The 72,089-nt window shown below is 42.3% G+C and overlaps 1 protein-coding gene across 1 annotated transcript; it reads right to left on the bottom strand.

The window, feature by feature from the left end:
* Positions 1-38,281: 38,281 nt before the first annotated feature.
* On the bottom strand, positions 38,282-59,408 carry TBC1D21 (TBC1 domain family member 21). The gene is made up of 11 exons (XM_043989333.1): positions 59,349-59,408; positions 56,579-56,686; positions 56,176-56,279; positions 54,196-54,290; positions 52,831-52,941; positions 52,515-52,615; positions 43,663-43,759; positions 43,058-43,158; positions 41,621-41,737; positions 39,540-39,623; positions 38,282-38,314 (listed from the first exon to the last, which is right to left on the bottom strand). Exons 1-11 carry the CDS (start codon positions 59,406-59,408, stop codon positions 38,282-38,284), a joined length of 1,011 nt encoding a protein of 336 aa, XP_043845268.1.
* Positions 59,409-72,089: the final 12,681 nt, after the last annotated feature.

Below are 72,089 nucleotides of genomic sequence, written 5' to 3'. Positions count from 1 at the left end.
ACTTACTAGTTGTGTGACACTGGGCAAGTCACTTCACCCTGTTTGCCTCAGCTTCCTCATTTGTAAAATGAACTGGATAAGAAAATGGCAAACCCCTCCAGTACCTCTGTCAATCAAACCCCAAATGGGGCCTCAAAGAGTAAAAAATGACTGAACAACCACCTCTGAAGATGGTGATGTTCCATGAGTGCTCCTGTTTGGGGATAATATTGGAACTCTTAGATCTTAGAGTCTCCTAAATGAGATCCATAATCATCTAAGGAGTTTAGCTTCACTAGCCAGACAAAAATTTCTGTTGTACAGACTCTGAAATCTAGTTGCATGGACTGCCCAGAGAGCTCATTCACCAGTTGCTGTTCAGTCATGCCCAACTCTTCTTGACCCCACATGAGTATTCAGCATGGAGAAAACATCTTCTGGGGAGGCTAAATACCAAGCAAGCACAAGGAGAGGCCAGCAGAGGAATCATAACAGGGAACATGGAAAAGCAACAGGCAGGTGTCAGGGAAGACAATGACAAAAGGAACCAAGAGCCAACACCAGGCTTCAGATCTCAGTGGTGACCTCACAGAAGACCCCAGGATGAGAAGATCCTTCAGGCTACAAATGTGACATTGATAAGACTCAGCACTAGCCTCAAAGAGCTTTTATTCTATCCAGGGACACATGCACACATAGAAGCATAATAAAAAAATCCAGAATAAATACAAGGTAATTGGACAGGGAAGGGTATATGTCTGGGATGAGGTGGGGGGAGGATGATAGCAGTTGAAGAGCTCAGGAAAGCCTTTATGTAAAAGGTGCTACTTGAACTATCTCTTGAGGAGGAGATGAGAAGGGCGTTCATTCCAGTTATGGGGAACAGCCAACACAAATCACAGTATAATCATAATCTATAATCATTGTTCCATGCTAGTGGAGGGGATGGTAGACTGTATTTTTCCTTTACTACAAATAGACAGACTGAGGACCAACTTAATTTCATAGAGTAAGAATGTGATGCTAAGTAGGATGGAATTATGACCAAACATGACCCTAATGACAAGGGATAGGGATGACTAAGATAAATTTCCCTAATCCCACCATGTCTAGACTGGAAATTTGGATCCCTGTCTCAGCCACTCCCTACTCTTCAATTGAAGTAACCACTCCCATGTAATGCAGACTGAATCATCTTACTTATTTGGACATCCATTCATCAAATGTTGTCCAATTGTCTGCATATTCATTATGTGTCCAGTCATATCAGTGTCATCTCTTACTGTGAGCTCTCAGCAGGCAGAGACCAAGTCTGGGTTATTCTTTACAGAACATAACCTACAGCCAAGCACTTAGCGAAGGCTTTTTATTGATAATAGTGATGTCGGTGTCAGTGGCGACCATGATAACCATGATGATAATGGCAGTGATGAAAGCTAATGTTATCTTGGGCTGCATTAAGAGACTAGCTCCCAGAAATAAAGGAGATGTTAATCTTTCTGTACTATACCCTTGTCTGACCACATCTGGGGTATGGTGCTCAGTCCTGGGTGATGTAGTTTAAGAAGGACACTGATGATTCAGGGAGCATTCATAAGAAGGAAGCCAGGATGATGATGATGGCCCTACAGTCCATGCTTTATGAGAACCACTTAAAGGAAGTGGAGTTGTTTAGTCTGGAGAAGAGAAGACTCAGGGAAGATATGGTACCTGTCTTCAAATATCTGGAGCATTGTTAATGGATGAGAGGTGAGACTTGTTCTATTTGGCCCTAGAAGGCAGAAACCAGAGCCACAGGTGAAAGGCGTAGAGGCAACTTTAGGCTTAATGTTAGGAACACCTTCATAAAAAATAGAGTTGACTCAGGGTGGAATGAGCTTCTTGGGGAGGTGGTGACTAGGTCCTCCTCATTGAAGTCTTCACACAGAGACTGGATGATCAGCTGTCAAGTATGTGATTGCTCTTGAACATAGGTTAGACAACATAGCTGATGAGGTCCCTTCTGACTCTCAAATTTTGTGATAGTTTTGAGAGTGATACAGGAATGCAATAGTATGACTCCTACATTCTATGGGTCAGTTCTTACTTCCTTACCAGTTTATACCATGTCTGAGGAGCTCCACTTCAGTCCTCCAGAACTGGCATTGCTTTGGCTTAAGAAACACCTCATGGTGTTGCAAATCGGGTGAGTGGATGGAGTCTTGGGAAAAATCAATCAATTAATCTGCACTTATTAAGCACCTACTATGTGCCAAACACTGAGTTTGGTGCTTGGCAATTAAATACATAAAGCTCAAGGAGCTTATACCCTACTGGGGGAAACAACGTGTATAAATGTAAGTAGATACCAAATTATACAAAATAATTACAAGGTAATTTGGGAAGCCCTGGTAGTTGGCAGAATCAGGCAGCTCTTATTTAGACAGTAGTACATGAGCTTTTCTTTGAATGAACAAGTGAAGCATTTATTAAAAGTTTACCATGTACAAAGCACTGTGTTAAGTGCTGGGGACAAATGCAAAAATACAAGGCAGCCCCTGCTGTCAAGGAGCTCACACTGTCATGGGGGAGACAACACACAGACAACATATAGCCTTCCGGCTGTAACTTTAGGTCAGATGGAGAGATTCTGTGGTCATTTGGGTACAGAAGCAAAGCAGATGGTGATGCCTTTTCTCCAGTGTCATATCCACTAGTGAAAATCAGATCCATTTCTGACTCTTTGACAGCATCAAAGACTTTGATAGCAAGAACTCTCTTTTCTTTTCTTTTTTTTTTTTTTGCGGGGCAATGGGGGTTAAGTGACTTGCCCAGGGTCACACAGCTAGTAAGTGTCAAGTGTTTGAGGCTGCATTTGAACTCAGGTACTCCTGAATCCAGGGTCGATGCTGAGAACTCTCTTTTCTGTGCATTCAGTAGCTCAGGTTGTGGTGTCCATAGGTCTTGTTTCCCAAGATGATGGCTGAAGGCTGGAATCTTGGATATTCCCAAGACTTCAGGGTCCAAGGCTCTCTCCATCAAGTTGTAGAGGGAGATGGTTGTCGAGGTGCTGAAGGTGGTTTGATTTTACTGGTGCATGTTGCCTCTTTTATCTCCTACAGGGTTGCCTTGCTGCTCAGCTAGGCTTGCTTGCCTCTCCTGTGGGTGCCAGTTGGTTAGCATTTAGTGGAGATGGTTGATCTTTTCTCCACAAGAGTTGCTTCCTGGATAATGGACACGAGGGGGTACTAAGCTTGAAGCAGAAATGGTGGTGGTGGTGATACTCCCAGGGCCCCGATGCCTGTCTGACTATTGGTGGCTGTTGGTCAACAATTGTTGCTCATGGGGATGAAGAAGGTAAGCCAGGGGTAGGAATAGGATTAAAGAGGGTAGAGATAGCAAGAGGTAGATGTAAGAAGGGTATAGGCTTTGTGAAAGTTCAGAAATAGGAGATGGAACAATGTATGTGTGTATGTGTGTGTGTATGTGTGTGTGGGTGTGTTGGCTGGTGTCCAGTTGAAATGCCATTGATGACCATCTATGGTCCAGCATTGTCAGGGAGCTACACTTTCTGACTGTCAAGGTCCTGTGCCCCTTAACCAGAGGTTTTAGACTATGGGATGGGTGTATTATGTCCCCTGAGCATGTCTAGTCTGTGATCTATGAACTTCTGTGTCCTTAACATAGATATAACTAAGAAAATAGGGATAGACTCACTAAGTGCTGTCAAGGATTTAGTTTTCACTGACCTTGGGGCACAGTTATCATTACCCAAGTCCTTAGGTATTATCTGTCCCCAAGACCTTGAGGTGCTCTCAGAACAGCCTGATATATACAACTGGGAAACTCAAACACATAGAGAAATACCCCAGGAAACATTATATACCTCCTCATGTCAACCTCTAAGTAGCAGTGCTATGAAGAGGTTTTCTCCATATTTCTCTCTTTCTCTTTATGTCTCCATATTTGTCTCTATTTCTGTCTACCTGTCTTTCTGTCTGTCTCTGTGTCTGTGTCTGTGTCTGTCTCTGTCTCTGTCTCTCTCTCTCTCTCTCTGTCTCTCTGAGCATCTGTCTTTGTCACTCTCTCTCTCTAATGAACATCCAGTTTCTGCAAGACCCAATATGGTGAATTGACCTAGAACACCAGATAAGAGATGCTGACCCTCTCTGTTTTATCTTCTCTTTGCACACTGTTTCAGAGAGGGAAAGAAGTTGCTTCAATCTTCAGGACTATTACCAGAAGCTTCTTCTTGTTGACCTCATTGTTCCCTTTCCTGGCTTCCAAGTGTGGTGGTAGGATCTCCCCTCTAAAGCATCCCTATTTTGGAAAGATGTTGGGAGGCATGAACCTGGGTTTTTTTGTATTGCCCTTCTGTGGAGGGGATGGAGGGCAGGAGGTGCTTTTCATATTGGGCTGCTAATGCTCAGCTGCCTTCTCCTGGAACAGGAGACAGAAAATCTATAAAAGTGAAGGTCTTTCTGTTACTTCTCAAGACTTTCCTGTGTAGAATTCTGAACTTGTTTTCTGCAGCTCTCCTTTTTTCATATGATTGGGTTGTGTTAAAGACCTATTCCTTCATCTTCTGAGCATCATTGTGAGGGATGAATCAGGGGCTTCTGCACAATACACTTCTCATTCTGTGATTTATTAATGTGCCCCCTCATTCATTCCTCTTAGTCAGTACTCAGAAGGAGCAGAAATGGTAGCCTCTTGCCCTCAGTTTCTTATAGTGCCTCTCTCATAGGATTATTGTAAGGATGAAATGAGATGCAATACATGGAACATTTGATAAGCTTCAAAACGTTATACGTATCAACTAAGAATAGAGACCTTCAAGGTTGGTGCACTGTCTGAATCTTTAGTCTGGGTGGGAGTCCTGTTGGTTTGTACTATTTGGTCAAGTGATCAGGGCCCCCATGCTGAAATGTGGGCTGTGGAAGGGTGAGCACTGAGTTCTCTGTTTGACCTCTATTGACCCAGTACCTTCCCTCTTGCCTTCCAAAGAGAACCCTCCAATTGCCCCAGTGATCTTCCAGCTACAAGGGTCCAGGGCTTTTTGGAAAGTCTTTTTACATCTAAAATTCTTGGTTCCAAGTTCTTTCCTTCTTTTAGGCTTCTAGATGATTATTCAGCTAAATGAGTATGTCAATCAGAACCTCCACATTGGCTGTTCATTACATCAAGACACTATCATCCTATGATATTTGATTTTATGAATGAAAGGGAGAAAAGGTAAGGCAAGAATAAGGGTGATGGACTGAGAAAAATGGCAGAATTCAAAGGAACAGAGGTAAAGAACCCTAAGGTCAAGTTTTTGGGTTTTGGGGGGGGGGGTTAGGGCAGGGTTAAGTGACTTGCCCAGGGTCACACAGCTAGTAAGTGTCAAGTGTCTGAGGCCGGATTTGAACTCAAGTCTTTCTGAATCCAGGGCTGGTGCTTTATCCACTGTGCCACCTACCTGCCCCACTAAGGTCAAATTTAAGGGAGTAATGTAGTAGAAGATATAGAAGAACATGAGATTGAAGTCAGAGAGGGGAATTTCAGAGTTCAAGATCTGGGAAATGGAAAAAAATGAGTAATGAGGAGGTCTAAGATATCAATCTCAAGAAGGCAACTGGATGAATTAGAAAGAATCCTGGATTTAGAGTCAAAGGACTGGTATTTAAATCCCATAGGCTGTGCAACCTTGGGCAAGTCATTAGCTTCACTAAGACTTAGTTTACTCATCTATAAAGTAAGAAGGTTGGACTAGATGGCCTCTGGAATACTTTGTAGCTCTCAGTCTACAATTCTAGTATCCCAGGATTCTCATTGGTGGGTAAAGAGGTTTAAAGATGGAGGTCATGAAAACCAAAGGGACAAAGGAGGTAAGAGAATCAGTCATTTGAATAGTGACATTGCAGAGGATTATGGTAGGGGATGGGGTGGAGATCACCTGGAGGCTTGTAGTTGACAGTGACAAGGATAAGGAATGCCCTAGACTTCAAAGGAAAAGGGAGTATTGATGAAAGGTGGACAATCAAAGGTATGGAGGTAGCCCGAGGACCTGAGTTCAAAACCCAGTTCTGCTGCTTTTTACCCATGTGATCTTGAGAAAGTTGTTTAATATGCCTGTTTAATACAACCTTCTTATCTGTAAAGTGAGATGGGGTAGGACTTGATGAGGTTTAAGGTTTATTTCATGGTAAATGATATGTCCTTATCCTATATAGCAGTGGAGAGCAAGTAGACTTCCAACCCCTCCTCCCATCCCTATGAGTTTAAAGAGCAAGAGAAGAGGGACCAGCATTGGGAAGGATGAAAGAGATGGGGAATCTATCAGGGGATGTCACATTTAACACCTATAGATGGAAGGTGGCTAGGAACAAGAAACCGAATATGAAGGTGTATTTTGTAATAATAGAATGATGCTCCAAAGGTCACAGTGGATCAAGGCTAGAGATAGGGATAGCAAGATAAGGATGAGAGTAGCATCAATCATAAAATGATAGATTTAGTGTTGGAAAAGACCTTTGAGGTCATTCTGTCCAAGCTCTTCATTTTACAAATGAAACTGAAGCCAAAGAAGGTTAAGGGACTTGTAATGGTCACATGAAGAGTAATCAGCAGAGCTGGGATTTGAACTCAAGTCTTCTGGGAACCAACCCAGTTTCCACTGCAGTGAGACAGTTGTTTCTGCTTAGGGCAGTAGTTATGAATGACAGGGATGAAAGATACAGGCTGGGTGATGAGCTGGAGGGGGGACATAGGGAGTGCTGAGAAGTCTGAGCCAGTTAATAGAGAAACTTGTAGAATTCATCTGAGCATTCCATTTATAATGATGATTTGATGATTCCTCTACAGGCTATGGACCCCAAAGGAATGGCTTCAATCTTAAGATGAGCCTCACTTATTCTTCTTCTGTCACTGAGTCAGCATTTTCTTGGAAGTAAAAAAAAAAAGCCTGGGATTGCCTTGGTCAAGGAATTTTTCAGTTTCTTTCCTTTTTAAAATATGTTTTGTGTCAAGCTTAAGAAAGACCCTCCTTCTTCTCTAGGGAAGACTCTAGGTTGTGGGTAAGTGCAGGGAACCTGAAGAAGAGAAATCTTAGAGTAGACAACTCTGAGGTCTCTTCCCTCTCCCAAGACATGATCCTACACCATTGGTGCTGTTGTCCTGTATTTGAGGGATTAACATGTGAAAGAGAGATTGACTGAGTTCAGCTTTGTCCCTAAGGACAGAATTGGGACTAAGTACATGGATTTCCCACATATGTCTTATGTGTCTGAGACCTCTGTGCTTAAGCATTCCAATATTTGGAGTATGGGGAACATCCCAAAAGAATTGAATTGGGTAGTAACAACAGCAATAACTAGCATTTAAATAGTGTTTTAAGATTTGCAAAATGCTTTATATATACATGCATATACCTTAGACTTCATAGAAACACACATATATGTAGGTATAATATATTGCATGTTTGTAATATTATGTGTTATGTATGTATGTGTGCATGATATTATGTAATATATGTGTGCATATTATGTGTTATGTATATATGTAAGAGATGTACCTAACACATATACAAACATACATATATATATATATATATGCATGAAACTGAATGTGAAGGGGTACCTTTTTTTGCAGGGCAATGAGGGTTAAGTGACTTGCACAGGGTCACACAGCTAGTAAGTGTGAAGTGTCTGAGGCCAGATTTGAACTCAGGTCCTCCTGAATTTAGAGCCAGTGCTTTATCCACTGTGCCACTGAGATGCCCAGGGTTACTTTTTAATAATAGAATGATGCTCCAAAGGGCACAGTGGAGCAAGACTAGAGATGGGTGTAGCAATATATTATATATGTATATATTAAATATACATGTTATATATTTATACATAACATATAATATTATATACACATACACATATATTCCAAAAACTCTGTGAACTAGGTGCTCTCATTATCCCCATCGGGCAGATGAGGGAAGTGTTAAGTGACTTGCCCTGGATCTCAAACTTAGTAAGTGTCTGAAGCAAGACTTGAAGTCAGGACTTCCTGACTCCAAGTCCAATATGCTATAGACTACCTAGTTGCCACCCTGATGAATCAACAAAAGGTCAACAAAAGCCTAATTTTCTAAAAACTGTTCAGAGTCATTCTTAATTAATTCTTTCAGGTGTGTGGGTAGAAGCCTGACATGTCATAGTTGAACAGAATCTAAGAGCTTGAAAAATACCTCTGAAGACAGCTATACTTTAATGAACAGTTAGGTGGCGCAGTAGATAGAGTGCTGTGCCTAGACTCCTCTTCCTGATTTCAAATCCAGCCTCAGACTCTTACTAGCTATGTGACTCTGAGCAAGTTACTTAACCCTGTTTGCCGCAGGTTCCTCATCTGTAAAAAATGAGCTGAAGAAGGAAATGACAAACAACTCCGCTATCTTTCCAACAAAACTCCAAATGGGGTCAGGAAGAGTCGGTCATGACTGATAATGAATGAATGACAACAATTAACAATACCTGACTGAGAATGCCTAACAAATAGGGGAGAGGGTGCAAAGGTATCACAGCATCCCTACATTTTGAGAGTTGGAAGGGCCCTCCATGGCTCTCCAATCTGAACCTTTCTAGTCCATTCCCAGCACAATAGACCTAACAAGGAATCATTCTGTCACTGCTGGAAGTCACCAATGCTTGGGAATTAACTAATTCCTGAGGTGGCCCATTCCTCACTAAATGTTAGAGGGTTTTCCCTTATAGCCAGCAAAAATCTGCCTCTCTTCAGCTTTCATCCATTCATGGCTCGTTGTTCTGTACCCTGGGACCGAGTTGAGTGCGTCTAATTCTCTTTCATTTTTTTAGTGCAAGACAAGCACATTGTCAAGTGCCAGAAGACAGCTACAATCATGCAGGATCAATGATTTAGAGCTGCAGCTCAGAGGTCGTGTCCTCGAAGTCCTCTCTTCTTTGGGAGAAACATCCGCATTTCTCGAAGCAATCTCAGTATGTGGCATGAGCTTTACTCCTCTCAGCATCCTGGCTACCCTTTTCTGGATCAGATCCAACTTGTCTAGGGGGTGCCCAGAACTCAACATAATCCCTGGACATGGTGTCCTCGAGACACAGACAAACTGAGTTGGGGGTGGGGTGTCAGTTTGCTCCTTTCTCTGAAAAAAAAAGAGAAAGGGAAGGAGGAGGTTTCCCTGACCTGGTTGTCCTCGAGACAAATTGTGATTCTAACTGGCCCTAGAAATGAGCGTCAAGGAAGGAAGTGATCTGGACCCAGCTGTGGAGATGACCAGCCTTTTCTGGAGGCAGACCCTGGTGCTGGGAGAACTCAGATGACCAGAGAGACCTTCTCCAACTACTTGGACTGATGGGTGAAATTTTTAGCATTAGAGCTTCAACTCTTTGGGGTCTTAGGAAGTACCTATTGGAGGAGCTGCCAGACCATCCCCTATAGCCTTCATATAGGGAAGCAACTCCCATGGAGAAGAGCAACAACTCCTACTGGCTGGCCATCCCCACCACCTGTAGACCGATTGCCAGAGTAGGCAAGCCAGTCTAGATGAAATAGGCTAAATCCAACATCATTGCCACAGCCACTACCTTAACCACCACCTTTCCTTGACCCTAATGGAGATGGCCAAAGACAATGAGCCCAAGAGCCCTGGGAATGGCTGCACCCCCCTCCCCAGGCCACCAGCCCTGCCTGCAAAGTCATTATCCCTCTGGAGATTGGGGATGCTACCTGGCAACTGCTTCTGTGGGTGAAGCAGTCCCTGTTTCCTCAGCAACCACAGGTACTGAAGTAAAGAAAAGAACGTTTTCACCACCAGAGTCCTTGGCACCATTGATGGTTCAACATCAGAAACCGTTAGTATCTTATGAGTGAAAATGCCACTAAAGAAGGTATATTCTCATTTCTTTTGCAACGGAACCCTAAGGACTGTGGGAAAGTTTCCATCTGATTTGGCAGCTGAAGCCTCCTACGGGAGCCTCTTGAGATAAGGGACTGCCTGACTTTTCTATTTGTATTTGCAGCATCCAGTGACACCTACCAATTGCTTAAGAAATGTTTTCTTTCTTCCATTCTTGGAGGCTCTGTCCTGAGGACCTGCCCAGAACCAAATCCAAGCTCCTCACCTGTAGAGTCAATCACCAATTCATAAATATTTATTTGTTTGTCTGAGTCTCCCTACATTACCTTGGCTGGAAATGGAGTGACCACTCACTGCCCTGATCCCAATATTGATCAGCCAGGGAAACTCAACCTGCTCTGTTTTGCTCACCCAGGCTGGTCCGCCTCTCCTTACACATCCTGAGAGTTCTCTGATCCTGGAGGTTCAACACAGGGGTACTGGGTTCATGATAGATCTGTGATCTGCTCTAGTCTTACTGCAGATCAGAACTCCTGAGCTCAAGTGATCCACCTGCCTCAGCCCCTCTAGCAGCGAGGATTACAGGTGTGTGTCACCCTGCCAATCAAACTCTCCACTGATCTCTAAGTAGATCCATCAACTTGTTAATCACTCCATTGATGATCCTTCCTGTGCTGATCTCAGACAGCTGTCTCAGTCTCCCTGATGAGACTGTGTGGATGAATAAGAAGAATGAAATGACAACTGATGGTGAAATGTTGGACTGCATAATAAAGGTGCAAAGGGGATGGAAGCTGTGAGGAAGGATATCAGGTCTGAGCAAAAGAGTCAGGGAAGAAAAGACTGAGCTGGGTCTTAAAAGATTGGTTGGTTTGGCTAAGTGAAGGAAACTGAAGAAGGTGTGTCTCTCTTCCTCTCCCTAAAGGGCATGGTCACCCCTCCTATGGGATTGTCCTTACCTTTGGAAGTATCCTGTGGATAAGTGGGCTTCCTTCTGCTCTGCTTATGGCCTTTATGGGATAGGGACAGGGATGGACCTGCTCTAAATGTGATATTCCATCTATCCCCTGCCTCTGTGACTTTTGCACAGGCTCTTTCCCATGCCTGTAATGTACTTCCTTTCCCCCTCCTCTCCCAGAATCCCTAGTTTCCTTTAAATCATAGCTCAGTCAACATCTCCTTCGCTGACCTCTCCTGAAGTTTCTGTCTCTTGAAATTTCTTTGAATTTACTTATCTATTGACATCTTATTTCCCACCAGTCAAATGTAAGTTCCCTGAGGGCAAGAACCGCTTTTCATTTCTATGTTTGTATCCTGGATTGTTTGGATTTGGTGCTTGTAGCATAGTGACTGGCAAATGGTAGGCACTTAATAATAAATGTGAAATTAATTGAGTTGGAGAGCCACAGGAAAGAGAATACCACTAATGATTCCCTTCTCACCACCACCATCTTGCCTCCACCTGCCTGGGTTGCCTAGGGGTGCACATAATCATGTGGGCATGTTGGTCTTAGCTCTGCAGACTGTTGGTCATGTTATTGTCTAAAGGCTGACCCATAGTAAAAGTGTGCCCCTTCTCATGGCCCCAGGCAGCCCCTAAGTCATCAGTGCAAACTGACTCTGAGCTCTAGCCCAGACTGATCCTCAATTCAAGCCATGGACTGACCTTTGACTCAAGAGGCCATTGCACAAATACCATTGGTTATAAAGGGAATATCAGTGAGAATGGGACTGGCTTACAACAGCCCATTCCTACTGCTGCTTCTGGCTTAGAAGTGGTATGTATTTCACTATAACTGGGGATGGTGATTGATTGGACACTCCCATTGATTAGTTTGCGAAGAAGGGACTCCATGTTACATAATGGGGCTTTAACTCTTGCAAGTGTGAGATAAATAAGAGTCCTGGGGGAACTGTTATTGATCTGAATCTGTCTTCAAATTCTATGGTCTGAAAACATCAAGGCCATTACCAAAAGTTAGCCTTTCTCCCCAGCCTGGTCAAATTTGGCCATCTCTATAATATCCACTTTTCCCCAGTTCAGTAAGGGGGGAGAAGGGACAGCAAGAGACAAGCAGATAGGCAGAAACAATCAACTAGACAGAGCCACGGAGAGAAAGAAACTCAGTATCATCTATCCACAGAACCAGAAAGACAAAAAAGAAAGACACAGAGAGAGACATGAAGATGGAGAGAGTGAGCTAGAGTAGTGTGTGTGTGCAGTAACAGTGTGTAATCCAGAGACAGGGAGAAAATGAGACTGAGAAATGAGAGAGAAACAGTGATGAAGAGATAGAAGGAATGTATGTATGTATGTGTGCAAAAGAAAGGAAGAAAATGATAGAGACCACAGTGATGGATAGAGCCCCGCATGTAGATACAGACAAATGACTAGGGTACAGACTTATGGGTGACAGACACTGAGAAAGTGATCGATGGAGCTGGAGTGAAAGCAAGGCAGGATGGGAGAGATGAGGCTGGGCTGTTCTGATTGCTGTGATTGTGTGGGGCTGATGTGCCATTCTTTGTCTGAAAAGAGGTTTCAAACAATTTCTGCCAAAGAAAGCTAATTCTCTGATTATAGAGCCTGGAAACATAAGGTGATGGTGAATAGAGCCAGCCTTGGATTCAGGAAGGCATGAGTTCAAGTCTCACCTCAATCACAAGGCTGGTTGTGTGACCCCAGTCAAGTCATTTAACCTTTTGTGTCCCAGTCAACTCTAAGACTAGAAATTGCAAAGCAGATTCTGGTCTTTGTTGGTAGAGGTATTCCCCTCACCGAGAGCTCTATATGCTGATGAAATCACAGGTCTGGTCCAAAATATCTTGGCAAAATGCATAGTCCTAATAGTTCTGAAAGTGGGAAGGCCTGAGGCCCCACAACAGCATTTAAGAATGTTCAAGCTCAGAGGTGGAGCCAAGATGGTAGAAGAAAGGCGATAACCTCTCAGAGCTCCCCACCTTACCGCTCCAAAAACCTCCAAAAATGACCTCCATAATTCCGAGAGCAGCAGAACCCATAAAATGATGGGGTGAGATCATTTGCCAGCCAAAGACAGCTTAGAAGGTCTGCAGAAAAGGTCTGCTGGGCTGGGCTGGGAGTGAAACCCAGCCCCAGCCATGGCAAAACAGATCCAGCTCCAGGCAAGCCTGGCCAGAGGAAGAGACCCCTAGAGCCTCTCAATTGGCTGGAGCTACAGCTTCTTCTGGTGAGAGGGCTGAGTGGCTGACTGAGGAGATTAAAAGGGTTTCTGCTGACTCTGAGGTGGAACTCTGTTGTCTTGCCCATACTGGGAACCAGGAAGCAGTCCTGAGTGGCAGCCCAGGTTGGGGAGATGCACAGCCTCACCCAGAGCTTGCAACCATAGTGAAACAGAATTTTGTTTCTGGGTTAAAGAGCAAACAAGGCTGGGGCTATTTACAGACCAGAGCACAGGCCAGGTGAGTGAATAGCCTGCCTTTCCTTAAACTGTACCTAGCACCTCCAGAAGTTTGGGACAGTGCGTCCTGGAAGCAGTGTTCCATTTTAAGAAGGAGTAAAAAGTCAAGATATAGACTAGCAATATGAACAAACAGAAAAAAAATGCGGACCATAGAAAGATTCTTTGATGACAAGGAAGATCAGAATACACCCTCAGAAGAAGATAACAAAGTCAAAGCTCCTACATCCAAAGCTTCCAAGTATATATGAATTGGTTTCAGGCCATGGAAACACTAAAAAAGGACGTTGAAGATAAAATAGGAATGGTAGAGGAAAAAATGAGAGTGATGCAGGAAAGTCATGAAAAAAATGTCAACAGCTTGAAAAGCCAAATGGAAAAGCTCTCTGAAGAAAATAATTGCTTAAGAATTAGGATTGAACAAATGGAAGCTTATTACTTTATGAGAAACCAAGACACAATAAAGCAAATCCAAATGAATAATGAAATAGAGGGCAATGTGAAATATCTCCTCGGAAAAACAGCCTACCTGGAAAAAGATCCAGGAGAGATAATTTGAAATTATTGGACTAACTAAAAACCATGATAAAAAGAGCTTAGACATTGTCTTCCAAGAGATTGTTAGGGAAAATCACCCTGATATTCTCAAAGCAGAAGGTAAAATAGAAATTGAAAGAATCTACCTATCACCTCCTGAAAGAGATCCCAAAATGGAACCTTCCAGGAATATTATAGCCAAATTCCAGAACTCCCAGGTCAAGGAGAAAATATTGTAAGCAGCCAGAAAGAAACAATTCAACTACTGTAAAGAAACAGTCAGTATAGCACAAGATATAGAAGCTTCTACATTAAAGGATTGGAGGGCATGGAATATGATATTTCAGAGGGCAAAGGAAATGGGATTACAACCAAAAATCACCTACCCAGCAAAACTGACTATAATCTTTCATGGGGGAAAAGGGGACTTCAATGAAAAAGAGGACTTTCAGGCATTTGCGATGATAAGACCTGAATTGAATAAAAAATCTGACTTTCAAATACAAGACCCTAGAGAAGCATAAAAAGGTAAACAGGAAAAAGAAAAGGTTAATGTTAAATGTTAAAGGTTAAACTGTTTATGTTCCTACATAGGAAGATGATACTTCTAACTCATAAGAACTTTCTCAGTATTAGGGCAGCTGAAAGGAATAAATTTAGACAGAGGGCACAGGTGGGAATTGATTATGAAGGGATGATATCTGTAAAGCATTTATTTTATTGTTTATATTTTTTGTGGGGTAGTCAGGTTGGGGTGGCATACCCAGGGTTGAGCAGGTGGGGGGTGTCTTCTGTCTGAGGCCAGATTTGGGCTCAGGTCCTTCTGGGTCCCGGGCAGGTGCTTTGTCTACTGTGTCACCTAGCTGCCCCATGATGACATCTTTAAAATAAAATTAAAGGGTGAGAGAATTACACTGGGAGAAAGGGAAAGGGAGAGGTGGAATGGGGTAAAGTATCTCACATAAAAGAAGCAAGAAAAAACTTATGGCATGGAGGGGAAGATGGGGGAGGAGCAGGAGAGTGAATGGACCTTATTCTCATCAGAATTGGCTCAAGGAGGGAATAACATACACACTCTATTGGGTATAGTAATATATGTTTTCCTGAGGGGAAGTGGGAGGGGAAGGGGATAAGGGGGGAAGGATGAAGGAAGGGAAGGCAGATTGGGAGAGGGTCAGTCAGAAGCAAAACACTTTTGGGGAGGGATAGGGTAAAAGAAGATAAAAATAGAATAAATTTAACTGGGAGTGAGTAGGATGGAGGGAAACACAGCAATAGTAACTGGGGAAAAATTGAAGCAGAGGCAAGAGCAATGTAAGGTGAGGATGATGATAGTGGTGGTGGTGGTGGTACTTTGTTGGGCTATTGTGAAGAAAATTCTTTGTCAGGTATAAGGTACTATATAAATGTTAACTATTATTGTTGTTGCAATAATCAACTTCATGGGTGTTTTGTAAGGAAATTTCCCTTTAAGGTACTATACAAATGTAGTTTAGTATATAAAAAAAAAGATGAGCAGGATGCTATCAGAAAAACCTAGAAAGATTTACATGAGCTGAGGCAAAGTGAAATCTATTGTATGCAACATAAGAGCAATATTGTAAAATGATATGCTGAGAATGATAGTTATTTTCAGCAATGCAATGATCCAAAACACCTCTGAAGGACTTTAAAAAATGTAGTCCATCTACAGAGAAAGAAAAAATGGTATCTGAATACAGATGGAAGTATATATATACATACATACATACATACACACATACACACACATATATACATACATATATATATGTATGTATATATATATATATATATATATATATATATAAGAATGCTCAAGCTCAAAGGAGATTGATTAATCTTTCATGCATTTTGATCCCTTCATTTAATAGATGAGGAAACTGAAGGCCAGAGAGAAGGGACCCAACAATTCAATGGCAGAGCTAGGTCTATCCCCTCAGGATGGACACCTTGTTGGACTATCTCTGCAATGCCAGAGGAAGGTTGTCTCTCTGACTGCAGCAGTAGACTGAGATTGTCTCGCGCAGTCACCAACCAGCACTCTCTTAAATGCCAAATCTAATGGTCTTTTCTCAGTCCTTATCCTTCTTGACATTTCTGCTGCCATTGACACTTGTCCAACCTTTCATCTTCTGGACACTCTCTGCTTTCTAGGTTTTCATGACTGCTCCCTCCTGCTTCTCCTCTTACCTGTCTGACTGTTCTTTGCTGTTTTTCATCTAGGTCATGTCCTCTAATTGCGGGGTTTTCCCAAAGCTTTGTCCCAGACCCCCTCCACTTTCACTCTTTTTTTGGTGAGGCAATTGGGGTTAAGTGACTTGCCCAGGGTCACACAGCTAGTAAGTGGCAAGGGTCTGAGGTCGGATTTGAACTCAGGTCCTCCTGAATCCAGGGCCGGTGCTCCATCACTGTGCCACCTAGCTGCCTCCACTTTCACTCTTGATGGCCTCATCAATTCTCATGGATATAATGACCATCTCTATGTAGATGACTCATGGATCTGTATATACAGACCCTGAGCTTTGGTTGTGTATTACTAATTGTCATCAAGAGATGTCCTAGTGGTAGAAACAGCAATATTTGGCAACCGAATGAATATGTAGATTGAGGGAGAGTAAGAATTTGAGGATCATGTTGGGGTTACAATCCCGGGAGGGTGGCAGAATGGTGGTACTTTTGAAAGAAACAGGCAAGTTAGGAAGAGGGATAAGTTTGAGAGTAAGGTCAGTTTGAGATGTGTTGAGTTTAAGATGTCTCCAGGACATCCATTTTGATGGAGTTTGGTGACGTGGAACTGAAGCTCAGGAGAGATACTTTGTATTCTCTTTGTGTTTGTTCTGTATATCTTCTTATATATGTGATTAGTTGCTCTCTGTTATAGCGTATAGTGATTGTTTCATTGTTTGAGTCTCCAGTGCCTAGCACAGTACCTGGAACATGGAGGTATTCACTAAATGCTTATTATTTGTTGTTTGATTGATGTTTGATCCATTGTTCAACCAACCAAACAATATTTGGTTGAGTGATTGCCAAATCATTAATTTCAGAGGAAGCTGCTAATACTGTTCAACACTGGACCACATGAGTCTAGAAGATCTCACCAAATAATGAGAATTGTCAATTCTAAGGTAGTTTTAAGGTTTTAAAAGCAGTGTTCCACCGTTATCTCTTTTGAGCTTCACAATAACCCTGTATTATTATTCCCATTTTATAAATGAAGAAACTGAGGCTCATAGAAGTTTGGTGATATGTCCATGGTTGTACCACTCCTAAGTATCAGAGGTGAGGTTCAAACCTAGATCTTTCCTACTGCAGGTACAGTGCTGTATTTAGGCACTATCCCATAGGGCCACTAGGCATGGCTAAACCATCCCAGGCTTTGATATAATAGACACTATTGTGGTTGAAGGAGAGCAGGCTTTCCAGTGATTCAGAACAAAGATACTAAATCCAAACTGGGCAAGAAAAAATCAATCATTCAACAAATATTTGAGGGTCTTTTCCTCCTTGAGTCCATGGTCAACATGTTGGGCCAAGCATTTTTTATCTCCTGCTGGGATTATTGCAACTCTCTCTGTTTCTGTGTGACCAGATTAATCTTTGTAAGAAAAGTGCCAGGTAAGCTTCCTAGTACTCTATAAATGTGAGTTGTTAAAGCCACTTTCATCAAATCACTCCCTTGCTCAGGAATCTGTAATGGTTCCCCATTGGTTACAAGATGAAGTCCAAACCACCTCAGCCTAGAATTCAATGTTTCATAATAATAGGTCAGACTTATAATGCTTTATGGAGAAGGTCCTTCCAACTCTGCAGTCCCCTTTTCTCGTTGTAGAGATCTTCCTCGAACCTCTACTTAAAGGAAATGCCAGACTACTCCCTTCCCAAACCCTCTTGTGATTCCATACCAGAACTCCTCACAGGTGCCTTCTCTACCTTCCCCTCCCTACCTCTCTCTTCTTTTTTTCTCCCCTTCCATAGCCTTTTCTTTATCTTCTTTCCCTCTCCTCCTCTTCCCTTCCTTCCACTCCCTTCCCTGCCTTTCCCTTCCCCCCTCTCCCCTTATAATGGACATCTTCTGTATCACCACTGAATACTTTTAGTAAATGTATCTGTAATGAGGGTCTTACATGTCGAGATGTCCCATGTATGACAAGGGCTATTCCCCGCATGTCACCTGGGATGTTGGTGTGTGGCTTGAAAGGAGGCAGAATAGATATCTCTCACCTCTTATCCCCCTCCAAGGGAGGCCTTAATGCCTGCTGAGAGGGGAACAGATAGCTGGGGCCAGAGGCTATTCTTCTCTCCTCAGAGAGAGGTGGTACCCAGCTAGAATTATATTTATCTGTTCCCTTAAATATTGCATCTGGGGAATATGATCAGGTTCATGCCAACTTGTGATTGCCGTGTCATTGTAGGAGGGGAAGCAGGACCTTAAGCTTTGTATCCATGGCTTTGCCACCTAATACAAGCTCCACAACAGACACACAGAGTGAATAACGAAGAAAGCCACTTAACAAAATTGGAGAAACAGAAATCAGAGAAGGAATACATAGGAGAGTATAGGCCAGACAAAACAGAGTGAAGAAGGTCTCCCATTGGGAGTGAGACAACTCAGCTACCAAGAGGGAGGGTCCTAAGACTTCCCTAAGGAGAAATTCCCCAAAGTCTCTAGAGTAACAAGCTAGTGATAGGGACATTATGGAGACTGTTGGCTCCTCTCGTATCTTCCCAGAGAATTTTCCTGTAATACCCTGCAGTGGGGTTTGTGTCTTCCATCTTCCATCTTGAATCTAGAAGGCAGGAGGGCCCAAAGTAACTTGAAGCTTCAAGAGTGCAGAGGATGACTAAAGGAAGCTCTCTGTTTCTGTCTGTCTGTGTGTCTGTCTCTTGGTGTCTCTCTCTTTCTCTTTCTCCCTCTCTCTGTCTGTCTCTGTCTGTCTCTCTGTCTCTCTTTCTCCCTCTCCCTCTCCCTCTGTCTCTGTCTCTGTCTCTCACTCTGTCTCTTTCTATCTCTGACTCTGTATTTTCTTTGTCTCTGTCTCTTTCTGTCTTTCTCTGTTTCTGTCTCTCTTGGTCTCTGTCTCTGCCTTTCTTTGTATCTCTCTCTCTCTCTCTCTCTCTCTCTCTCTCTCTCTCTCTCTCTCTCTCTCTCTCTCTCTCATATCAACTCTAGCCTGCTCCTCACACAGGAATGAACCATTAATTTCCATTAATGGAGAGACCCATGCCAATGAGCTTTAGGACTTGAAATACATATCTTTCTATTTAATACCTCTCAATCTAAAAACTCAACAGATCTTTGACAGGGTCATACTTTGGGTCCAATGTTTAGGCTAGGCTGCTTTCTAGCATCCACATATAGCGCTTTAGGGTTTGCAAAACACTTTATGTGGATATGCTTCCTTTGACCCTCACAAAAATCCTGGAAGGTCAGCACTATTATTATCCACATTTTACAGATGAGGAAACTGAGACTGCAAGACTTAAGTAACTTGTCCAGTGTCAGAGGGAGGATTTCAGCTCAGATCTTCCTGATTCCCAGTCCAGCATTCTACTAAACTCCTTAGCTGCCCTGTGGGAAAAGTTCACAAGCTCAGTATTAATTCAGCCTTATGCTAAGAGGCAGCTCAGTATAGTGGAAAGGTTGTGGGATGTGGAACCAGGAGAATCTTGTGTTTAAATCCTATAGCAATTATGAGCTGTGTGACCACAGGCAAATGTCTGACCTTTTCTGTGTTTCTTTGTGGAATCTGTCCCATAGGGTTCTTGTGAAGATCAATGAGATGATCAATGTAAATTCCTTGGGCCAGCTGTCATTATTTTGGGTGTCAGCCATCATTATTTTGGGTGCATTTTGAGTTCCCCCTGTACTTGGCACAATGCCTAGAATAAAGTAAATGCTTAATAAATTCTTTTCGACTTGACTCTTCCCCAAAATAAGTGAATAATCAAGTGCCATGGATGGTTTATTGGGAGCTGACCTCTGAGCCCTCTCTCAGAGGAAGGGAATAGAAGGGATCTGTACACAAGGGCCCACTGCCTGGCCTCTCAGGTATGGAGCCAAATGGCTGAGAAAGAGAATGTTCTGCCTTTTGTGTGTCTATATCTGCTCTAGGAGAAGAGATGGGGGAATGGGGGAGGTATAGTTCTTCCATTCAAGTCTTCCATCTGTGATATTAGTGCATAAGCAGTGAGATGATCCCCAGGGAAGATGGGGCTGAAGGGAGTTAAGGGAGTTCCCCTGTGTTAGGCAGGAGTCCTCATTCTGGGACTAAGGGGAAAGTTAATGTCTAGTTACTGATGCTACCAAGTGCCTTTATCTTTGGAAAGAATATAAAAATGATGAGGGGGAAGCTAGGTGGCACAGTGCATAAAGCACTGGCCCTAGATTCAGGAGGACCTGATTTCAAATCTGGCCTCAGACACTTGACACCTACTAGCTGTGTGACCCTGGGCAAGTCACTTAACCCTCATTGCCCCACCCAAAAAAAAGAATAATGAAAGGTCAAGGTTTTGTATTACTAATTTGTTTAAATTTATTAATCTTTTGTGATTTAAGTATTTCTTTTGCAGTAGAAGAAATAATAATAATAACAATAATAATAATCATCTAGCATTTGTATGAAACACTTTACAAATATTATCTCATTTTATTCTCACAATGATCCTGTAAGATAGGTGCTGTTATTTTCTTTCCCCATTTTACAGATGAGGAAACTAAGGCAGTCAGTGGTGAAGTGACATGCCCAGGGTCACATAGCAATAGCTGTGTCTGAGACTGGATTTGAATTCAGGTCTTCCCAACTCCAGGCTGAGAGCTCTACCCACTGTGCCAACTAGCCACCCTATTACACCTTATCCCTCTTTTGTATATTGTCTTTCCTGTAAGGGAAGCTGTAGAGACCCTACACGTGAGACGTGAGCTTTGTTTTAGAGAATTTTACCAAGAACATTATGGGGGTTGAGACATGAGACAGGGAAATGATGACCTGACCCTCTCCCTCACTATCTGTGGTTATGTTCCCTCTAGGATTGAATCTTCTCTATGTGAGTCCAAAGCAGCAGCCTCTTGTGAGAGGGAGAGCTCCCTTTATCAAAAGTCACAGGTATAGTTATATGTTATCTTTGCCCAGAAGAATGAAAACTCCTTGAGGTCAGGGAGTGTTTCACTTCTGAATTTGTATCCCAGGCATCAAGCACAGTTCCTGGCACACATCTAGTACTTAATGAATGCTTGCTGATTGATTGTGCCTCTGACCCTTTTCTTTTCTTCAGGGCATGAGTATCAAGTTGACTATAGACATACCTTGGTGTGTGTGTGTGTGTGTGTGTGTGTGTGTGTGTGTGTGTGTGGGAGAGAGAGAGAGAGAGAGAGAGAGAGAGAGAGAGAGAGAGAGAGAGAGAGAGAGAGAGAGAGAGAGAAGGAACTTGGGGTGCTGGAGTTCTCCTTCTGACTTCCTGATGGTTCCTCCAACCTGCCCATTGACATCTGCCTCTTGCCATCATGCCATCACACTTGTTGATTCCAATACATGTTGGCATCAACAGAAAAAGCAAATTCCTTCCTCCCACTGATTTAGTATTTAAAAAAAAACACACCCAGGATAACGTGTCTGGAAATTAAAGTATGGCCCACAACCAGCAACACACGGAAGAAGTCATCTTGTTAAGAATCTCAGCAGGGATGTAGGTAATTAATACCAACGCATCCTCTCCGAGCAATCCCTCCATCACCTCTGCATGCACCAGCAGCTGTCACACATCTCATTCCATCATCACAGACCTGAATTCCCAGAAAAGGAGACAGGGAAGGAAAAATGATGCTCAATTATGTCTACAGTCATATTTACCCTGAAGAAAGCATAATTATCTGAGAAGTCGTCTAAGTATAATGCAACTTGCCATTGTTGTTGGCCCCTTATCCTCCACCAACTAATGTGGTAGGCTGCCTGGAAGAGGTCACAAGTTGATGTTGGTGACCCAGTGGACCACAGGGCCAGAGTTGGGAGGCAAATAGGTTGGGATTTAAAGAGACACCACGGAAAGTTGATTTTTTGCAGGGCAATAAGAGTTAAGTGTGCCCAGGGTCACACAGCTAGTAAGTGTCAAGTGTCTGAGGCCAGATTTAAACTCAGGTCCTCCTAAATCCAGGGCCAGTGTTTTATCCACTGTGCCACCTAGCTGCCCAAAATTTCTTAATGCCTGCATTATTCTGAGAAGAGATCTTTCCATCTTTCAATGAATATAGAAGAGCTTCCCCATCCAGGCTAGCCCATGCTCCATTCAACTAGGTAGTATAGTAGACAGGGCACTGGAAGATCTGAGTTCAAATCATATTTTAGCCTAACTAGCTCTGTGAGCCTGGACAATAAACTCTCAGTCTCAGTTTCCTTATCTATAAAATGATGATGCTACCTACTTTAGAGTGTTGTTGTGAGGATCAGATGAGATAGCATCTCAACACACTTTGAAAACCTCACAGCTCTCTATAAATATTAGCTAGTGTCATTATTATTCTTGATTCACAGCTTGCTGGCTCTTTCAAGAGGCAAGAGAGTCTGTGAGAAGGGCACATGGCTTTACAGTTAAAAGGGAGCCACATAGACACATTTTCTTTTCATGTGAAAATTTTTATATTTTATTTTTTTCAAATTACTGTCAAAACAATTTTTAACTTTCATTTTTTAAAAAATTGACTTCCAAATCATCTCTCTCCCTAGATATCAATTATACATGTACAGTCATGTAAAACATAATTCCATATTAACCATGTTGCAAAAGAAAACACAGGCCAAAAAAATTCTCCAAGAAAATAAAATTTAAAAAAGTATGCTTTGATCTGCATTCACCTACTTCCCATCAATTCTTTCTCCGGAGGTGGATAGCAGTTTTCATCATAAGTCTTTCACAATTGTCTTGTATCATTGTATTGCTGAGAATAGCTAAGTCATTCCCAATTCTTCATTGAACAATAATTGCTGTTATTGTGTACAAAGGCTTCCCTATGCTTGTGTATAGCCAGTCTCTTCCTTTGGTACCAGCTTTTGGCTTTGTTCTTGGTTCTTTGCCTTGTCTCTTATCAACAACCTTATTCCTGTCTTCCCCTCTTGGTCCTTTGGCTAGCTTTGGTCTTCTTAATATTGGGTTCTTGGTTACTCCATCAGCTTTGGTATCCTCCACACATGCTTCCATTTATATCTTAAGTAATGACATTTTGGGGGCTCAGCCTTGGTTCCTTCCCAGTCCCTCGCTGTATCACCAGATCCTGCACCATTCCATTTTTGAGTCTAGTTGCTGAAGTCTTCCCTTAACTTTTGACGTTCAGCTACCCAGTGGTAGACCATGACTTCTCACAGAGCCTCAGGTATAATGAAAGGATCAAAGGGAAGGGAGGGAGATTCTATCCAACCAAGAACAATGAGGTCAGGGAATTGCTAAGACATTTCTCAAAGAACTGGAAAATCTTTGAAGGATGGCTCACACATTGGTGAAAATGATCGTAAGGAGAACAACATCGTAAGACTTAAGAATTCTGTTCAGTGCAGTGACCTATTGTGACCAGAATAGTAATACTGAAGCATTCTCCTCACTCTTCCACCTCACATCAGAGAAGTTACAAGGGGCATACTTTGCTAGACATGGCCAATCCATTGATGTGCTTTGTCCTACTATATTTCTTTGTTCTTTTAAGAGGAAGGTTGTGGAGTTACTGCTAAGTAATAGATAGCCAGATACATAGAGATGCTATATAAGTGATAGCTGATAGATATATAGATGATAAATAATTGATAAAGGATACAGAAAGTATTTAAGTACTTACTATACTATTTTGAAAATGAAAACTATTTAACGTCTTGAATTCATTCCTGGTATTCTCTATTTCTGTGCTGGTTTTGCCCTATCAATTCCTCCCCATTCTACTTCTAGCTGCTCTGTTTCTTCTTGCCAGCAAAGAAATATCCGATATCCTCAATCTCTGGGAGAGGTAAGGATAATGGGCAGTGTGGTCCACTGGAAAGAATGTTGGATCTGTATGTAGTAAGAAGACCAGGGTTCAACTCCCAGTTGTACTGTGTACCTATTGTGACCCTGGGTGAGTCACTTACTCTCGCCGAGCCTCAATTTCCTCATCTGTATAAAGAGGGAGGTCCCTGAATGATCTTTAGCTTTCCTTATAGCTCTAAATTCCATAAGCCAATTCAAAGTCCCCTCCCTACAACACTCCCCAGAATTGTGGGTATTTCAGTGAGGACAAGGACTTAAAACAAAATAATATAGATTTAACTGTAGAATTTCAGACACAATGATAGACCTGTGAAGAAAATGGTTTTGGACAGATGGTTTTAACACTGATCTCTTTATATCATCCCCCTCAGTGTAGCTCTATCTAGGAATTAACCTTCCGAATGGATTCTATTCATGCTGGCCCAGAAAAAAAAAAAGGAAATTATTGTTTCATCAGAGAATAACAGAACCGAAGAGTTCTGGACTGGGAAGGACATCAGGTAACAGTGAAAGCATTCTCCTGCCTCCATGCAGAGGGAAACTTCATTCTATGAGGTTAAGCCTTGGAATGTCCCAGATGACAAGAAGATTGGCCACTGGGTAGAGAGCAGTTGAATTTGTTGAATGCAAGCTACTTTATTATCTCTGTGTGTGTGTGTGTGTGTGTGTGTGTGTGTGTGTGTGTGTGTGTGTGTGTGTGGCAATTGGGGTTAAGTGACTTGCCCAGGGTCACACAGCTATTAAGTGTCAAGTGTCTGAGGCTGGATTTGAACTCAGGTCCTCCTGATTCCAGGGCTGGTGCTCTATCCACAGTGCCACCTAGCTACCCCTACTTTATTATCTTTTTATCCCTAGTGGCTAGCACAGTGTCTAGAACGTAGTCAGCACTTAATAAATGCTTGTTGAATGAGTGAATAAATGAATGAATGAATGAATGAATGAATGAATGAATGAATGGATGGAGTTGTTTCCACCTCTGTGTGAGTTTGTTAGCACTTTTCTAAAGGATGCTCAGTTGAGAGCAGGTTTCAAAAGAAAGGAATTAGGAAGAAAAACATGAGAATACCAAAGTCTAGAAGGCAGGGAAAGGACAAATGAAAGTTTGTAGGGTCAATCTGATTCCTCTTTATGCTTTTGCCTCTGTGCTGCTCTAGGTTTAGGGGTGTGCTGGTAAATATTTAATAATCAGATTTCCAGGAATAAAAGTATACATGATACACTTTCAAGTCTAACATTTATTATTAACATTTTCTGGATCACTTTCTTGTTTAGACAATCAACAAAACAATAAATTAAGCTTTGATTTGTAGCATTTGATAAATGTCAAGGTAGAAAATGGTCACATTGAAAATTTAACAATGGACTCTCCTAAGGCTGGAGGACCTGACTCCAGCATACCCCCGCCTGGATTCCAGCAATTTCTAAACCTTGCTGTTCATTCAGCAGTGTGGTGAGATTTTCCTCCATTCTCTCTTTTCTTTTCATTATATCTGAGCACCTGTCAAAAGAAAGATGTACGATTGAGTGGTTCCCCTGTTATTTTAATTTGCAAAACCTGCCATCCGTCTTCGGAGTCCCTGATCTGAGCCCCCCTCTGGGGTGGGGGGGCAGCACTAGAATCCATGTTATTGTTCCAGGCCCAGGGAATGAATTCATTTTCCCCTTGTTTTGATTATATTGCTTGATGGATCCTGAGTTTCATGTATTGGCTGCCCTGCCAAGGGAAGCATATAATACAAATAGGGTAGAAAGGGGGAGGGGGCAGTGGGGAAGCAGAAGATGCTTCTTCTCCTTTATCATCTCTCAAAAGAGATGATGAGATTTTTGTCAAACTTTCAAAAAGAAGAAGGAAAAAAACCTTGGAAAGAACAGAAAGATTTATTGGCTGAGAACCGTCTTGAAGAAGACCCACTGAAAAGGGAGCCATTTCCAGTGTCTAGAAAGGGCAGATTGGGAAACATTGAGGAAGTCTGATGATACCTATGCCCCCTAGACTTAAGAGGATGTCACACCTCATATCCTGGGCAGGCATCAGTGAGGGGCCAGCGTCCGTCCCTGGGTGCCCTGGGAGCCATTTCTGCCATTGAATTTCACTCCCACCTTTCTCTTCTCCTTCTTTTCTTTTTCTGCATCTGCTTTTTCTTTCTTCTCCTCCCTTCCTTTGCCACTCTCTGGACCTGAGATAGCATTGAGTCCAAGTCCTCATTTTGAGGGGAAGAATCTGAGATTTTGTCCAAAGTTACACATTTAATGAGCATGAAAGATATTTAAAGCCTGGTCCCCTGACTTCAAGTGCAGCACCCTTTCACCACTGTATCTCTTCCTCTCTGTCTCTGTCTCTCTGTCTTTGTGTCTCTGTCTCTCACTGTCTCTCTCTGTCTGTCCCTCTGTGTCTGTCTCTCTTTGTCTCTCTGTCTCTCTGTCTCTCTTTCTCTGTGTCTCTGTCTCTGTCTCTGTCTCTCTCTCTGTCTCTGTCTCTCTCTCTCTCTCTCTCATCTTCCTCCCAGAATCCTTCATTGCCCATCAAGTCAAGTTCAAACTTTCCAACTGGATACTTATCTTTTCTACAGCTGGCCACCCCCTCCACCCTTCTCTCCCATGCTTCTTACATGTACCCTCTGCCAGCCTACTTCCTGTCCTCTACACCTCCAGCCCCACTCCAAGCTCATTCCTACACCTGCAAATTTGCTGGCATGGTTCCTCAGTCCATATGAATCCCCTCCCTTATCCTCTCCAGCATCCTTCCAGACAGCCTTCCAGTGTCAGCCAAAACTATACCCTCGTCCAAAAAGCCGCCCCAGATAATCGCAGGCCTGGCCTTCTCTCCCTCCTCAGTTTCCGGGCAACCTATGCATGGTCACACATCCCTGTTTTGTGTTGTTTCACGTGTGTCTTGCAGCTTCCAGCTCCAGGCTCCAGATGCAGGAGCCCCTTTTTAAGGCAGGGGCAGAATCTGAGCCATCACTGAATGTCTAAGCAGAGAGGTCCCAGCAGCCTTCTCATCCAACCTGTTTCTGACATGCCTCCTCCTTCCAGTACTGATGACAGCTGGCCAAGGGAACTGATCTGGCTTTGGAGCTGCCAGGGGGAGGGATTGTGTCATCTCCTCTGGCCCCCCAGGTGTCATCTCCTGTCACCCCACCATAGATTGAACAAACCCAGAGGAGACAAGGACTGATAAAATGCATAGAAGAAAATAACTGGATAAACAGAATAAAAAATAGAGTCCTGGACAGAGCCAAGTAAGCCCCTTGGGTCCCCTGAGGTCCGAGTTTCCAAAGCTATTTTTCACATGGAGAAACGCCCAGTGGCCTCTGGCTCCTGTTGCTCTTTAAAGGGGTCTCTTCTTGCTAAAGCCCTCAGAGGTCAGAGTGTAGAGACGGGGGAGAAGGGGATGGAGCAGCGGCTGCCCCAGACATCACCTTTTCTGTAATGAGCTCATTTAACCAGATGGAGGACAGAGAAGCAGCCCTGGTGAGCTGTTAATGAGGTGTGTGGCCTGACCTGAGGTAAGAAGGAGGTAGAAAGCCTGGCACTGCATTATTCAGGAAGGTAAGAGGCCACCCAGTGGAAACATTCTTCCGCTAACCTCTGCCCCTTCCTCTTTTTTGGGCCACTTTGAGACCATCCATTGAGTTCTCCCATGCTCCTGGAGCTGGAGGGGTTCCTACCATCCTTGCCACGTTTGAGACTATTCATGCTTACGGAAGTTGGCATGGGAGGGGTGACAAGAAAGCCCCTCTAACCCAAAGTTATTTTCCCCGGTCCTGTCATGGGGATTTCCCTATTAGTACTGCATCCCTTTGGATTCAGCATTCCTTTCTGTAATTCTGTCTTAAAGGCAAATCCCTCCTAGAAGGAGACACACCAGTTTTACTGCTTTGCCTCATTGGGAATGACTCTATAAGGGCTTCTTCTCTGATAGATATTAGGGGCAATGAGTGGGGGGAGGCTTGTGCAGTTCTGTGTGAGAGGAAGAAGCAGGATGATTTATGAGTCAGGTGGAGGTGGGGATGGTTTGGGGAAAGAGGTTTGAAACCGTCTCCAGAGGGAAGTCCCAGGTCCTGGCTCTTATTTCTTCTCTTTGTCTACACCAACCCCTTTCCCCTCCAACCCCTGCCTCCTTGTTCCCTTGTCTTTGGTTCTTCCATTTCAAATTCCAGATGGCCCTGGCTCTGTCGAGGACAACTCTACAAGCTCAGTGTCTAGAATAGGTTTTGCGAATCCTCCAGCCCAGAATGGGCACTGGATCATAAAATGGGGGATGGCAGAGGCCATATGGTCCAACCCTCTCATTTTACAGACAAGGAAAACTGAGGCCTGGAGAGACTAAAGGCGCACAGGTAGTGACAGAGACGGGTATTCACGTGGTCTTGCAAGGAGTAGACGCAGAGTTTCCTGCCCTCAGATGAGCACCTTCTCTAGGGACACAAACAACAAACACATTTGATCTATGGAACCAACCCCTTCTATAGCAACTCTTCCAGAGATAACAGGTTCTCTTTGGAACACTTCCAGTGACAGGAAACTCGCTACCTCCAAGGCAGCCTGTTTTCTTGTCAGACTTTTGAAACAATGACCCATAAGGGAATCTGATCTTAGCAGTACAACATGGAGATGAGGTCCAGTTATTAGACTAGGTCCCTAGTGAGTCTCTCTGCCCGCTTCCATAGGCCACAGCAGCATGATGGTCAACAATTTTATACCTCACAATTGCTAAGCCATGCCAAATTCCCTTCAAGCCACATAGATGTACATTTCCCGTTCCTGTGATAAAGAAAACAGGTCAGACTTCTCCAACATGGTTAAACCACAAGTAAGAGCAAAGGGAGTTTGGGTAGGGATGGGAATAGTAATGAAAGCAAGAGATGGGTAAATGCTTTTAATTTTCTTTAAAGAATAAATCAACCAATCAAATAAGTAGAGAAAAACTTGGGGTTTTATGATGGATAAGTAGATAGATGGATGGATATAGATATACATACACATATATATGGGTATATATATATATATACAATATGTATTCACATACACATATAATACACATTCATGCATATAAATATAATACACATGCATGCATACACACATATACATACGCATATGCATACGCATACACACATACATACAATACACATATACATACACATATACATACGCATATACATACGCATATACATACGCATACACATACGCATACACATACGCATACACATACGCATACACATACGCATACACATACGCATACACATACGCATACACATACACATACACATACACATACACATATACATATACATATACATATACATATACATATACATATACATATACATATACATATACATATACATATACATATACATATACACACACACCTTGGAGGCAAAAGAAGCAGCATCAGTATGATTAATCTCTGCCAAATATCAAGCCACAATTTTGACATCATAATGGTCTTTAATCTGGACAACAACCTTCAATTAAAAGAACAAAATCCTTCCTTCCACTAGCTTCACTTCTCTCTTGCTCCTCCTTAATTCCTCAATTCAATTCAATTCAATGAAAACACCTATTGTCTAATATTAAGCACCTGCAGGGAGCAGGATACTGTGCTGCTGGCTGGTAGAGACCTCCACTTTAAATAAATCCTGGTGTCTGATCTCAGAGATTTTACAATCTAGATTTTATGGACACATACACAGATAGCTATAATATCTAATAACACATGACAAGTACATAATAGAGAATCAAAGTGATGTATGAGGTCAGAGAGGGAAGGTCATTACTTCAGGAAGGATTCATAGAGAAGGGGGCATGTAGGTTGGGCTTCAAAGGATGGATAGGATTCAGTAGTTAGGAAAAGGGCAAGGAGAGAGGCATTTCAACCTTAGACTAAACAGCATAAATGTAAAATCAGATACAGGACTTTTTTGGGGGAGGTGGGGGTCTAGATCTGTAATTTTACAGGTATAGAACTCCTCCAAAGAAAGTCTCAACCAATGTAAGTTGGCACTTTCTTTAACACATATTCTTTTTTTTTTTTTTTTTGGTGAGGCAATTGGGGTTAAGTGACTTGCCCAGGGTCACACAAATAGTAAGTGTTAAGTGTCTGAGGCTGGATTTGAACTCAGGTCCTCCTGATTCCAGGGCAAGTACTCTATCCACTGCACCACCTAGCTGCTCCTGACACATATTCTTAGAGCAGCTAGGCTGCATGTGGATAAAGCACTGGTCTTGGAGTCAGGAAAACCTGAGTTCAAATCTGGCCTCAGACATTTACTAGGTGTGTGACCTTGGGCAAGTCACTTAACCTGAATTTTCTCCAAAAAGTTGCTGAGGCCCTGGGAAATCATATAACTTTCTAAGGGTCGCACAGTGTCATAGGACTTGAACCCTTCCTGAAACCAACCCTCTTTATTCTATATCAGGCTGCTTCACACAAGGCATGTTAGAGAGATATGAGTCTACCCTGGCTAATGAAGGAAAGTACTATGAGATAAAATAGGATTCCATCTGGGCCCTGCTGGTACACACTTAATAACTGGCTTTCCAAAAAAAATAGACTGTGACATACTTTTAAGTCTAATCTGCAATATTCATATTTTATTTATTACTTTTTAAAGTTTAGACAATCAACAAGACAATAAATCAAGCCCTGATCTGCAGCATTTACTGGTATTAATGCTCATTCTGAAAATTTCACAATTGGCTCTCTTAAGCTGGTTCAAGCTGGTTCCAGCACACCCTGGGTAGCATCCAATTGTGAAAGGCCTTAAATACCAGTTAGAGAAATTTGAGCTTTCCTTGAGTGGTGATAAAAAGGCAGAGAAATGTTTTAATCAGAAGCATACAGGACAAGATCTGTTCACGTGGAATATTAATCTGGCAACTGTATAGCAAGTGAATTGGATGGGGCAGAGGGTTTGAGGCAGGAAGGTCAAAGGCCCAGTGTATTTATCCAGGAAGATGCTAATGAGATCTCCTAACGCATTATTGGTAGCACAATAGGAGAAGATTGATGTAATAATAATAATAATAATTAATAATTATATTATTAATTTCTTAATAAAGCACTATGTAGATGCTAGTTATTACTAGCATCTATAAAGTGCATAACTATCATTTATGTAGTGCCTTAAGATTTGTAAAGAACTTTACAAATATCATCTCATTTGATGCTCACAACAACCCTGGGGGAGGTAGGTTCTATTATTACCTCTATTTTACAGATAAGGAAACTGAGGCAGACACCAGTTAAGTGGCTTGCCCAGGGTCACACAGCTAATAAGTGAACTCCAGGGCTACCTGTTGTATCACATAGCTAGAGGGAGGATCTAGAAAACGTTGGTCACTGTATAGGGAAGGAGAGTCAAAGGTTACACTGAGGCTGTGGATATTGAACAATGGGTGGAATGGGGTGCCATTGATAGAACTAGAGAAATCTGGGGTCAACAAGTATTTATTAAGCACCTTACTCGCTGGACACAGGAGGAGTGGGCTTAATGCATGTCAAGTCTGAGGTGACAGTAGTACATCTAGGTAGAATGTCTTGTGGGCAGTTGGGAATATTCAGATTTGGGAAGTTTGGGGCTAGTGTTCAGGACAGAGGAGGCAACTAGAGATGAAACTCCTTTCATCCTGTCAGCAATACACAGCCGACTCACTTCCTGGTGCTCTGCCAAGGTTGTGTGGTGAGGGAAGACACATTGTGGCCACCTGGGGAAAGCCTCATCCTTCACACTTCCGTCCACAAGATGATCTGTCTGAAGGAGACAGAGAAGTTGGAGGGCAAACGTGGAGCCAGGAAGAAAACATAAAGGGGGGGAGGAGGGGGCAAAGGGGAGGGGAAATGCAAAGGGCAAGGAAGAGAAACATGAAAATCAAGCAGGTGAAAGGCATTCTAAGCAGGTGAAGGACATTCTAATCAGGTGGGGGACTGCTCCTCTCTGTCTTCATCCAGCAGTCTATTAAGGGCATGTGTAGCCAAAACGCGATGCTGGGTATCTGACCCAGCTATTTTTCTCCATCTTAGGAGAAGTTATTATATCATAGCATGCTCCTTTAATGCCTAAGGGACTGTATGAAGCAGGGATTTCTGTGTTTCTCCTTTATATGGTCTGATTTATTTGTGTTACTTCTGAAGAACTCATTCATTTGGGTCTAGGTCCCAGGAGTGATATTTTGCCTTTATGTTCTCTAAGAGATCTTGAACCGAGACCCCATTTGTCTTTGTGGTCAGGCAGAGGGAAGTTGGGGCAGCTAGGTGGTGCCATGGATAGAGCAGTGGCCTGGAGTCAGGAAGTCTCATCTTCATGAATTCAAACCTGGTCTCAGACACTTACTAGCTGTATGACCCTGGACAAGTCACTTTGCCCCATTTACCTCAGTTTCTTCATCTATAAAATGAACTGAAGAAGGAAATGGCTAAACCACTCCGTTATCTTTGCCAGGAAAACCTCAAATGGGGTCATAGATATGATAGAAAATAACTGAGTCACAACAAAAGAAGGAATTGGGGATCTGAGTTTACTTAATAAGGTTGTAGTGTAGTGGAATAGACACAGCTGGCCTCTGACACACAATGACTGTGTGACCTTGGGAAAGTCATGTAGTGCCCCAGCAATTCTCCAAGGCTTAATTTCAAGACACAGTTCATCTGACTTGGTACAGGAAGTTGGCTTCCCAGTACTGGAGTTATCAAACAGGAGGACCGCATGCTACCCACAACATTCCCAAGTGCCGCCTGAACCAGGTTATGCTGCTGCAATTCTTACCTGATTTTAATATGTTGGTGTATTAATTAAAAAATAAACGTGTATTTTTTCTAAATCATTATGTAGTGGCTCCCTTTTTATTTGAATTTGACTTCTTTGCCCAATAAAATCTCACATCCTGTCACTGTCTTAGGAAAGGAAGTCATCACTAATCGGTTTCAGACCAGGCAGTTGGCTGATGGGGAATACTGCTCTTATGTCTACCTTATCCTAACTGAGGTGTCTAGGTCATTCAATCCTTGGAGTCATTCAAATCTTATTTCAGATACTTGCTCTGTGATCCTGGGCAAGTCGCCACCTCTCTCAGCCTCAGTATTCACCTCTGTAAAATGGGGGTAATAATAAATAGCACCAGGGGCAGCTAAGTGGTGCAGTAGATAAAGCACTGGTCTTGGATTCAGGAGGACCTGAGTTCAAATCCATCATCAGACACTCAACACTTACTAGCTGTGTGACCCTGGGCAAGTCACTTAACCCCAATTGCCTCACACACACACAAAAATAATAAATAGCACCTACCTCCTAGGGATGTCATGGGGATTAAGTAAAATATTTGTAAAACACTTGGGAAACCTTAAAGTGCTTATATAAATGCTAATTATTATTCCTCTCTTCCCTTACTTCATCATTCTTACTCCCCCTTCTCTTTCTTCCTCCTCCCTCTTTCTTCCTCTTCTTCCTCCCACCTGATGCCCCACCTCTTCACCTATAGGCCTCCTCCTTTCCTCTTTCCCACCCCTACTTCTAGTGCATCCCTATAGGGTGTTAAGCACATTATTTCTGCCCATGGTTGTGTGCAGGTCTCAGCTTCTCTCTGTCCACCATTCACCCTGTGGCAGCAGAAGGGTTGTGAGCAGTGGCAACAGCTTGGCAGGCCAGGGAAGGTCAGTGTCCACATTAATATCTGTGGGGTAGCTCTCTCTTCTTGCTGAGATCAGAGCTTCAGATCAGGGCATCATCTAGATCTGAGCTTTGCTTGAGCCTAAGCAAAGATCACTGATGTTAAAGATCTCATTTGCCTCTGTTTCCACTGTTCTGGGGGCTTGGGAACTGGTTTCTCTCTCTGCAAAGATGCTGCCTATGGAGGGAGGGTGGGCTAATTCAGTTCCTTCATCTCTTTCCTTCACTGGTAAGAAACCTCTTTCACCCTCAGCTTCCTGATCTGTAAAATGGACTCATGACCTCTAAGATCCCCACCCAGCTCTAAAGCTATGCTCCTATAGTCTGCCCACATTTGACTTCTGTGCCCTTAGAATCTCTATGGAATAATCATTTAAAGATTTACCCAACCTTCTATCCCCAAGGGACACAGGCCTTGTTTTCACACCATTCAGGGGATTAATATTCTCATGCCATGGCCATCTACACGGCCATCACACCACCTTGTTGTTAAATCCAGACTTGCAAGATATTTTGGAGACTGGGCCTTCCTATTTCACCCAGACTGCAAGTGCTACAGTCACCTCTTAGTCATGGAAGCTTTTTCTTGCTCCCTTTATGATCCAGGCTGGTTGACTCCTTGGGAAGCAGCCAGGAGGCCCCCTCCAGCTCCCGAGGTTTCACCGTACTGGAGATCAACTCAAGTGTGGACACTCACTTGGCTTTTGCCATACTCCAGCTCAGAACTCCTAGGCTAGTGATCCACCAGCCTCAATTTCCTCAGTAGCAGGGACTCAGGACCCCTCTATCTGGGTCAACTCATTGTCCTCCAGGGCTGGAGTTTTCCTGAAGCAATTTCATCTTTTCATGTCCAGCGGAAAATCTGGACTTCTTTACTGATTCTGTTCTGATCATCACGAACATATCCCGCAAGTGAGTGCACTTCCTCCTTCCCCTTAGATCACTCTGCCATTGATTAAAGTGTTTACCCAGAGACTCTGGCTCCTCCCCATTGCATCAGCTGCCTTCAGGAAGCCTCTAAGCAGAAGGGATGCTATTGCAGCAGTCCCACAGCTCACAGTCCTGCTTCCCTGTTGGAGGTAACACTGTTGTTAATGATAATAAGACTTGGGAAAGTCAGATATAGCTTTTGACCTCATCCAAGCCCTTAGAAGGATTAGAAGCCATGAAGGAATCTTCCAGGGCAGTTATATCTGGGAAGAAGAGAATGGAGGAGAATATACTATAAACATACCCAATCACCCCTAAAGGTAAAACCAATTAACCAACACAACAGGAAGGGGTGATGGTCAAAACAAGAACCCTTATTCAAGTATACAGTTTGCCTTGGGCAGTTTTCAGATGAAGAAATCAAAGCAATCTCTTGCCATATGAAAAAATGCTCTAAATCACTATTGATTAGAGAAATGCAAATTAAAACAATTCTGAGGCACCACCTGACACCTATCAGATTGGCTAATATGAAAAAAGGAAAATAATAAATGTTGGAAAAGCTATGGGAAAAATTGGAACACTAATGCTGGAACCATGCCCAAAGGGCAATGGGACTGTGCATACCCTTTGACCCAGTAATACCACCACTAGGTCTATATCCCAAAGAAATTATAAAAAAGGGAAAAGGACCCACATGTACAAAAATATTTATAGCAGCTCCCTTTGTGGTGGCAAAGAATTAGAAATCAAGGGAATGCCCATCAATTGGGAATGGCTGAACAAGTTGTGGTATACAAATGTAATGGAATACTATTGTACTGTAAGAAAAGATGAGCAGGCAGATTTCAGAAAAACCTGGAAAGACTTAAGTGGACTGATGCTGAGTGAAGTGAGCAGAACCAGGAGAATATTGTAAATAGTAACAGAAACATTGTGTGATGATCAACTGTGATAGACTTAACTCTTCTCTGCAGCAATACAATGATCCAAGACAACTACAAAGGACTCATGATGGAAAATGTTTTCCATAGCCAGAGAAAAGAACCATGGATTCTGAATGCAGATTGAACCGTACGGCTTCTACTTTTTTTTTTTTAAGCTTTTTTCCTTTTGTTCTAATTCTTTCACAACATGACTACTGCAGAAATATGTTTAATGTGATTGTACATATATGACCTATATCAGATTGCTTTCTGTCTTGTGGAGAGTGGAGAGAAGGAAGGGAGGGAAAAAAATTTGGAAATAAAAATCTTATGAAAACGAGTGTTGAAAACTATCTTTACATGTAACTGGAAAAGTAATAAAATACTTTTACGATCCAAAAAAATAAACAAACAAAAAACAAATAAATGAACAAACAAATGAATGAATAAGTAGATAGATAGATAGATAGATAGATAGATAGATAGATAGATAGATAGATAGATAAAAAGACAATTGCCTTGGGAATAAATGGTTAAACAGAAGCATAGTATGCCTTCATCAAGTGTTCTTCCTTCACCATGGCTATCAGGTGAAGTAACATCTTGAATTCACTTCCACATTTGGTCTTGGTCCCTGGAAACCATTTTAGAATCTCCTCCCTCGAGGCAATGTGCCTGAAGGCTCTTTAATCATTACTGATCATCCCAAGTTATACTTGTACCTTCCAGGCCTATCCCTACCCACCCCTTGTCTTCATGGATAGGCAGTAGTAGTTCATTTCAAAGGACAATGGGTTCACAAAGACACTGGGGAGACATGGGTGAGCTATAGGTCAGTTGAAAGGACCTAAGAGGGGGCATCTTTTCTTACAGATTATAGATGGGCCATAGACTGGCCCCTATGTGTGGCAGCATCTGCCACCACAAGCTTTCACATAGGGACACTGAGGTAAAGATTGGGCTTCCTCACAACTTAGGACCCCACTAGCCTTCTCTCCCAGGCTCTGCATATTAAAAGAGGTAGGGGCTCAGCATGGCACAGGGCATCAAAGTGTGACATGGTCAGTGACCTGCGGGGAGAGGGAGTCATGGAGAGTGACAGGAGAGAAGTGGCCCAGAGGGATGAGGTACCTTCCTAAGGCTGCAGGATGAGCATGAATGTTACACTGTGGACCCATTAGGACCTCCAGACAGACTCACAATGGGTCCAGCCTTGAGTGCCTTGGTGACACACAGGACCTAGCTGCTATGGGATTGACATCTGCCTCCTGGGGGGTAAGGAGAACACTCCTCTCATCACCAGGTTTTTCTGTTGCTGCTAGGTGAATCACTGACTTCTAACCTGCTTCCCCCTTTCCTTGGGATTTTGAGTCTCATGCTTGTAGAACAAGAAAGTGCTTCTCTTGAAAACATCTGTGAGGCCATGGGTAGAGCCTTGGACTAGATATTCTTGTCCTGAATGTACCACTGACTATCCGTATGACTTTGGGCAAGTCATTTCCTCTTTATCAGCCTCAGTTTCCCCACCTGCTTACACCCTGCCCTGCCTTCTACTGTCCACCTAGGGATATTATGAGGAATCAGTTCATCAAAATAAGCTAAATGTGATGAGCTGGGTGGTGTTCTCTGCAGCTGTATGGAATTCCAGGCAAGGAACCAGGTTGGGTTGTCCAGGTCTTTCTTGTCAGGAGCTCCAGACAGCTCCAGGTTAGGAGGGCTGGAGAGAGGTTATTCAGCCTTAGGGGAGATCAGTTAGATTGGGAGAGAGAGCGTCCAGGATCATTGAGCAGAGTTCATCCGTGTTCTCCTGACTACAGCCTTGCCTGGAAAGTAATGGAAATGTTACAGGGGAAATAGTGGTAGACCCTATGATCCGTGACTCAGACCATGGGATTTATTCTCCTACACATCTTGTAGCATCACTAAGGGAAGACCAGTGGTAGTTGTGCTCTGAGATTAGGGAGCTGTCATTCTGAGGCTGGGGCGGGGTGCATTAGAGGACAATAAGCAGTGCCCCTCCCTCAGTATGGGTGATTCTGCCATGTGGGGCCACCCCCTTTGATAAGAGGGGGACACAGACCTGAGGCCTGGACACTCGGGCCACTGCTCTGCTGCTGTGAGGATGGGCCTAGTGGACTCAGAGAAGGGGTTATCCTGGCCTGGCTGGGTAAGAACCTTTGTGGGGGCTCAGTTTATTATCATAAGCCCACTTCTAGCAGTTATTTTTAAACACAGAATACACAGCTGCCTTTTAAATAGTTACTAACCTGCATAATTTCTTCCCAGAACTGTACAATCTCTCTTCAACCCACACAATCTCGTTTCATCCCTCACGTCTTTTCTCAGCCTCTTTCCTGCCTGCAAACACTCTTCCCATCCCAAGGCGGTAGAAAGAATATTTGACTTGGAATGAGAAGATCTGGAGTCCAACACTATTAACAGTGTTGCCTCAAGATAATCACGGAGCCTCTGTTTTCCTTGTCCATAAAATGAGGATGACACTTCTTCACTAACTGGCCTCACTGGGCTGTTATGAGGAAAGTGCTCTAGAAATCGTAGAGTGCTATGGAAATTCAAGTAATTATTATTATTGTCACCAGCATCATTACCATCATTGTTATTCCCAGTCCATGTCATCTCTTCTTGGCCCTCACAATCTCTTCCCAGCCTCCCCATCTTTCACCATATTTACCTGTCCCTCAACAATCTCTTCCCAGGTGGCCAATGTCTCCTAGCCCACCCAACTCTAAGAGGCAGCCCAGTAACTGATGTCATTGGTGCTCTTTTCTCCAGCCCTTAGAAATGGTCACTCGCCCAAAGCAATGGTTATTTCCAATGGTGTTGTATTATTCCCTCATCCTAATGCCTTGTTCCTGATGTTACTGCCCAGGCACTACGTCTGTCCGATGTGAGCACAGTGTTGTCTCCTTACTGGAAGAACTCCTTTAAAGGTTCTGGAACCTAAGGAGATAATAGGAGAGGGCCCAGGGCCATTAGGAGTCCAAAAAAATGAGGAGCTACTGCAACAATAACAGCCATTCAATTACTTATTCCTTTCCTTTCCTTTCCTTTCCTTTCCTTTCCTTTCCTTTCCTTTCCTTTCCTTTCCTTTCCTTTCCTTTCCTTTCCTTTCCTTTCCTTTCCTTTCCTTTCCTTTCCTTTCCTTTCCTTTCCTTTCCTTTCCTTTCCTTTCCTTTCCTTTCCTTTCCTTTCCTTTCCTTTCCTTTCCTTTCCTTTCCTTTCCTTTCCTTCCTTCCTTCCTTCCTTCCTTCCTTCCTTCCTTCCTTTCTTCCTTCCTTCCTTCCTTCCTTCCTTCCTTCCTTCTTTCCTTCCTTTCTTCATTGCTTTACTCATTCACTCACTCATTCTTCTATTCATTTATTTATACATTCCTTGAATCATTCACTGTTCATACCATGGTTTCTTCCTTCTTTTCTCCCTTTCCTCAATCCTTCACTCATTCATTATTTTGTACACACAGTCATTTACTTTTCACTCCATTCCTTCACCCCATTCATACCATTTCTTCACTCACTCCATAGTTTATTCATTCACTCATTCATTCATTCATTCATTTACTCATTCACTAATGCATCCTTTGATTCATTTACTTATTTACATCCATGCATTTATTCACTCATTTGTTCTTTCATTATTCATCCATTCTTTTATCATTCTTTCCTGGAGATCTTATTAATTCACTGACATGCATTCATTCGTCCACTATTTTTTCTTTCATGCATTCATTTACCTACTGATTCATTCACTCATTACTTTAGTTATTCAATCATTTACTTTTCTACTCATTCACCTCATCTAGTCATTTGTTCACTTATTCCTGCATTTGCTCATTAGTTCTTCATTCATTTACTTATTCACTCATCCAATCCATCCAGTCATTCATTCATTTATTCCTGCATTTGCTCATGCTTTCATTCATTCATAGAATCAACATTTACCAAGGTACTCAGTTCTGTGTTTAGTTATATTGTGGGGACAGGCAGAGAAAAGAGTTCATCACAGACTCATTGGGAATGAAAGAGTGTAATAATTTGACACCAAATATTCTCTCAAGGGCTGAGAGAAGGCCAAGGAAAGTGTGTGTGTGTGTGGGGGCAGGTTGAGGGAGAAACAAATGCAGTGAAGAAAGGCTACTTTAGTGGACTTGGAAGTTCTGAATACTCACATCCTTTTGCATTAAGTCAGCATAGACCAAGCAGGCAGAAGAGATAAGCTCATCAGCATCAAGGTCAATAAGATTATTGCAGGCCTGTTAGGGGACAGAGAGGAATTGAGGGTCTTCTTGGCCTGACTGTGGGATGCATTCCCTGAGGGGCCATGAACAACCCAGAGGGAGATAGGCACCTACACAATGTGCTATAAAGAGCTCGGGGAATGCCCTATGCCCCAGATATCTCCTTCTCTTGCTCGAGTCCCTGAAATTCTATTCACCTAAGGTGTTTTTCCCAGTTATAAACCAATATCAGTTATTAATACATAAGAATAGATACTTGCCCAAGAGCAAGTTTTATTAAGGGGAAAATAAATCCTGAGAATGGAGCAGGGGAGGACTGACTGAGAGGAAACAAGATTCCAGTCCAATTTCATCACCTTCACAACCTCCTCCCTCCCCCACCTACCCCTGGCCAGATGTGACAGCATCTGGGACTCCTGGACTCTCTTGCTCCCTCCATTTTGCTCCTACCACCTGAGTCACTGAATCCAGGAGAGAATAGATATGAAGAACAAGTTCCCTCTTGAGTACTTGTAATTTATTTTTATTTTCTAAAGTAAGTTTTTATTGCTGTTTTATTTTATTTTTTTACACCATCATAGCTATTCCCAGTAGCCCTTTCTTTCCTCCTTCCAGATAGGCACCCGCTATGACAAATGGTGTTTTTTAAAGACAAAAAAGGAGGGAAAAAAGTCAACAAATTAATATAACTGATCAATACCCTGGAAAAGGACCAGAATCATGTGCAATGTATAACACCTCCCAGGTACTTTTTAAGGGAGGCACCAATGATAGGATAAACATAGCAAGAGCTGATATTTCGATGATGCTGTTGAGATTACAAAGTACTGTCTCAGGTTATCCCATCGATACCCCCCAATGGCCCTATGAGATAGAAATTACAGGATGATATAATTAGACCCATTATACAGTCGAGGAAACTGAGTCTCGGGGAGAGTAAGTGACTTGACTAGGGTCACACAACAAGTATTGGAGGTGATATTTGAATGCAATTCCCTTTTGACTCCATGTCCAGTACTTTTCTTTATGTTCTTTCTGTTTCCCCACTTCACCTCCATTCTTTAATATCTATTTTTTCTCATTTGCCAGGCTCAGTGTTGAAGAGTCCTCAGGTCCACAACTACCCCTAGGAGGTAAGGGAAGAATGGGCACCATTCTCCCCCCTTTCCTGATGAGAAAACTAGGGCCCAATATTGCACTGCCATGGAGAGCAAGGATAGAACTTGATTCAGGTTGAGAGCTTGAAGAGACCTCAGCAGCCAGTTACTCAAGAACTCTCATTTAATAGATAAGGAAACTGAGGCCAAAGAGGTGTTAAATAAATTGCCCAAGGGTCATAGAGATAGTAAATGTCAGAAACAGGATTTTAAAACAGGTCATCTGGATCCAAAATCAATGCTCTTTCCATCCTATCGCACTGTGGCCTGACTCTAAGCCAGGAGGAGTATGCTGGCTTAAGGGCAGCTAGGTGTAGTCAGAGACTCATCTTCATGGAGTTCAAATCTGGCCTCAGACACTTACTAGTTGTGTGACCCTGGGCAAGTCACTTCTCTCTGTTTGCATCAGTTTCATCATCTATAAAATGAGCTAGAGGAGGAAATGGAAAACCACTCCAGTATCACAGCTGAGAAAACCCCAAATGGGGTCACGAAGAGTCAGACACAACTGAATAACAAAAAAATGCTGGCTTAAAGTTTATTGTTAAAATTTCAGTAGGAGTCTTTGTAACTCAGAAATTGGCAATCAGGGCTTGATTTATTGCTTTGTTGATTGTTTAGGTGTAAGAAAGTGTCAGAGAAAATGCTAACAATGCCAATTAAAAGCATATCATGAGTATTGAGAACCTGGTTGTTAAATGTTTACTAGCATACTCCTGCTCTTGTGTCCTTTCACTTATACTGGGGTGGGGGGGAGCAGGGGCCTCAAGGGTTGAAGGATGGAGAGGAAAAGGAAAGAGAAGCACCGACTTTCCCCAAAGATTCTCAGGCAGAACAGCCTATGGCTTCCCTCACCATGACAATATCTTCACCGTTCATACTTTCCAGAAGGACTTGCTGCTTTACCATCTGCAACATGCTATAGGCCACCAACACCTGGAAATTCCTGCAGGGTTTCCCTGTCAGCAGGACCTGTGGGAATCATGGGCCAAGGAGAGTCAGACCCTACTTAGGGTGTTCGGGGTGACCTTCATAATTGTGTGTCCCGCCCTGTGCTAAACTGCACTTGTATTTCCTTTGAATATGTCTTCTGTTTATTTACCTGTCTATGTGTTGTATCCCTTCTTCCTCCCCAGGAGAATTATGCTCTTTGAGGACTGGGGTGACCTCATTTTTGTCTTTCTATCTCCAGTCTAGCACAGTATCTATCTGGCAAATAGCAGCAGTTTAATCGATGCTTATTTGATTGACTGGGCGACACAAGAGGAGGTGGCAACTTGGGTCCTGGCCTCAGAGAGCAGCATAGTTCCCTTATCTATAGGAACTATGAGGGGAGCAAGAATAAGGAGAAAATGGAGGGCCATGTGCTCAGGCCCTTGGTGACAGAAGATGAGTTCATGGCCAAGAAGCAATAGCCAAGAGAAGGAGTGGCTACCACATGGTTGAGGGCGGGAACTGTGTAATTTCCTCTTTGTGACCCTAGCACCTAACTATGTGTAGTATCTTGCACATAGTAGGTTCTTTAAGAATATTTGTTAAAATAAATTGAATCCCTCTGCTTTAATTCTGGAGAGTCTGCTGGAGATTGGGCTCAGATTCATTTTTTCCCCAAGGTTTCCTTTCCTTAAGACTATGTGAGGACTGCTTTGGGGGAGAAGAGCACATTCACAGAAACCAGAAGAGGTCAGAAAATAGATGATTATTGCAAATGGCTTATCTGGGGTTCCCAGGCCACCTGGGACATAGACAAACATCCTGAACAATCTTAATCATTTGTCAAATATCCAGGGCATTGGGCATCATCCCCTTATCATATACGTAAGTTGCAAACTAAGAGGAAAATCTGGATGTCTTCTTGCTGCCCAAAAGAAAGATTTCTAATGTGATTGAATGTGTTGCTGATGTTGCAACTGAAAAAAAAAATCTGGATTTCCCCTTGGACTCCCACTGTGGGGGAAAGTGCCACACGTCCAGGGAAAATTTGAACAACAAAGATCTTAGTACAAAATTTCTTGTGATCCAACTAGGCATCGTCAAGGGAAGTTCCTGCCCTGCACCTAAAATGGGTGCTAGATTCTCTCACCATGGTTTGGGGATATAGTGGTTCAGAGGCCCATAAAGGGGACGACTTGTGTGGACTTGGTTCCAGTCCTGGGTCCTTTGGGGAAGTGAACCTGGGTGTTACCAGCATCATAAGAGACTAATGTATGGGGAGGGGAAAAGAAGGAAATTCTTTGGGGTGAAGGGTGTGGGTTTATCCAGACTAATCTCCCAGCCCACTAAATTCCTCACCTCCCAGAGCCTCCAGACATCATCAAATGACTTGAATGCCCTCTGGAAGAAGAGGCAGAACCAGGGGAAGAGGGATTGCACAGCTCCTGCCCCTTTCCCTTCTATGGGGGAAGAAAAACAAACCCAGCTGGTGACTGGCTCTTCCTCCTCTTCCTAGGCCCCCTCCCCCATCCCCTGCTCCCAACCCACTCCTGTAGACTCACCCACCACCTCTCCCAGAACTGCCTGTGCCTCTGCTCTCTAGGAGGAGCATGACAGGCCATGAAATGACAGATGAGTCATTTCAACTGCTAGAAGCCAGGCACATCAAGACAAGCAGGGAGCATCCTAGACTAGGTGCATAAAACCCCGGATGCCATTCAAAGTCATCCCACACAGTTTCCTCATTTTATAGAGGAGGAAACTGAGGCCCTAGAAGTTAAGTAGCTTGTCTGAGGTCATGTAAGGGTTAGGTGGAATTTGAACTCGGGGTCCTTGATTCCACGTTCAGTGCTCTTTCCCCTGGACCATGCTTGGATTGAGTTCTTTGCTTCCCCCGCCCCACCCAGGGCCCCTAACTAGGATGGAGTAACTGTGGGAGGGAGAAAGGTAAAAGGGTAACTTACTCAAATGCTCAGCAAAGGTGGGATCCAGGAAAGAAATCAAGGAGTTGAGCATTTCTATGTTCTTCCCCACCCCGATATTAATGACACAGCTATGCTCCTGGGGAGACAGAGGATGACAAGAGGAAGAAAAGGGAAGCAGAAAGGGAGAGAGAAGGGGAAAGAAGAGTAGAACAGAAAGTGGAACAAATGGAGAACACTGGAAAAGTCATTTCTCATGCTCAAGAATGCTCTTTCCCCCAGCTCCATGCCAACCCTTGGTGCTGGTATACTTCTCACTTGGTGTCACATAGCATCTGATACCATTTCAACCCAGGTCTCAGTGTTGAGGATTCTAAGTGGTTTGATGTAGCCCATGGCCAGGCCTTCATGACCCGGGTAGGATGCCTCTCAGCAGACTTTTGGGAGAGCTAAGAGCAGACGTGCAGAAAACCACTGGAAATGGGCCATTTTCTTGCTTGGGTGTGAGTGTTTATATCAGCTCAAAGAGTGGCCAGCTCAGTCTGAGAATAAGCACCTCAAATGCGTCAGAAATGGATAAGGGAGGAAGTGAATTGTTTGGATAGCTGTAGGATTGGCTACAAGGGTAGTTGTGGATATTGGGAAAGAGACCTCCACCCAAATCCTGCTTTGCTGCTTTGTTGTGGCATGGGGGTGGGCTCAATGACCACAAGGTCATGAATTTAGAGCTAGAGGGGACCTTCAAGGTCACCTAGTTCAAACGCTTCATTTTATAGATGAGGAAACTGAGACCTAGGGACATAAAGTATTCAAAATGGCACAGACTATGACTATGATGTACAAATCTCTAAAGTGATATTAGAGTAATTTTTTGGCAACTTGAAGACCAGCTGACTTAGATACTAAGAAGCTCATTTCTAAATAGGTTGACCACTAGCAATTACTCAGTTGGCTATAGCAACCTATGGCTCAAAGAAAAACATAAAATGGCTTTGTATGCACCCCTTTTCCTTACATTTAAAATTTCAAATTAATATATTTTTTAACATCACTTTCATTTCTAAACCCTTCCTTTTTCCTTCATGGGAGAGCCATCTCTTATAACAAAATATAAAGAGAATAAAACGTATTTTAATGAAACTAACACTTTTAAAAGTCTGATATTATATCCAATGTTCCAAACTGATAATCTCTCTGCCAAGAAGGGGAGGAGGTTCATTTTCTCTGCTTTAGCACCCTTCCCCCTCCCCCCTGGTTTCCCTTTCATTTTCAAAGTGTCAGTGGCAAAGTACTCTTAGAAGCAGGTGATTTTTTGATGATCTCGTACTAAATTTAAACCGTTGGTCTTCTGTGTGTGATTTTCGTCCAATGACCAATATATTGTTATGCATTTTGAAGAATGGAACCACATCAACAATGATGATGTTGTTGTTTGTCCTTCATTCTGGAAGAGGACCATGACATTGGGGTGATGTCATGACTTTTAACTAAATTGGATTTAAGTGAGGCATGGCTGGGCAATGTCACCAGCCTCACTCTCTCCTCTAGAACCCTCTAGGTCCAGTGGTGAGATATATATCAGGATAACTGGAGATGGCCCTGAATGTTTAAGGCAATTGGGATTAAGTGATTTGCCCAGGGTCACACAGCTAGTAAGTGTCTGAGGTGAAATTTTAACTCAGGTCCTCCCAACTTCAGGGCCAGTGCTTTAATCACTGCACCCCCCAACTGTCCCTACATTGATGCTGATATTATCATGATAAATGAAGCCAGAAAATATAAAAAATCTGTAAGGATGTCTCATGGGTGCTTTTTGGAGGGGCAAATCAAGGAGCTGGTGAGGACGCTTTCATCATATGTCCAAAGGCAATAAGAAATTATTCATCAGACTCAGAGTCATTTCACTTTTTAGTTTTCAACAGGCAAACAAAAACAAAAAAACCCAAAATAACCCACTGTGAATTGAATTGCAGCTTACGTATCAACATGTCTTTGTATAAAATGTAAAGTTAGAGTAATTCTATAAGGCACTTGGCAAGATCCTCCAAAATCAACATAGATCTTGATATTCTGATCATTACAAAGGTTGCCACCGGTGAGAATAAAAAATAGGTTTGGAAAAATACAGTTCAGGATTAAGAAAAGAAAGAGGACAATACCTGTGGGATTACTCAAGAACCTCATACTTGTATAAGATGAATACCTACTTTCAGAAGAGTGTCTGGACTAGATGAGAACCAAATAACATTCTCCAAAATGAAATCAACTATATCCTAACAGACAGGAAGGGTCTAGGTACAGGTGTGTGAATCACTTCAGAATTAGCTACCTGTGTTTAGTAAGAAAATCAATTAGTTAGAATAATGGTCACAATTAAAAGTGAATTAGAAGAGAAGCTAAAGATGAGAAGGTATTTTGTGGGATTGTAACAGTTATAGTCTGACCCGTTAGAATAAATTCTTGGTGCTGGGAAAATGGAATCACCCTCTTCTACTATTTTACTAATGTAAAACAATCCCTGTAACAAGGAGACCAAAGCAGTCCAGAAATTCTTCAGCAAATACATTTTACCTCCAGAGAACCTTGATTTAAAAATTTAACACAGCTATTTACTACCTCTCTGACCTTGATCAAGTCACTTCAGTATTCTGAGCTAGAACTATTTTGTGATTATGGAATAAATGTACTTTACTTATTAATAGCTTGGTGATCGATAATGAAGATTTGGTTACTAATCATAAAATTCAGTGACATCTCTCTCAGGGAGGAGTCAGTTAATAATTAAACAGACATATAGTTAAGAAAATATAGATATAACAGACTTTGGAACTGTTTCAGGGACGTCATAACTCTCTCTCTGCAATGTCACTTGTTGCCAAGCAAATTTAATTAGCTAAAGAGAGGTTTTGCTTTGCTTTCTATTGCTACCTGTGGCTGAAACAGAGAAGATACTTTTTGTTGTTTATTATGATCTGCTACCAAGAAGAAGAAGAAAAGGAAAAGGAGAAAGAGGAGGGAAAGAAGGAGAAGAAAGAAACAAATGAATTGATTTATATTGTCATCTGTTTTTGCTGAGAGGTAAAACAGAAGGATCCTGCAAAGATACTGAATTGTAGAGGCATTTGCCAAATTTAGGATAAGAGCTATTGCTTTTTCCTATGAGAACACAACATTAATTCAATTGAAAGCATCAGCTAAGCCTGAAACTGGAAGTGACAGATACTACAGTTGCTGTCAGGGAGCAAGCTCACTTGAGGAGAAAAGCAGCTTAGGAACAGAACACAAGAGAAGCAGCCCAAATAAACCCAGCCCATCCAGCTGAGACACCATGCCTAGTGAAGTGTTCATCCACTATAATGTGGATCAGCACAGCTTAGCAGCGGAAGCATTTGTTTGACACAGAAGCTATGCTCACCAAGGAATATTTATGGATAATTCCCAAGACGGAATAGACACTGAAGTCTGTGCTTCCAGTGTTATGAGTTACCCTAGCCATATATACTCTCCAAGTGTGCCTTACTATCCTTGGACTTCAGGTGTAAATCTCTTCTTTGTACTGACACTATGTGCATTGGTAGGAGAGTGTAATTCAAGTTTATAGGTATAATATTATGAAATGTTGTATATTTGATTTTCATTTTCATTAAGTGTTTTTTTGACTAAGGTTAATCGAATGACTTATTTTCAAATGGACTTTTCTAGATAGATAGGGTGCTCATGAGCTATAGTGTTAGTAGGAAGAGACAAGGATCGCCCCTAGGACCCTTCGAGTAGTGAGTAGTAGCAGCAGTCATCCTGCTTCTGGGAAACTCCAACCTGCCAATGTGGAAGCAAGTTGAGGGCAAATGGAGTGAGGAACATAAGTGGGGAGAAACTTTCTAACAATGAGAGCTATCCTAAAGTGGAATAAGCTGTCTAGAAGACAGTGGACTTTGTTGAAGGTCTTCAAGCAAAGGATGGATGTTTACTTGTTGGGAATTTTATAGTAGAGCTTATTGTTCAGGTACAAGGTAGACCAAATGGCCACTGTGGGAACTTCCAATTCAGTCATTCTATGGTTCTGAAAAATTAGAAAATGTCTTCCTGCAGTTGGGATGTCTTAATTATGGGACTGGTGAATCAGTATGCTAGACTTGGAGTCAGGAAAAACTAGGTTCAGGGTGAAAAGAGCACTGGATCTAGAATCAGAAGTTGTTATTCACGTCTGACTCTTTGTGACTCCATTTGGCAGATACTGGAGTGGTTTGCCATTTTCTTCTCCAGCTCATTTTATGAGGAAACTGAGGCAGGGTTAGGTGACTTGCCCAGGGTAATAAGTGTTTGAGACAAATTTGAACTCGGGTCTTCCTTACTCCAGGCCCAATGTTCTATCGACTATGCCACCTAACTGCTTCTAGAATCAGAGGACATGGGTTCAAATCCCTGCTCTGGTAACCTCGGGCAAGTTACTTCATCTCTCTGGGACTGTTTCCTCATCTGTAAAATGATGCATTGATAGGGTTCTTCTATATTATATAATTCTAGAACCTGGTAGTCAAGGACAGAGCCAAGATTTCCTCCAGTGTTGGGTGATGTGAATGGCTATGAAATTCTGATGATGCAGTCACAACAATGTCCAATGAGCAGCATCATCTAAGGAGACTAAAATGACCATAAGGAACACAGTTGGCTTTTTAAAGGGCTCATATAAGAGATGGAATAGTATCAGGTAAGTGAGAATGAATATAAAAGAATGACACACTCCTGTAAGACCAGAGTCAGGAGTGTGAAAGCTCAGATTGAGCTGAGATAAATGATAAACCCAAAGGATAATTTTTTAAAAATCAAAATAAAGCACTTTCAGCTATGTTTGAGGAGAGAGTTCACCCTGCTGTTTGTGGATGGAAAGGTTGAACCACTTAAATGCCACTTTGTTTCTGTGTTCTCTGCCCAAGAGAACCTTCAGCCTGGGAATGATAGAACAAAAATGGTTAAGAGGGAATAGGAACCCAAGAGAAATGAGAAGACAAAGGAGCCTCTACCTATCCTCCAAAGTGTCCAAGTCATGAGGCGAACTATGACTCAGAGAATGGAAATAACTTTTGGATGTAATTGTTGAGCTTCTGTTGCTGATTTTTGAGAATTACAAAAGGGGCTCAGGAGTGGAAATAGGCAAATGCTGTTCTAACTTTCAAAAATGAGAAGGTAGATTCTGCGAACTATATAAGACAGTGAATTACCATCAGTTTGAGGAGGAATATTGATGAGGAAGTCTGTAAGCACTCAAAAAGGGTTGATATGAACCACTAAGAACCAGCATAGGCTCCTGAAGAACATATCAGACTAACATTTCCTTTTTGTTGAGGTTATTTGAGTAGTAAGTCAAGGGAATACTAGAACATAAGATAGTTGGATTCCAGTAAGATATTTGACAATGTCTCACATGAAAAGGCAAAGAAATGTGAACTGAGTGACTAACCCAAATCCATTAAGAGATAGATGTCTACCTGTCAGGAAGTATTTAGTAGGGGGCCCTGGAGCTCCATTTTTTTTGTCTCATTCTCCTCAAAAATTTTTGTGAAGGCACAGATAGTAGGATTGTCAAATTTTCAGATGACAGCTAGGAGGGATACCCAGTATAGTGGATAGCATAAAAAGGATCCAAAAAGATCTTAAAGGGCTAAAAGAGTGCTTGAGAGAAAAACCTGGAAAGACATGAACTGATGCTGAGTGAAGTGAGCAGAACCAGGAGAACAATGTACACAGTAACATCAACTTTATGTGATGATTAACTGTTATAGACTTAGCTCTCTTCTCAGCAATACAATGATCTGAGACAATTCCAAGACTCATGATGGAAAATGCTCTCCACATCAAAAAAAAAAAAAAGAAAGAAAGAAAAGAAAAGAAAAGAAAAGAAAAAAGAAGAAAAAGAAAAAAAGAAAAAAACTATGGAGTCTTAATGCAGATGGAAGCATACTGTTTTCACTTTATTTGTTGTTTTTTTTCTTTCTTGTGGTTTTTCCTTTTTGTTCTGATTCTTCTTTATAACATGACTAATGTGGAAATATGTTTAACATGGTTGTACATATATAACCTATATTAGATTGCTTGGGGAGGGGAGAGGGAAGGGAGGGTGGGAGAAACATCTGGAACTCAAAATCTTACAAAAATTAATGTTGAAAACTATATTTACATGTAATTGAAAAAATAAAATACTATTATAGAAAAAAAATAAAAGACATGATAAAAAAGAGTGCCTGAAACTAACACAATAAATTAATTAGTCATGCAATGCCAAACTCCTGCCCATGCAGAGGATGTAAAATTAACTTCATGCAAAAAAAAACCCAAAAGACATTGAGGGTCTAGGGGATTAAAAGCTTGATATGACCCAACAGTGTAACATAGCAGTTTATGGGACCTTTTTCTTTCTCTTTAGTCTGGATCTCTGATTTTATTGGCATAATAATAATAATAATAATAGTAAATTTAACATGCATATTGTGTTTACCATATGTCAGGCACTGTGCTAAGTACTTTGCAATGATTATTTTCCTCACGATAGCCTTAAGATGTAGGTGCTATTATCCCCATTTTGCAAATGAAGAAACTGAGGCAAAGAGCAGGTAAGTGACCTGTCCAGGAGTCACAGAGATAGTATTTGAGGACACATGTGACCTCTGGTCTTTCTGACTTCAGCCCAGGTGCTGTATCTACTGTACCACCTAGTTGCCCCAAAGATACTAACCTTACCTATGTAGATCAGCAAAGGTTCAACAACTTACAGCTGTTAGATTTTTTCACAATGAGTAGTGAAGTGATTTGCCCAGTCATGGAGCTTCAGTCAGAGGTGGGATTTGAATCCAGGTCTTCCTGACTCTAAGGCCACTTCTCTATCCACTCTACCACACTCCCTCTCATGATCTCTAATGTGATTTTAGATCTCGTTAATAATAGCATGTTGTCCAGAATGAAGGGAGTGGTGATCCTGCTATGTTTTGCCCTGGTTAGAGTACATCTGGGATTCTGTGTCCAATTCAGGGAACCACATTTTGGAAAAGATATTGACAAGTTGAAGTGTCTTCAGAGGAAGAAACTGGATACTGAAGGACTCAAAACTATCCCACAAGACAAAATGAACTCGGGCATTTAGCTTGGAGAAGTGAAGACTGGCAAGATATGGGAGTGGTCTTGATATGATTGAAGAGCTGTCTTGAAGGGCTATCATGGGGAGGAGAATTAGGTTTGTTCTACTTGGCCCCTGAACTGGGATTTAAGACTCTTCAAGGAGTGGATGTCATTTGTCATCCCAACATAAGGAAAACAATTGGGGATATCAAAATGTCGAATGGACTTCCTTGGAATCCCCTGTCACTCAAGTGGATGCTGGATAGCCAGTTGTTGGAGGTGGGAATCATTCTTTGGGTAGGGGTTGGACTAGAAGACCTCTGAGATTTCTTTCAGTTTTGCAATTCTGATTCTGGGAATGAGAAGCAACTTAATATGTTGGATGGAGGGCCTGTCTGAGAGCTAGGAAGACCTGGGTTCAAGAACTGCCACTGTCACATATTGACCATGTGAGCCTGGAGAAGACTCTTTATCTCTTAGTGTCCCCACCCTCCTCTTCTTCCTCCTAATTTAATTTTTCTATTATTATTGTTGGGCCAACCAGGTGGCACAATGGATAGAGTGTCAGCCCTGGAGTCAGGAGGACCTGAGTTTAACTCTGGCCTCAGACACTTGCTAGCTTGTGTGACCCTGGGCAAGTCACTTGACCTTGTTGGCCTCAGTTTCCTCATCTGTAAAATGAGCTACAGAATGCAATGCCAAACTCCTTAAGTCTCTTTGCCAAGAAAACCTTCAGTGGGATCACAAAGAGTTGGATACAAGTTAAAAATGACTGAAAATTATTATCATCATCTGTAGGGAATATGCCATAATGGAATTAGTTCAGAGTCAGCAAATACTAGATTCAAATCCTTCCCTGAGCCATCCTGACTCCGTGACCCTGAACAAGTCACTTTACCCCTTCAGTCTCCCCAGGCAAATCTCTATAATTATAAATTGTAAAACAAGTGCTCATCTGCATTGAGAGAGAACATATCCTTATTGGTAGATCCCTAGCCCAATTAAATCATAGGTCTACTTCCTCTTATGACTATTATTACTATTAGTTGTAGTAGTATTATTATGTATCAATATGTAGTGGTGGTGGTGGGAGGAGGAGGAGGAGGAGGAGGAGGAGTAATAGTAGTATTTAAAATTATTCAGTGGTTCTCTCTGACATGGAGCAGCTAGTTGGCTCAGTAGATAAGAGTTCTGGGCCTGGAGTCAAGAAGACCTGAGTTCAAATCTGGCCTCAGACATCTGCAAGCTGTGTTACCCTGGGCAAGTCACTTAACTGGTTTGTCTTAATCAACCAGAGAACAAAATGGCAAACCATTCCAGTATGTTTTCCAAGAAAACCCCATGGACAACATGGTCCACATGGTGGTTGGACATGACTGAACAACTGAACAACTCCTCTCTGGCATCACTACATAAATAACAGAATATGTTTAAAATGTACATCCATCCTTAACCTAGCCTCACCCTAATCCTGGGACAGAGAACATATTGAATGCACATGCTTTCATTCATCCATCCATCCATCCATCCATTCATTCATTCACTCACTAACTCACTCACTCAATGTAAGTAGACCATTCATCATATGGTAGGCCTGACACTAAGTGGTGAATGAGCCAAGTCCTTGCTCCCTAACAGCATAGTGCAAAGTGAAGGGCCCTGGGGAGAGCCCTGAGAATGTATAGGGAGGGGGCTAGGACTGACAGGATGCAGGCAGGTGAACAGAGATGAAGTCGGATGACAGTCTTTGGTTTGGGTGGTCAGGGTTTGGCCGGCTCACTCACCGTCTTCTGCAGAAAGAATTGGAAAAGCCAGAAGGTCTCATGGTCGTTCTCCACCATCAGCTGGAAGAGCATCACCATCTCATGGAAGCCCTGCTGGTATTCTAGCAGAGATACAGCAGAGCTGGGCCAGGGGAGGGTGGAGGGGTGGAGAGGGCCTGGGGGAGGTGCACGGCTCAGGGGAGTCGAGGGCCTAGGAACTTGTAGGGGGAGATTGAGGAAGAGAGAGGCAGGATGCAGGGAAATGGACAGGAAAGGCTTGGGCTGGTTTGAGAGGTGTGTTCCCAGGCAGGTCCCGGGCCGTCCTAGGGTAGCTCACCAGCCTCAGTGTTGCACACATAACTCAGGAGTAGAATCTTCTCCAGGCGTTTCTTGTCTATGATAACGTTGCCCAGTGGATCCTTGTCGTACAGTCTCTGGATGTCATAGGCTTCAGGAGGTTGGGGAGAGAAGCACAGAATAACCTCTGAGGTCTGTTAGAACCTCACCCACTGTCCTGACCAGTGCAGGCAAGGCTACCAGATGGACAGATATTGGCCCAGCGAGGGAGGTTGAGAGAGCAGAGCCAGGGGCATCTTTAGAGCCAGAACTTTGGGCTGCAGCCCCAAGGATGGCAAACTCTCTCACACTGGAGTTGTTTAAAGCTCACACATAAAAACCAAGAGAAGCAAACCTTTGCTGACGGTGTTAGAGACTGACTCATGCAGAGCCTCATTGTGTCAGAGGAGGGAGAGAGACGATGGAGAGGGCTGCTTTGCCCCAGAGCATGGCTGGGATATTCGGGGTCCTTGGTTGTCTCCTTGGGAGGGGGAGTGGGCACATTTCCCTTGTGTTGTGCCTTCCTCTGAAGGGGCATTTTTTGTACTGGGACATTTCAGTTACTGGACCAAGTTGTCTGAGAACTTGGGCATAGAGAACATGAAAGGGAATAGATGATGGGGATAACTGGATCACAAGGAAGGTGATAGTTGTATCCTTGACAGACCCTTCTACTCTCCCTTCCCTTTTCCTTAGAATAGGTCAGTGTTCCAGACCTTCCCAGCACCGGGGAGGGAGACAGGAGTTTATCCCCTTCCCTAGAATGCCATGCCCCATGATGGAGCAGCATGGGTATATGGAGTTGGTACTTGAGAATTCTCTGATCTTCAATGGACTCCATCCACTCCAATCAAGCTGGTCTCAGTATCACTGCACAAACACTTATCCCTCTTTATTCATGACATTTCCCCTGCCCTCTAATCTATCACTATTTCTCCTCTGCCACCTGCCTAGTATCTTCCCTTCTCCCTTCCACCAACTGTGTACCTTTCTAAGCCCAGCTCCATCCTGTTTCTTTCAGGAAACTTCCTATGTCTATTCCAGTGGACACTGATAGGTCCTTCCTCTGACCTCCCAGTTTATGTCACTTGGCATATATTAATTGCCTTGTGTGTTCTCTAGATCTCTCATATGTAGATCTCCCTTCAATCCTCTTACAATGTGTCCCAGGGCAGGCACCATATTTCCTTCCAATGCACCTGGCCCAAGAGACTCAGGAAAGACTGAATTGTTGATGCATTGGCCAAAATATGGTTATGAGAAGCTTGAAAGCATCTCCGGCCAGTTCTACAAAACCTGGGGAATCTCCTTCCCTGGATATCTTTGAGGGAGGGGATCCTGAGTGGTTCTGTCCAGTTCTGCTCACAGATATTGTTTCGTGTCTCCATGAAATTCCGGTGCAAATTTTCCAGGAGTGGTTGGATTTTCTCATACATTTCACATAAAGCCTCATAGTTCTTCCTGCAAGGACACAAAGGGGATGTCTTCAGGGGCCCAGCAATGAGAACGGCTATGATTTGAGGCTAAGGGCCAGTGAGAACAAGGAATTCCTGATCTGCCTGGGGCTACCAATTATAAATGAAACACATTGCCTCTGATGGATGGGTGCAGAGCTGATACCAATGTATTTTCACACTGGTCTTAGACAAACTTAACAAGGAAGAACAATCAACTTCAGATCTCTCCCAAATATATTCCCAAGGCAGAGAGGGATTCACAGCACATCTTTTGAGGTTATCTGTATCTTTGCTTCCTAACCTTCTTCCTCATATACCCTTAGAGTCATAACTAGGCATGAGGAGAGGTCTCATATGTTCAGGACAGATCCTGTTAAGGGAAAGATGCCACCCCATGAAGAGGAAGACAGGATTCTTAAAAAGGCCTCTGTGAGTACAAACTGGGTGATACCATTGCTTGGGAGGCACCTGTGTACAAGAACAAGACAGTGCGGAACCTGGAAAAGCTCACTGTATCTTTGAGAAGACCTCAGGGTCCTACCTCTGCCCCCATGTGCCTATATCATCCAGGTCCGTGGTTCATCTTCCATAAAAGATATAGCAGAGGTTTCCAAGCGCAGTGACACTAGCCAATTGCAGTTATTCTGAGAGAAGGCATGGCCTATCCCCCAGAAAGTCCAGCTTATGCCACAGATCCATGGTCCCCAAAACCTTGACCTCTAGCTCTGCCACCCAACACTTAGGAGTAGCCAGCAGGTAGAGAATGCAGTGGTACAAAAGGTGGTCCTGAAGGAAGGGACCCATAGCAATGGATCCTGGGAATGAAGGTCTGGGGCCAGAAAAGAGAAAGGGGGCAGTTATACTGTGTTGTAAAGGACTGATGGAGGATCATGAGGCATGGCGATGAATAGCAGAGCAGAAGTACACCCCCCCCCCATACTGACACTCTAAAGTAAAACTCCACTTGCCACAGCTTGGTTACTAATTCCTCTTATTGATCCCCAAGAATGCTCTGCCACCTCCTGCCCACCTGTTCCAAATCCTCCTAACCATCTAAGTTGCATTCTCTGTGAAGTCTACTCTGACTACGTTAGCCCATTCTTAACTCCATGCTCTCATCTTCAGAGCTCTTTGAAGCAAAATCATCTAGTGCAGAACCAGACTTTACACTATTATTTATATGTCACTATCTCACATAGGGAAATTGTGTCTCCCCACCTGGGAAGAGCTGTTTTCCCAAAACAACAAACATTTCTATTCCTCTGCCCCTAGAGTTGAGCTGAACATATAGTTGAACACACAGTGGGGGCTAGTAAACAAAACAAAATTAAAATTAAAACAAAGCAATTGAAGAGAAAGGTTGTGAAGAGTTTAGAACAGTGGTGTCAAACTCAAATAGAAACAGGGGACACTAAACCCTATATTACATCACTATAGGCAACATATTGACCTAGAAAACCATTTATTAACATCATCTATGTTCTATTGTATTTTTAAATTAATTTCGTTAATTTTTTTCCAATTACATTTTAATCAAATCCAGGCTGTATTCTGGAGAGTTGTGTCAGAAATGCCTATGGTGTTTGACATCTCTGGTTTAGACAACTATGATGATACTAATGCTAATACTAATGATTGTTGTTGATTGCTGATAATAGTAACTCTGTTAATATAGCACTTTAACAAAGTCCTTTCCTTACAACAATCCCAACTTAGTCTGGGGTTTTAGAGGGCATGGAGAGGGTTTCAAATAAGTAATAAATACAACTATTATGGTTTCCACTTTATAGATATGGAAACAGGTCTAGAAAAGTCATCCTTCAGACCTGCTCTTATTTAACCCATACTTTCCTCCATCCCATTCCCATAGAATTATAGATCCAACATACTTCCGGGTGCTGTCCACCATCAGGCGCTCATCCTTGGAGCTCCTCCATGAGTAATAGCCGGTGAGGAACTTCCATGCCTCTGTCCTCACGAAGGGGTGCAGGCCCTGTGAGCAGAATGGGTGTGGGGGATAGCCCCTGGGGTCACATTTAAGGCAGAGCAATAACAGAACCTTGGGTCTCTCCCCTGGGCTGTCCTTCCCAATGCTACACCTTCTCCTCACCCTCTACTGACCTCTCTTCCTCACCCCTCCAGGTTTCCCACCTCTCTAAGGGTATGGATGAGGTCCTGGTGGTGACCATTTATCATGTCTCCCCTTCCCTCAAGTCTTTAAGAGCATTAATGGGGCCCTGGTGGTAGCCACCTTTTTAAAAAATCTTTCCCAAAATAAATTGAAGGACTTACCCTCTCCAGGATATTGAGGCAGATAAAATCTCGGGATTTGGCCAGATGACCATTCTCGTCAAAGTAACTATCCCATTCTGTCTTGTCGATTGGTGGTTTCCTCTTCACCTGGTGTGGCCAGACCAATTTAGTGCTCTTTTAAACTTTTGTTCTATTTTTCTGTTCCAATATTGGCTTAAAATGATAAGTCCTAGAGCAGACACTGGTCATTTTAGAAAATGGTTTCTGGTAAGAGCTGAGATTTTTTTGTAAATCTAAACTGTAGCACTGGCAAATTGTAAAATGATGGTTGGATGAATATTACTAGTGAACACCACAGGTAGCAAATAGGCTATTAGAAAAAGGAATGATTCCTTTTTACCGTTGAGAGGGGAATACTGTTTTGTCTGGTCTGATTGGGGGAAAATAGTCTTAAGTTTTCTTACTGCTTGCATAGAGATGTATTACATGACTCTATAACCTCTGTTTCTGCTATAGGAAAAAGGAAACAAATGGGAAATAGGAATGAAAGAAAAGCAAATTAAAGTCTTTTCTATAATTAGAAGGTAGAGGAGTAAGTGCTCACTACAGCAGCTCAACTGTTGTTAGATGCAAAAAGTGTTGTCAGTGGGCTTTTGATGACAAGTTGGCCTGAAGTCCCAAAGCAATAATTGTCCTTTTCTTGAAACTGGAGCATCTCCCAACTATTGTTCCTCTGCTCTTTTACTAGTTTTATGACACCAAACTGCTTCTCATTCTTATTATTGTTTTGTATTGCTAATCAAAGAATAGTCCTTGTTCAGACCAGGCCCAACATAAGACATAACACTGTCACCTACTTCATTACTGGAATGTCCCTAAAGGGGGAAAAAGAGTTTGGGTTTAAAAAAAAAACCTAAGCCCATTGGGGGCAGCTAGGTGGCGCAGTGGACAAAACACTAGCCCTGGATTCAGGAGGACCTGAGTTCAAATTTGCCCTCAGACACTTGACACTTACTAGCTGTGTGATGACCCTGGGCAAGTCACTTAACCCTCATTGCCCTAAAAAAACCCCAAAACAACAACAACAACAAACACCTAAGCCCAGATAATGATCTCTGGAATACTACTAGGAAAAAAAGATTCCAGGAGAGATGAAAGTGAAAAGGGAACATGGAGTTTTTCAGTCTTCTTGGTGGGCCTTAGTGGGTAAGAAAGAAGAGGGAGGGACATCCTTCTGCTTCATTTACTGGGTTTGCCTCATAGGCAGGGCCCTGCTAGCTTTCCCGCCTTGTTTTCAGGAGGAAAAATGGATCCAGCTTAAAATTAAGGTGGATACTTTTGATAAAAATTATGATGGTGACGATGACAATAATGATGGTGGTGGTGATTGGGATAATTATGGTGTCAATAATAATGGCAATTATAGTGATGATGATGCTGGGAGTGGTGATGAAGATCAAATTCACCTGCTCTTGTAGGATGAATTCAACCTGGTCTATCTTGTATGTAGATTTTTCCTTTGAAAGCTTTCATTGATGTGCCCCCTCTCTGAGCCTCACCTCCAAGTATCTAGTGTTCTTCTGCTGACCTTATCCAAACCTATCCTTTCTAGGTAGCATCATATGTTCTCTATACTTATCCTTTTTTCATTCCATGTGATATAGTGGATGGCATTCTGTATTTGAAATCAAGAACTATGTTTAAGTCATTTAACTACTCTGAATTTGTTTCTTTATCTCTAAAGTAGAGATGATCATAATAGCATTTTCTTATTGCTTTGAGATGTGAAAAATGTTTAATAACTATTATCTCATTTGGTCATCACAACAACCCTGCTAGGTAGGTGCTATTATTATCCCCATTTTATAGATGAGGAAACTGAGGAAGAGAGAGGTTAAATGATTTGTCCAGAGTCTCACAGCTAGGAAGTGTATGTATTTGAATTTAGATCTTCCTGAGTCCGCATCCAGTGCTTTATCACCTGTGTGCCCACTCACTGTCTAATGATGACAAATATAAAACTTACCTCCCAGGATTGTGGCAAAGATTAAGTGAGAAAAGACAGGTAAAGTACTTTGTAAACTTTACAATGCTATAGCAATGTCTGTTATTATTGTTATTTATTTTCATCAAAGTAACTCCTTGGAGATAATCTAGCTAATTCACACTGAGGTGCTAGTGACTGCTAATGACATCTCATGGTCTTCCTTTCAAGAGGCTTCTTATTTTAAGAAAGGATCATGTAATAAACTAAAGGAACAAACTCCCTGGGGTCTCACTTCAGTAAGCATGGGAGATCAGGGCGGGAGATATTCTATGTTAGGGCTCTTACATTGCATCAAGATGGTACCTGTCAATTCTACCTCCATGCAGGAATGGATCTGGATAGGATGGAGGATGTTCTCACTAATAGGAAAGGACCTATCTCCCTCCCCTGGTGCTCTCCTACCCTAAGCACTGACCAATATACCTTTGCCTTCCCATCCTTCACTTAACCACAGACCTTACTCTTGTCTGAGCTGTAGTGGGTGGTATCACACACCAAGAGTAGCTGACACCAAGGTATCAGAAAATACAAACAGGTGGAGAATCACAGGTAAGTGAGGAGGTGGAAGGTTTGTGAAGCCCCCCTCCCTGTACAAGACTTAGACACAAAGCTTTGCAGGAATCAGAATTAGTGATTTACTAAGCCAACTAAGACTTTGTGACCTCCATGGTGACTAAAAGGACATTCTGCGAGTAATGTATGTTTGTAGGAGGTTAGAGGCTTTGCTGAGGCTGGGGAAGTCCCCCATTGGGGACCACTCACCAGGATGAAAGAGGCTGACTTCATGGCTGAGAGGCTGTTTTCTGGAGAGAGGGTAGTCATGGCCTCCTGTCAGCTGTCTTCAAAGCAACCTTGGAGTGGGAAATTCCCCAGAGCCTTGTGAATCCCAGATCAGTGAGAAATGTCTAGGCTCTCCACTGTAACTTTTTGATGAGAAGGCTCTGGGTTACTTCCCAACCAGCTAAATCATGAGGGGGAGATGTCCCTCTCAATGGGCTCTCCCACGGGACTGAACAGGATGGGATGACATCACAAACACTCTAGTAGATCTCACAATGATGTCAGAACACCATGAAGACTCAGGGTCTTCTAATATGAGACCTGGACACACCTAAAGATAACTAACAGCTAGTGTGTGGCAAGGGCCAAATGTCTTGACAGGTAGAAGCTGCTATAGGTCAGAGGAGGGAGAGCTCACCCAGAAGGGCTTCCTGGAGGAGGGTGGGGTATGAGCCTAGTCTTTCTTTGTGGGGCAATGAGGATTAAGTGACTTGCCCAGGGTCACACAGCTAGTAAGTGTCAAGTATCTGAGGCCAGATTTGAACTCAGGTCCTCCTGAATCCAGGACCAGTGCTTTATCCACTGCACCACCTAGCTGCCCCAAGCCTAGTCTTAAAGAACAGGTAAGGTGCCAATGAGTAGTGAGGTTGGAGGAGAAGGCATTCTGGCCCTCATCTCACCTCTTCCCTTCTTCAGCAGAGTTTTCTACTCTGTCCAAAACATGGCACAAAAGCATTTCTCTATTCTCTGCCCAGTAATAAGAGATGGAGATAAAGTAGCTTCATCTTCCCTGCCCCCAACAGCAGCAGAAAATCATACAAACTTACCCATACATTGCATTTCGTGGTTTACTGAGCACTTCCTTTATAGCAACCTTAGGAAACAGGTAGTGTACATATTATAACACCCATTTTGAATATTAGGAAAACTGAAGCACAAGTGACTTCCCAAAGATCACAGGGCCAGTAAATGGCAAGGCTATGACTTGAACTCAGTCCAGGGATTTTTTCACTAGGTTGGGTTGAAGTGAGACTATGAAAGAAGACTTGCTCCTGACATGGATTGATCTAAGTCATCTTTACCTGGCCTCTTGTCAACTCACCTCTCTAAACCTTTCAGAGAGGGTGGCAGTCATTAAGAGCATGGCTAGCACCAGGCACCACTAGCCATCACCCTTAAACAGGCCAAATTTCTAAATGAAGAATTTAAATGAATTTAAATACTGTAAATGCCATCTGGCTCCCAAGCATCTTTAGCTATTCTATTAGGAGGCAGGAATGAGAGGAGGCGATTTGAAAGCAGAAGTTCTGAGCTTGGGTTTAAACAACCTCTCTCCACTGTGGATGGTTCTTTCCTCTCTGAGCCAGAATTCCCTTAACCATGAAACAACAACATAAAATACAGCTCCCTGCCTCTTGCTTTCAATTTCTTATTAACATAATTAAGCAGAGTCCCTAATAACACAATTCATTATCTCTTCAGCTGCAAGCAGCCGAGCCCCTTTAAATCAAAACACGTTGTTACCTCTTCCCCATCCCTGCAGTCCCAGTTCTGGGCAGAGCTCACTCACCCAGATCAGCTGGGATTGGTGTGTCAGCTCAGTCTTTAGAGATGATGCCCTTCTGGAGTTTTACCTAGAGGTAGTCCCTTCAATGGAGCAGAGAATTTGGACCAAGGGGCAGTGAGGGAAGTGGGCAACCCATCCTAACTCAGTGAAATTGCATCTTATTTGAAGCAAGGCTTCCAAAGCCAATATTCACTCTACCCCTCTGCTTTTCACCTAAGAATCATGGGGATACAACCATGCTATCAGAGGATTCTGTATAGTGAGCTAGAAGGGACCTTTAGGGTCACTTCAAGGTCAAGAACCTCATTTTGATAATAAGGAACATTGGACCTAGAGATATCATGACTTGACCAAGGTCAGCAAGTGATGAGTGTCAGAGCCAAAATTCAAAGCCAGGTCATCTGACATCAAACACCAGGACCTTTCTACTATATCACCTACCAGGTAAAAGGAAAATAGATTCACTATCCATGACATGAGAAAGTACCTGTAATTGTTTAGTTTCTCTCTTCTTTTGAAGCAACTGTGAAGGGCAATTTCCCATCTACCCTAAGATGTTATGGGATCAAGTTTTAATCTGGGCAGCAGGAAAGGATAGTAGAGGTATCCAATCAGACACAGAATATTGCATGAAAGTCCATGGCTTCCATAAGGTTAGAAATGAGAGAGTTCCTTCTAATTACCCATTGACGCAAGATGCTGATGTAGTCACAGAAGTGCCCGTTCCATCACAACCAATCAGAAGGAAGGAGGAATACATCAATATACCTCCTCCCCCAACCTTACCCTGATACCTTAAGGCCTTTCACCAACCTAAAGACAGTGGGCTCTTTCACCCTACTTGAGGTTATCAAGCAAAGCCTTGGTTAGACAAGACAACTCTGAAATCTCTTATATCTCTGGGATTCAGATACCTGTTTCAGAACCTTACCTATCACCTCTCCTCCCTATACATTTGCATACTCATCTGTTTGGCCTTCTCAGGATTTAACTGCAGGATTTGTAGGGGTCCCTTGGGCCAAAGTACAATAAAGATCTCAGAAGACTCCAAAGTATAGGTTATTCAAAAGACAATGGACCAATTCATAGACCTAAAGCAACCCCAACTCATCATCAACAAAGGCCTGGATGCAAGAAATGGAGTAAAATATTATCAAGGACACATAACAACCTGAAAAGGAGATTTGCCAGGTCAATTCAATTCAATTAAACAAACATTTATTAAATGTCTACCATGTACCAGAAGAAGCATCATGGGATAATAAATAGAGAGATGTTCTTATAGTCAGAAGACTGGGAATTGAGTCCTACTTCTGCCCTGTATGACCCTGAGCAAATCACTTAATATCTCAGTGTTCAAGACTAGAAGTCTCTAAGTTGCGGAGTAGGGACTAATCTGTGATGGAAGAGGAAATTCCTAACTAGGAGTTCCTTCCGCAGCTGGAATCACAGATATGGGGTGAGGCGGGGAAATGTCCCCAGCATTAACCTAACGAGACAAAGCCGTCTCAGCCCTCAGGAGTTTCGATTCCACTGACAGGACATCACTCCATAAATACTCCAGAGAGTATTTGCCCACATGCTGACTTCCTCTGGATCTTCTAAAGGTTCCTGGATACCAAAGCAATGCTCATCAAACTCATTATAAAAATGTTAACTAGCACAGGTCAAACAGCACTTGGAGTATTCCCTTAGACACATTTCTTCCCCTTGATGTTTTTTCCACATTGCCATCTAGTCATTAAGAACTACTCTATCCATCCATGCATCCATGCATCCATGCATCCATGCATCCATCCATGCATCCATCCATTCATCCATCCATCCATCCACCCACCCATACATTCATTCATTCTTTCATTCATTCAATTAGTCTAAATTCCACTAACTATAGAATTGCCTAGCTCAAAAATGTCAAACTCATCAAATCTGCTAGAAGCAGATTAAAATATAATTGGGAAATGTTTAATAAAATAAATAAAATACAACATGGATTATATTAACTTGTGGTTTTCTAAGTCAATGTGCAGCCATCAAGGATCCATTACTATTTAACTTTGACACTCTGGTCTAGTCTACTTCTCTTCATATTGCCCAAAGAGACAGTATGATAGACTTGGTCAAATTCTTTGCTAAACTCCAGGTAAACTATATCTGAAGAATTGCCTTGACCTACTACAAGTCTAGTAACTCTATTGGAAAAGAATATGGGATTGATCTGCTATGGCCTACATGACATCATAGTGGCCCTTTGTGATCACCACTTCCTTTTGCTAGATATTTACTACCTTTAAAATGTTCTAGAATTTTACTTCGGGCAGGTGGGGCTCGTTAGCCTTGGCAGGCAACCCGCCTAGGGGAAGGAAACCCTGATTTGAAACCTCCGCTGGCTGCCTTGCGGCTATACCCATATATGGGAAAGGCTTCGGGAGTTAACCCCGAGAAAAAATCAGGAGTCAGAGTCCCTTAGGCAGTTGGATGCTGGATATCACATCCCTCTGGCAACTCATGCGGCAGCACTGGTGCCAAACTGTATTGGCTCTGCCTCTCCTTTGGATCCACCAATGTCGCGGAGAGGGAAAACCTGCTGCATGGGCAACAGCTTGTTTTCCATATTGATCCGCCCAGGCCAGTGCCCTGGAGAGGACACTCCAGCTACTCCTCATAGGGTAGATACAACACGGGATGCGGCAGTTACCAGTTATAAGTCACTCAGTGTCTGCAACTCCCGTATCGGACTGCACAGCCACACTGTGGCCCGTGGCTCTTCAAGGCGCTGATCCATGGTCGTCCTTTACTGGTAGAGGCCTACTACTACTACTACTAGAGTTTTGCCATAAATTGAGTTGAGCTCACTGGTTTATAGTTTGCAGACTGCTGTGTTTCCTTTAAAACAATTCAGGATATTTGCCCTTCTCTAATCCTAAAGCTCTTTTTTCCCACTATCCATATCTCTCAATGACCATTTACCATGACTCACCAAAACAATCTTCCAGTCTGTGAGAAATAGTAATAGTTTGATACATGGTAGAATCTTCTCAGAATAGTCAGATACATGAGAGCATCTTCTCAAGGGCAGTATATCCATATAGGGAACATCAGGGCAATATTATCTAGTGAATCACATCAACTTAAGAAAGAGAAAAGGAAGTTTTTCAGGGCTAGAGATAGAAACCAGCTTGAGCTGACTCTCGCCAGTGTCCTAGAAAAAGTAGGTAAAAGGTGAGCCCTAGTCTCTACTGAGCTTGCTTAATACACTTACTAATATGAACTTCTCCTCCCCTGTCTAAAATTTCCACCCCTTTTTTGATCATGGGTTGCATGAAGGCCTATGTGTATGCCAGGCATAACATATCAAGGAGGATTTAGCTAGAATTCTTCTGGGAAGATCGTGAACCTGTGCCTAGCAACCCATGGTGGCTCAGGAGAGGGACTGATTGCGACAGAGTGTAGGAGAGATATCTGGCACTTGCTTTCAGCATTGGCACTCACTGATTGGCTTTACTGTGGGTGCCCCATCCTCATGAGAATGCAATAAAGGCTTTTGTCATACCAAAGCTGCCTCTGAAAGAACTTATTCTGAGGAGTTGGTCTGCACCTGTTTCTCACAAGTCTTTTCAGTATTTTGGAATGTAGCTCATCTGTGGCCTGGTAACTTGAATTCATCAAAGACCCTTCTACCCCATTATTTAAGTGGGGTTTCAACTCCCTATTTGTCACCTTTACCCAGTCTTTTCCAGTCCAAATGTGGCTATCACAAGTAGACAAAAAAATGTTTTCCATTGTCTTCATTCTATCCACCTTAAGCAATAGTCTCATCTTTTCTTTTACCCTCCTCTTTTCCCAGCATAACTAACAAAGTTCTCTGAGTGCACCAGCCTCAGCTCCTTCTGACCTTTGGCACTCAGGACTCTTGTAAGACTGGACCATGCAGTTGCATTCAGCCTTTGCTTAAAATCTTCTGTGGGGGCATCGAGGTGGCACAGTGGATAAAGCACTAGCCCTGGATTCAGTAGGACCTGAGTTTAAATTCGGCCTCAGAAGCTTGACACTTACTAGCTGTGTGACCCTGGACAAGTCACTTAACCCTCATTGCTCTGCAAAAATCAATCTTCTGTGCATGTCTTTTGGTTATCTAAATTGGTGGATGGGTCCTCTGCATATGCACATCAATCTCTTCAGACAGCTTCCATATTTTCCCCCCTCAATGCAATTGTTTCTGTTTACAAGATCATTCCTCACCACCTCGGGTTTATTTTCCTCAGAGGATTTTAGACCATAGGATCCTTATCTATCCTTTGTTTGAACACTTTGAAATCTGTTATGCCAAAATTTAGGGAGAATGCCAATCAGGCCTAGCTTTCATCTCCTCTATAATAAGTTTTAAGATGGAGTTGTCACTTTTCTCCAAGGTTAGCATCATTTCCACTTCAGAAACTAAGTCCTCTTTGTTGATAAGAATAATGTCTAGAGGGTCATTTGCCCTCATCATTTTACATATTTTGAAGGATGAAATAATCATCAAGGCCAGGTCAGAATGAATTAGCTGTTCTGCTTTTGGCAGACAGAAAGAGCTCTAGTTAACTGGTCTTCCATCACCGTTATAGCATAGATTCATTGCTAGACTTCTGATGCTCCCAAGACTACTTGTCTATTTCTCCAAATCCATTTCTTCTTTCTGTCCAGGTGGTTTGTAGCCTGTTCCAACTACTGTATTATTTTTGTTTCAGGAAGATCCTTACTGGAATGCTTTTCATCATGCTTCATTTTTCTGGTTCCTCAATTTCCTCACATAAGCATATTTACTAACTACTAAATTCAAATGGGAATGGCAAAAAGACAGTAAGAAACCAAGCAAATGGTTTAGGGGTTAATTGCTGCCTTGTATTATCTGAATCTCTAGCCTCTATATACCATGTTATTCCATTGCCCCATATTTTTTCTGTTCCTTCTAAATAAGGTGTAACCCTTCTAGATTCATGTTTCAGTCATCCCACCAAGCCAGTGATAACTATAAGGTCAAGTTTGCCTCCTTCCATTATGGTCACTGTGATATTTTAAAATCTAATGTGTGGGGGGCAGCTAGGTGGTGCAGTGGATAAAGTACCAGCCCTGGATTCAGGAGGACTTTAGTTCAAGTCTGGCCTCAGACACTTGACACTTAATACCTGTGTGACCCTGAGCAAGTCACTTAACCCTCATTGCCCCTAAAACAAACCAAAAACAAAAACAAACAAAAATAGAATTATTTTTTTAAAATGGGGTAGCTGGGTGGCTCAGAGGAAAAGGCACTGGCCCTGGATTCAGGAGGACCTGAGTTCAAATCTAGCCTCAGATACTTGACACTTACTAGTCATGTGACCCTGGGCAAGTCACTTAACTCTCATTGCACTGATTCCCTGCCCCCCCCCAAACTAATGTGTGGTAAACTTTTTCCTATCCCTAGTGTAGGGAAAGCTAGCTAGGGTTTACTTATAAATTAGAAGCTTTAGCACCAGTTTTGGGGTAATAAGAATTTATTAAAGCACAGTAAAGAGAGAACATATGGGGTTCAGATAGTTAAGAAACCTATCTACCCTATAGGAGAGATAAGAGTTCAGCCTGGCCGGCTTATTCCAAGAGTCCTCTGCCACCAAGAGCCTGTTTGAGCAATGAACTGCCCCAGAATCCTCTGAGTCCTGAGGAGAGGCAGTCCATACACACTGCTTCAAGCTAATTTGCTAGCATCGCCCAAATACATTGGTTCACTGGACTTGAGGGTGGTCCGTGTTGAGGTCAGAGTTCACACCTTCTGAGAACACACCTTCTAAGGGCCAGGAAGGTGTGGTTTTAATTGAATTAACTTTAATCAGCGAAGTCAGTCAATCTCATTCAATCCAATCAATCTGGGACCTTTGGGCATTGGCAAAGTCCATTATTTTCTTACATCTCTAATTCACTTTGCTGATAAACTATACTTTGTGCATTTGGGCACATCTGGGGCTGTTGGTTTTATGGCTGCATCCCTTTCAATTTTTGTCTCCTATAAATTAATAGGTATTTCAACTACTATTATTGCTTCTTAGTTGCAGTTGCTGCTCTCTAATGTATCAAACTTGGGTAACTACATATAGGAAGTTCTCCAACTCTATTTTCATGACAAAGCCTTTTGATCACATGCACAAGACTAAGCAAACACATGTATAATCCATAAAAGTATATGTGTATACACTATTTTGTGTGTATATGTGGGTCAAGAGCCCATAATTCCAATATTTTAAGCTATGATTCATGAATCCAAATATAGTTTTAAGTAGCTCTCTGCTATTGTTGGTATTACCCACAGTGAAAATGACTGAGTTGCATGACATCAAACACTGAAAAGCTTCTTCTAACTTCCTGTCAAGATGAAATCCTGAAAGGAGTCAGACTGCATAACTCCCGTGTACCTACTCTAACTAGGTGGTATGATGGTGAGAGCACTGGGCCTGGATGTGGGATGATCTGAATTAAAATCTAGCCTCAGATACTTCATAATCACTTAGCCTCTATTTGCTTCAGTTTCCTCAACTGTTAGTTGAGAATAATAATAGCACCTATGTCCCAGGATTTTCATGAGGCTCAAATTAGACAATATCTATAAAGTGCTTAGCACAGTGTCTGGCATGTTTAATAAGTGTTTCTTTTCTTCCTTTATTCCTCCCTCCCACATATTTTCATACTTCCTCCTTCTTCCTTCCTTCCCTTCAAATTCACACCAGATCAAATAATGATCAAGAAATCCAGTGAGAAAATACAGTGATTTCTTCTACCCTAAAACATCACAAAAAGTTACCTTGAAGCTCATGTATAATAGAAAAGGGGACCACTGACAAAGTTGGCACCAGTATAGGCAAATAAAGCAACAGCCTTCAAGTGGGACAAGAAATTAGTCATATTCATGTGCAGCTTGCAGGGCTCTGAGTCCAGAGGCCATAATAGGTGAGTGTCTACCTGAGAAATCCCCAAAGAGGTCAGAAAACCTGGAGCCAAGGCAGATAGCTTCAAATATCTAAGGAGCAGCAGCCAGTGGAGTGGCATGGCAGTGCTCAGATAGTGGCAGTTCAGGTATTTAGGCGAAGCAAGATAACTAGAACTCTGATTTAATTTTTTTTTTAAATCAAGCCTCTTTTCCCTCTCTAAGGTGGTTTCTTCTCTAGGGGTTTTAAAAAAAAATGCATCCTTTGCTCTAATCTCTGGAATGACTCTGATAATTTATAGATAATCCCTAAGGTGTGACCAGGCTTCCTCAGCCTATCCAAACACTCTTCCTGTTAAAACATTCCAGTTCCAATTACTGTTAGCAGTTAGCCCAAAGCCTATGATTGATTGGTGTTCTCATCTCATTAAAGTATTTAAGTGGGTTGGGATGATTTGATTGTCAATGGACCCCATCCTTATATATATACATGATATATATAAGAAGATACAAGGTAACCTTCTAGGGAAAGGCTCCAGACCTTGGGGGACAAGGAAGGAGCTCCTACAGAAGGTGGCACTTGAGCTGAGTGTTGAAGGAAATCAGGAATTCTAAGAGGTGTAAGTGAGTAGGAATATTATCCCAAGTATAGGGGGCAAGCAGTACAAAATTACAGGGAGAGAAGATAGAACATTTTGGGTGAGGAACATCAAGTACGCCTCTGTGCACAGGCCATACAATATTAGAGGGGAATACTGTGTAACCAGACAAGAAGAACTCTGGTTTTTTAAATGAACATTTTTATTTAAAGTTTTGAGTTCCAAATTCTATCCCTCCCTCTCTCCCCTCTTCCATCCCTGAGGCAGTAAGCAATCAGATATAAGTTATACATATGCAATTATGTAAAAATTACTATATTAATCATTTTGCATATGAAAACTTGAATAAAAGAAAAAATGAAAGAAAGAAAGTGAAAAATAGCATGCTTCAGTTTGTGTTCAATCACGATTAGTTCTTTCTCTGGAGGCAGATGGTATGCTTCATCTTTAGTCCTTTGGGGTTGTCTTGGATCATTGTATTCCTGAGAATAGTTGTTATTCACAGTTCATCAAACAATATTACACATGGTTCTCCTGGTTCTGTTCACTTCACTATACATCAGTTCATACATATCTTTTTAGATTTTTCTGAAATCAGCCTGCTTGTCATTTCTTACAGCACAATAATATTCCATTACAATCACATACCACAGCTTGTTTAGCCATTCCCCAATTGATGGGTATTCCTTTGATTTCCGATTCTTAGCCACCATAAAAAGAGCCGCTATAAATATTTTTCTATAGATTGATCTTTTTCTCTTTTGGGGGGGATGTCTTTGGAATGTAAACCTAGCAGTGGTATTGCTGGATCAAAGGGAATGCACAGTTTTATAGCCCTTTGGGCATAGTAGAACTCTGTTTGAGATGCCATTGAGGGCAATAAAGATCCAATGTTCTGAACACCAAAAATCCAGAAGACTTAATCTCAGGATTGGGAGGGCAATGAAAAAAAAACAACCAAGACACCCAAGAAAAGACTAAGTAGAGCTTCCTACCTCACCCAAAAGTTCATCAGGGGTGGTCAGAAACCAGTCTTAGCCTAAAACCCCAAATTATGAGCCCAAACTAGAAAGATAAGCAAATCATATAAAGCTCTATCCAGTACAAAATTTATTGTATTTCCAAAAGGAAATGATAACTCCATAAAAAAATTAAAACGGTGATTTAAAATTAAAAAAAATATTTTCCATAGGGATTGTATAAATGCTCAGACTAAATGAAACGAGAGAGGAAAATGAAACAAACTCATGAGGAAAGAATTGGAAGGATAATAAGTAGCTTAGAAAGAGAAAATAATAAAGCTTACCCCAGAAAAGACTTCCTGAAAAATAGAATCAACCAAACAATAATTAAGAATTGCATGAGATAAGAAAATGAAATATTTGCTATCATAAATAACTAATGTGCAAAACAAGTCAATGAGAGATCATTTTTAAATGATTGTACTATCCTAAAACCATGATTTTTCAAAAGCCTGAACATTATATTTGAAATGAAAAATACCTAGATCTATTAGAATCAAAGAGCAAAGTAAAGTGGAAAGAATTCATCAATCTCCTCATAAAAAAGTCCCAGGATTGTAATAGATAAAATCCAGAATATATACATATGTATATATGCATATATAACATGTGTGTAATATGTGCATATAAAACAAATAAATATGTGTGTACACACTTATATATGTATACATTTATATATGTATGCATATATTTAACACAAACACACACTCACACACACACACACACATATATATATATATATATATATGTACATACACACTGTGATGTTTAAAATCGAATGTTTGATCACCTTATCTGCCCCTTTCCCCAGTGTGTGTGGGGTAGAACTAGCTAAGTTTAGTGATAAATTTGGAAACAATTTAAGCTTTTAAGCATTTATTAAAGTATATTAGGAGTTAGCATAGAGAGAGAGAGAAAGCTACCTTCACCTGGCTATCCATGCTTCCAACATGAGAACACTTGAAGTTCTCCTGCCACAAGCAGGTCCCCAAACTAAAAAGGCCAATCCTCTGTGCATTCCAGTGGAAGTTTACTGTGGGACGAGAAGAGGGATGGTCCCTACACACAGCTCCAAGCTAAGTAGCTGGTCCATTGATTGACATGACTTACAGGTGGTCTATGAATAGATGTAACTTCCAGATGCCAAGCCAAGCCACATGTTTGCTAGGAGGTGGGGCTCTGGTTCTCATAATGTCTTTCTCTGCAGGGGAGAAACATTATTTCCTTACATGAAGTAATGACATTACAGATACTTCTGACTAACAAAGTAAAGGGAATGAAAAGAGAGAAAAGAAATTGAGTGATGCATTAACAAAGACTAAAGTGGGGCACTCCACTTTAGCAGGTGGTCATTACAAATAGAGAAAAACTAAAGGGGGTGCTCCCCTTTTGTAAGTGGACATTATAAACAATGTATACAATGGGGAAAAGGAAAACAGGAAAATGTCCATTTAAGTCTTTGGAAGTCTTTTTTTTAGATGACTCTTGGAATGTCCTCTGGGTATAGTTGTGGAATGAAAGTTCTTTCAGGTGTGGATGCTTATGATCAACTAACAAGAATCAGTTGTAGAGTTTTGGGTGTGATTGTAAAGTGCCCATTTTATTGGTTCCCATTTTGTGCACCAGTCCATGCCAGAAATATGGAAATATTTTGAAAGGCAGTGTCCAGGTTGGAATGCCCTGAGTACTGACAGAGTTAAAGATATAGCAACATATATTTATGAAGGAAATGAGAGGGAAGAAAGGAACAGACAGGGCATTTTAGCTCCAGTACAGGAAACAATGAGGCAGCGAGGCTGGGCAGTTGAGAATAACTATCAGCCCCCTAGATTTTGCTCTTACTGCAATAGACAGGAGCACATAATGTGCTACTGTGGGACTATGCAAAGGGGACTGAATCTAAACAGATATGGTTTCTCTCAGAGGAGTACAGAGAGGCAGAATCAAAATAGATATAGATCTTTTCAGGGAGATACAGAGAGGCAGAGTCAAAACAGGTATAGGCCTTTTCAGAGAGATATAGAGAAGCAGAATAAGAACAGTTACAGGCCCTCTCAAAGGGGTACAGATCTGAGAAATATAGAGGACTAATAATGTAGGGGAGGGGAAAGAATCTGAAGGCTTTACCTTTCCAGACCCTGAGATTTTTAGTCCTCTTGTGCCAGTCCATTCACCTCCCCAAAATAATGAACCCCATATAAACCTGAGGGTTGGGGAAACTTATTATGATTGTTTATTAGATACAGGAGCCCCAAGATCAGTTCTAGTGAGCAAACCTGACCCTGAATGTACATCTATTGGATCTCTAAATGTAGTTGGAGTCTCAGGGAAAGCTCAAACAGTTGCAAAATTAACCCCTCGAATAGTGTCTTTGGGCCCATTGACAGTAGAATATTCATTTCTACTTGTGCCTGACTATCCTACAAACCTATTAGGTCGTGACCTCCTTTGTAAACTTAAAGCAACCATATCTTTTTCTCCAGATGGTGACATCTCCATGGAAGTGCCAGAGGATACTACTACTTACTGCCAATTTTGATTTCAGACACTCAGGAAACAGTGGAGGCTACATCTAAAATCCTTTTGTGGTTGCCAACT

This window comes from Dromiciops gliroides, chromosome 2, assembly GCF_019393635.1.
Source record: "Dromiciops gliroides isolate mDroGli1 chromosome 2, mDroGli1.pri, whole genome shotgun sequence".
Lineage (NCBI taxonomy): Eukaryota > Metazoa > Chordata > Mammalia > Microbiotheria > Microbiotheriidae > Dromiciops > Dromiciops gliroides.
Note: the sequence above shows the minus strand (reverse complement) of the source record. Positions and strands in the feature narration are given on the sequence as shown.

Coding starts and splice junctions, on each gene's coding strand:
- TBC1D21 (XM_043989333.1), bottom strand. CDS start 59,408: ATGACTACCCTCTCTCCAGAAAACAGCCTCTCAGCCATGAAGTCAGCC. Junction 52,942..54,195: donor GGAGACACGAAACAATATCT/GTGAGCAGAACT, acceptor AACCTCCTGAAG/CCTATGACATCCAGAGACTG. Junction 43,760..52,514: donor AATTCTTTCTGCAGAAGACG/GTGAGTGAGCCG, acceptor CTGTCTCCCCAG/GAGCATAGCTGTGTCATTAA.